We start from the raw sequence: 72089 nt of genomic DNA on the forward strand, positions 1-72089 counted from the left end.
TGCTCCAGCTTATCACTGCCCTTCTTATATTGAGGTGCTCAAAACTGGAAACAGACAGCCTCTGCTGTGAACTGACACATTGTGCCAGCACTCTCCTGTATTTCCTAGCTGAAACTTCATACTTTTGTCTCAAGTGCAAAGCATTATGCAGAGGAATATTTGTAACTTACTTGTAATTTGTAAACTTAGTAGTTTGAGGATTAAACTCTTCAGTTCCCACACTGCTTTTATGGAAGGACAGCATCCATCTCACAAGAAACAATGTACAAAGTTCATCTCAACTTGGCAAGTCTGACCTGAGACAAACATTATTCTTTCTTCAATAACATGACAAAAGAAGACATCTTTTATTGCCTTGGGATCAGTTGCAGAAGCAGGTGTGATCTATCCAACACTTTCATCTCAAGCTGTATTTTTCCTGGAAAAAAAAGGCAGGATGACACTACACCCTCTCAGCAGAAACCCAAGCAGTGCTTTCTGGCAACGAACAAAGGTGGGCACATAGACAAAGAAATCTGGAGTAGCATTGATGCAGTACAGAAATGAAAGTGGGGGCACTGCACTGGCTTTACTCAGATGTAAATGGCTTTATCCCACACACAGTAACAAAGAACGGGACCTGTGACTGCTGCCCTTCTCCTCAAGCAAAACAAAACAGTGCCTGTGCAAGACCAACCACTATCTAGACCAAGACCAAGATCAAGACAGTTCTTCAATGAACAATAACCCATATATGGACTCAAGCTACCTACAAATGATGCATCTCATACAAAGTAGCAGCTGCAACTAGTCAAGATACCAGGGGTTGAGAAGCATTACCATTGTTTAAAGTGATATCATAAAAGCCAGTCCAGGCAAAGTCTCTTAAGACTCTACTTTGGACTCATAGAAAGCAGGCATTAGGTATTGCAGTGCCAGGTAAATAGGAGGTAATGCCTCCTATCGTGCATGTCGTATGTTGCATCAGGTAACACTCACATTACCCTGTTACATACATATGCATCCATTTTCTCAGAACCTATATGCACATTCATTAATTCCTCAGAATTCATTTACTTAGGTGCATCCTCTTTGGGCATGCACCCTTAATCATGAAGAAAGTCCTTGAAGGTCTTCAAGGACCCTCTGGTGGTCATTGTCTTGATACTCCTTCAGTTCTGAGTCTGCACATTATCAGTTTATTTATATAACTAATTTCTTCTTTCCACAGCTAGCAGTTCTTGATCACAAAGTTCTGATATTTCAGTTTATGCTTTAGTCTGCATCTACCTCCTGAATGTCTCAAGATAGTTGACATCTGTATCTCCAGTGTTTTAGGGCAGCTGAAGCTGAAGCAAGCACAAGATAAAGTTATAAAGTTATGGTAAGAATGAAACATTCCATTTTAAGACCATATGCATCAAATGCAGAAAAGTTCAGGGATTAGCCTGGCCAAAACTTGAAGGCAGCAAATGGGGAAAATAAGGAAATTATGGTGGCATTGCTTGTTAATAATGACTATTAATGGCTCTGAGGAATTAATAATATCTCAGAGTATTATGTTTGTCTACTGTCTTACTTCAAGAGAAAATGTAGGTCTGCTTTTATTTTAAATTTACTTCCAGGTCTGAATGAGAGACTGTTGTCTTCTGATGCCCCTTAACAATCTTCCAGGGAGACTGTGCTACAGTGGTTTTACCAGGCAGCATCAAGTGAGGGTGAGAAGTGAAAAGTAAGAAGGGAAGCACTGCATGAAGGCTCTTCTGTCACCACAGGTGCTGGAAATACTTAGCATGGGCATGCTAATTAGGTATTGCAGTAACACTTTCAAGTCCAGGATCTGATGGTGTTAAATGCACAGAGAAAAAAAAAATCAGACATTGTATGTGAAAGTATTGCTTTGACTCTTTACATATGCCTGTTTATAATGAAACAATCAAGTCACACGTGGAATGCCAGAACCTGTGGTGACATAATTCTACAACTTTTTAATCTGCCTTTGCAGTTTTTTCACAGCCAGGTACTTCACAAAGACACTTATGGTAAGATAGGGTGTTGTGTTAGAAACGTATGCCAGTTTTTATGACAAGGTTCCTCGTCATCTGATCCATTAATTATCAACAGCACTATTGTTCCCAACTTTAGCATTATCCGAAAGCCACTTTCTTATAGTAGATGGTAGGGAAACAGGTTCTGGAGCATTAACGGGATTGTCTCACAGCACTTTCCAGCTAAACGTAGTGATCAGGTAGCTTTTTAAGGTGCGAGTTTTTCAATTACTTGATGCTCATGCATTGTAGGGGCAAGGCAATACATTTCCTTACATAAATATCATCTTCCCAAAGTACAGAGGTAGTTCCACAGCCTGTGAATCAGCAACAGATTTTACTAAGCCTGTCTTTTTACATAGTAAAGTAGCTAACTGAGTTCTTCTTCAAAGCTTTTAGCATCTTGTCTACCGAAGAACCACCCAGCCCTGAGACTCCAGATGGACAAATACTACCAAGGGAAAGAACCAGGCTTCATATCTCAAACAATGAGCCTGCCAGAGGCTCTTAAGTCAGAGAGTCAGCAAGAGGGGGACAGGACCACTGGTAAAGTAAAAATCTGTACCTGTGGAGACAAAGGGATGAGGAGTTGTCTACCAAACAGAGCACTTAGACACACAGATATCAGCGTGTAGTGGCTTTAACTCATTTTAGGGAGATATCCTAGAGACTGAATCGTTTCCTATTGGCAAACAAGGGGCTGGCAGCCCCTTTTTCTTTCAGAGAATTAGTTCAAGGGAAGAAAGAATAAAGGGTGAGTTTATATTTAGTAGTTTTCTTCCTTCTACTAGAATCACTGGGAATGCTGACAGGAAATTCAGAAAAACATACTTTTTTCCTGAAATTGTACCAGAAATTAACTTTTATGTGTTTCTCTGGCCACCTAGTGTACGTTGTAGGCATCTTCTAAGACGATCTGTGTGAGATCTACACATAGCAGAAATGGTGTAGGCTACTGAGAAGAAAGAACTTTATATAAAATGATTTATGAGCCAGCAGATAGATCTGAATGCACAGGTGGCAAGTGAGAAATGAACAAGCAGAAGGCCTGGGAACAGTGCCTAGTGAATTTTGGGAAAGCACTCTGAAGCACATCTGAGTTTTTGCTTGCATCTTCCATGCAAAGTAGAGCACGAGCCTAGAGCCTGCTCTTACATGGAATCCAGTAACTCAATGCCAGCCTTGCATACATGCCCAGACATAATCTTTTTGTGGATGTGTGTGTGAGGACGGTCAAAACCAGGGACAGGAGTGTGGAGTAAACCTGCAGTGCTGCAGACTCATTCTCATGCTCTTTGCAGGAAGGCAACCAGTTTCATTAACTGCATCTTCAGCGAGACTGTGAGGACACCAAATTTCAGAGCTGGAGAATTAGCACTGCAGTCTGAGTGACCTTAGCCATATGGAGGAATGTGACAACAAAAACCTCTTGAAGTTCAGGAAGGACAAATGTTAAGTCCTGCATCTTGGATGGAGCAACATCATGCAACAAGACACAGTGTGAGTCAACAGACAGCAGCTCTACAGAAAGGACCTGGGTGTCCCAGGGGAGCTACAGGGACAAGTACCCAGAGAAACTCTGAAATCTCTCTCCTTGGAGGTTTTCAAAACGCAATTGGACAAGGCCCTCAGCAACCTGATGGAGCTTGGATGTTTGCCCTGCAGGGACTGCACCAAAGATGACCAGGAATCCTTTTCAAAGCATGTTTTTGTTACAACCTATCCCCATATTTCCAATATTGCTTCACATCATCAAAGCTACCTAGTGTTAACTGCTGGTTCCAATTAAATTTCCAGAAAATGAGGGAAGATGTGTCTTATTTTATTTCAGCCTACCATATAGTCTAAGTTACAGCAAACTACATTCTGTCTTTCCATGGCTACATATTGAGAATGTAGTAGAGCCATGAAAAGGTGAGGCCATCGAATCCTTCATCAAGATGTTAACTAGCTGTTGATTTAAATTGTGGGGGTTTTTTTAAGAAAGAAAACATCTTCTAGTCATCCTTTTGGACAGAATTGCTCTGTCTTCCTTATTACTTTGTAATTTCATAATTTCTCTACTCTCCAGTGAAAAGGCCTGGCTAAAGAGGTCTTAATTTCTAATGCAGGAAAAGTAGTAGATTCCAGAAGGTGGGAAAGGTAAAAAAAGACCCACAATTTTCACTCTATATCCTCAGAAAGAGATGTCTATCACTCTCTTTCTTTTCCTGCCAAGCCAATTCCAAAGGCTACCTGGCTTCACCAAAACCATCCTTGAGGTCTGCAGAGTTTATTCTGTTGCCCTGCTGGCAGAGCTTAGGGGTCAAAGAGGGAGCCATATTGCACTGCGGCCAGATCTGGTGTGATGCACCACAGCTTATGGCCATTGTCCTGTTTGAGTCTCAAGATCTGTTGCTCCTATGATGGAACTCAGTTCTTCCACAGCCTAAGGAAACAGCTGCAAAAGAAGGGGACTGAGCTAAAGAAAAGAACATTGTGCTGTAACACCAGCTTCACTGGAGACTGAACTTAAGCTGACTTAACAAGCCAGGTTTTGACCTGCTGCACAGGAGCAAATCAGCAGTGTTCACAATTCTGTCCTGCTGGTATCCAGAGGTGAGAGGAACTTTTCAGTTACAGAATTCACTAGTTCCTTAAATACACACACAAAAAGTTTTCCAAGGTTTCTTTAGGAGGTTTTCTTTTTATCTCTCATTGCTTACGCAATTATTTTGATATAAGACTAAATCACAGAATCACAGAATGATAGAGGCTTGAAGGGAATTCTAAAGATCATCTAGTCCAACTCCAATGCTAAAGGAAGATCACCTAGATCAGGTCACACATGAACTTCCAGTGAAGGAGACTCCACATCCTCCCCGGGCAGCCTGTGCCAGGGCTCCATCACCCTCACAGGAAAGTTTTTCCTTAAGTTTAAATGGAACTTTTTGTGTTCCAGTTTCATCCCATTACCCCTTTTCTTGTTGCTGAACACTACAGAAAAAGTGTTGCCCAATCACCTTGACATGTATATTTTAAATACTCCTAAGTATTAATGAGGTCCCCTCTCAGTCCCCTCCAAGCTGAGCAGCCCCAGTTCCCACAGCCTTTCCTCAAAAGGAAGATGCTCCAGTACCCTGATCATCTTGGTGGCCCTGCGCTGGGCTCTCTCCAGTAGTTCTCTGTCTCTCTTGAGCTGGGGAGCCCAGAACTGGACACAGCACTCCAGATGACACCTCACCAGGTCAGAGTAGAGGGGGAGCAGAACCTGCCTTGACCTGCTGGCCACACTCTTCTTGATGCATCCCAGGATGCCATTGGCCTTCTTGGCCATGAGGACACATTGCTGGCTCATGGTTACTTTATTATCAACCAGCACTCCCAGGTCTCTCTCTGCAGAGCTGCTCTCCAGCAGGTCAATTCCCAGCCTGTACTGGTGCATGGGGTTGTTCCTCCTGAGCTGCAGGACTCTGCACTAAAATGGACAGCAGCAATGGGACTAAACTAGTCAAAATGTACAGTGTTTTCTTCCCAGTGCATAGGGGTGACTCAGTTGCCATGCGCAGCACAAAACACTGCCAAAGGATGGAAAAGCACTAACAGATACTCTAATCCTGAGTTGGCACAATGAACGTGAAGCAAATTTAATGTTTCACCGAAATTCATGTGGAAGAACATACTCGAGCAGCATTTACTGACTTATCATCTTTTTTAAGTGCTATCCTGAATTGACAATTTTTTTTTTTCTTCAAGGATCATGGTGCTGCTCAAATTTTTGCTCTCTGGAAAGTCTGTGTTGATGACTGTGACCTGCCAAGTACGATTTTATGAGGGTTTTGTGTTTCATCACCACTGTACACTCTCAGATTATTTCATCACCAAAACAAAGTTAGAGATCAGGTGCTCTGTCAGCAGCAGCTGGGATGCAGGGTTGGGTTTCATCTCAAACAATCTGGCACCTACAATGTTGACAAATGCTCCAACTACTCTTGAGTTGCTGTTCACAGTTCTTCAGCTTCCTGGAGCAACAGGTACCTACCACAGCACTTTTCCACCTGACACTAAAACGGGTTAGCAGAACTAAACCCTAGAAATGAAATTTTGCCACCAGCAACTACAAAAGGTGCACAACTATTAGCAGCTACATTATGGAAATTTAAAGCTAGCTAATTTAAAATTAAATCTCACCATCAAGAGGCAAGATCTGTGTCGTTCACTCAGAGAAAAAGAGTTCATCAAGTTACCCATTCTCAAGAAATGCCAGGGAAAAGTGGGGACAAAAGGACTATCACTGGATGAAGTAGTGGCATTCCTACCCTGTTCCTATCAGGAACAAACTGCTGCATGTGAATGACCTTGCTTGGACAACAGGACAAAAAAACACCTCTGTGCTTTCTGCAAAACATAGATACTTTTTCAGAGAAGCTACGCTGCCGCAGCCACAAAAACAAGGGGATTGGACTAATGATCTTTAGAGGTTCCTTCCAACCCCTACCATTCTGTAATCTAAACAACTGAGACAGAAGGTCTGCCCCAAGAAGGCATTTCACTGAACATTTTTCCCCACAGAGTGGACAATCTTCATGCAGTGGTGCAAGACAAGAGGCCCTATCTGATGGTCTTATGTTCCGGAGTTTGTTTCTAAGGCAGAAAGTGGTTAGAAATAATTTCAGCTTGAAAGTGGAAAACATTCTTGGAAGCAGAACTAGCAAAACCATTCTTCTTCCCACAGGTGTTACAATGTTCTTTATCTGTTCAGAAACAGGGAAATATTCTTACTCCACAAACTCCTTAATTCAGTGAAGGCAATTCTATCATCAGGTCATTTTGCATGCAGACAGCAGAGAGATTACTATTATTTAAATGCCACCTGGAACAGAGGAGAAAAGAGCTCTAATTCTGCTATCCACCACCATGAGTTCCTCCATGCATGAGTTTTCAACCTTCTGTAAAGCTTCTGTTTGTTTTCATGTTTTTTAAATCATGCCCAAAAGCCACAAAAGGCAAATAAAAAAAGCTCTTCAGCAAGGGGCATGGCAGCAATGCAATAAAATTGAAAAGCTAGGCCTACCAAGCCTCACAACTGCATCAGGTTCCGGTTTACACTCAATTACAGTAGTCCCATCTTTTGCAAACTTCTCAGCAGTTTGTATCATGCTGTTATGTTTTTCTCTCACAGATATCTTCCTGAAATGAGGAACATATATGCTCTTCTCCTCCGATCACAACACATAGATAAAAGTACCAAGCAGTATGGTAAGAAGGGGGTAAGATTACTTACCAGCCAATCTTGGGAATGTAAGGCAATGCTGCTTTAGGTTCTTTACATATTACCTTACCAGAAAATCAAGTGGAACAGTAACTAATAACCTTGGAATAAGGTCTCACAAAATGATGCTTGGTAATTAACAAGTGTTGAGGATGTCCTGTCTAAAACAGGTGCATACTGACTGTAAATTTAGTTCTGATTTTATTTTGGAAGTGTTTGGAAGTATATTGGGCATCCCTTTGTAGTATCAGAGAAGGAAAACAGGTCAGTATATTTACTCAGTAAGAAATGTTTGAACAGAAAAAAAAAAATCAAACCAACACATTCTTTGTTAATGTTAAGACAAACAGCTCATTGGAGGAGGCAATGCATGTAAAGTTTTGCTTAGTTCTGTTTTATGAAATGATGGTGTAGCTGCAAAGAATTGCTCCACTTTTGATTGGCCAAAAATGAAAAAAAAAAAAAAATCCAGAGACTATTCTAGAAGGCTCAAAAATCCTTAATAAAAAGAAACAAGGATAATTATTTGCAGCCTGCAGCCAAATGTGAGATAAAGGTGTCTAATCGGTGGTGATTCACATCTGAATGTGGATTTGGTCAGAAGTAAAATGGGTCTGTTATGCCCACTATCATTGCTACCTGTCAGGTCTCAGCATCAGAGAACTATCTTACTCATGGCAAAATTCAAAATAATTGGCAGCCTCCAGAAAAAGAGAGATATCTAGAATATAGAAGGAAGAACAGAAAGTTACAATATGTGTCAGAGTTGAGGTACACTCAGTCACTTCACACTTGCCTTTGCTTTGCCTGTCTTTCTTTTCACCAGCTTCTGACACCAAAGCAGAAATCACAAATGCCATACAACTTTCCACTCAATTAAAAAAAGCAAGCCAAGAGCCAAAAGGCAGAAAGTCCCTTCTTAAAGCTCACATTCCAAGTTAAGAACCGTTAATACCCTTAATGTATTACTAACAATGCCAAGTCTAAAGAACATAGCCTTCTATGAAACACATTATATAAAACAGCTAATATGAGAATGTCAATACAGCCTTATTATCAAAGCTGAAGTACATGACAAGTTAGCCTTGGAAGAAAACAAGAGGCAGCTCTTTTCCAGACCAAAAAAAAAGAGAAATAATTTATACCAAGCCCCTCACAGAATCCATGAATATATTTATAAAATAACTTAGCCCTCACCACATGATCTCAGTATAACATCCACTCATCTCTAGCTAACGCAGCTGAGGAAGGGAACACAAGCTGTTCTGTTTGCTTCTTTGCACTGCTGTCACAATGCAGTCTAATACGGGCATACCATCTTACATTTTCAGGGACACATCCTTTTGCCTTTCTCAACTAATGTGCACACATGTGCATCCATGTATCCTTGCCTGTAGTAAAGGCAGTCTAATTTACTGTGAGCAGTACTGAAGAGAGCTTACACTAGTTTGTTATGTCTGATAGGCTCAGAGAGCTTAAGAAACAGCTGGAGATGAGACATTAGAAAGAGCTCATAGTTTCTTCTTGGGTAATAAACTCAGAGTCTGATGTGATAAAAGAGAAAAAAAACAAACTCTTCTGCTGCAAAAGAGCTGTGTGTGTATGGGACAGTCATCAATTATGTTCTAAACAACTGCCCTTCCCATTAGTCCCTTAGAGAAGGAGCATTGTGAGTGATTATCAAGAGGCATGGTATTTACGGTGACAGGATGGCAAAAGATGGGAGGAGTTCACATATTATATGTGTACTACAAGGAAGGTTGGCCTGGATGTAACCAACTGGACAGCAGTAAACAGTGAAGCCTAGAGAGGGGGGAAAGAAATTATTGACTTTGTGTAGCAGAGCTGGCTTGTAAACAGACAGCAAGAGGTAGTTCAGAAACATCAAATCTTATGAAGCCCACAGATCTATCATAAAGGCATTAAATAAGTCTAGCTCTTGCCCTATTCTACTCAAGTAACAAGTTAAAAGTGAGAGTCTTTTACCCTGAGGGAACTTCTAGTGTCTCCCTAATCTACCACCTACCTATTCCATCCAGCCCTCAAGAACAGTGTCTTTCAATTGCTACTCCTCTGTTAAACTGGACTGAAGGTTACTCACATACTCCGATCTATTGCTGAGGGAGAGAGGGAAAGCTTAAGACATACTCACACACAACCGGACTATTTCCTCACGAAACCCTGTCTTCACTTGAATAATGGAATTTGAGGTTGGAAATGTGAGGTTTTTGAAAGTCAAGAATAAAAGATGCTAGCACTTTATCATATCTTCTATGGAAACAGAAATCCTTCCAGTTTTCCTGAATTCTCATCACAAAGGAGACAAGTAAAGATCTTTGAGGACCTCAAGTCTTCTGTAGCATTTAAGAAAACTATCAAGATATATTTCTAACAGTCAGCTTGGCCGAGCTCCTATTTCAATCACATACAAGTGGGCATAAAAATCCAAAGTCTTACTAATTCCTACTGTCTAATATGAAGCTCACCTATTACTGAAAGACTTGTTATCTTTATCGCACAGTAGCTACTGTTAATCAGCATGGTCAAAATTCAGTTACCCAGGCTGAAGATAATACTGCATTCATTATTAGCCAAACTTCTGGTAAGTCTTTGCAACCTGCATTTCTTCATCGGTACTTCTGTGGAGCTGAAGTTTTGATAAACACTGATGGCAAGAATGCACTATAGCTCATGTACCCAAAATGCTAATAATATGAACATGGATATCTAACATTTTCCTGCTAACCACTAAAATGCTCACAAATTGAAAACATACTTTTTATCACGTACAAGGAACATCAAACAAAGCTATGGACATTTCATCTAACTGCATCCAACTAAAGCATCACTTTTTTCATGAATTAAAACAGCAAGTTGTTAAGGGGTTTTTTTTAAACCATAAGAGAGCTCACCCTTCCAAAACAAAAAGCCAAGAAAAGGTGGGAAGTAATCTGAGCTAATCTAGAGACATTGATAGTGAATCCAAGAATCTGATATAGGCCATTCTACAAAAATTACATCAAGTCAAAGTAGTCAACTATTTTATACTCAATTGAACCGAATGTAAGCTGTACAGCAGTAAGCCCTCTCCCCACACCTTTTCTTTTTCTGCATTTGTACCCGATTTTAGTCTTTAGAAGCAGCAAAAATATACAAGGCTTTAAATTTAATTACTTGATATTGCAAAACAGCTTTTAGGTCTGGAAGTGTTTCGAAGACAATTGTTTCCTGCTGTGACAGAAAACTGTATCATTAAGAGTAAAGAGGTTACTTACTTAGATATTACCATCATCCATTATTTCTTTCTGTAGCACCATTTTAGAGCACATCATTCCTTTCCATTCAAGTACTACAAATTAAGCCAGCAGGACAGTCGGTCCACATAGTCAGCAAAACAACTTACTTGAATTTGGTCTTTTCTTAGCATTTTCTTCTTGCATTGAAATTAAATCACTGACTGCACAGATTTCATTTTCTTTCTGAGCAAAGCATTTAAATAAGAGATCCTTACCTCCACCTTTTGAAGCAGTGAGCTAATCTCCCTACTTGTTTTATTTTCCCTTGTGTATTCACTTCACTTATGCATGCATAGTGGTGATTTGTGGATCCTTTTCCCTTTGATACATGATTTATTGGACTGAGTTTCCAACCACTTCAGTGTATTCCGCTACCCCACTGCCTTTGAGTTATCAGCATTCTGTTCCTCAACTTTCAATCCTCCAAAAACATAACCTTCCTACCATTACATTTTGTAAGACAATTTTCAGTTTCTGCTCCAAGTCTGCTATCTTTCCCTCTACATTTACAGTACAGAATAAGCACAGCTGAAAGCAATTATCCTTATAGCCCTGAAACCACGTTCCCTTTTTTTCTCTCAACAGTTTCTTCTTTTCAGACGTAATGTTACTTCAAGAATTGCATTAAAGGAAGGTGGTGCATAACAGAGGCTGCTGCTACTACATCATGTCAGCAGTCAACACTTGTATCAAGGCTACATAACCAAGAATATTGGTTTCACATTACATGCTGATATTCAAACAGCAGTCACAATATTAACAACAGGCTAAAATAATTCTATCCAACTGTATGGAAAGGCCTAATTTGATTATATGAATCTCAAGCCCACATCAGCAGGGAGAAATGACTGAAATGCTAATGCACCAACACATACATACCTTAAAAAAGAGAATGAAGAGCTGTCTGACTGTTTGAAAAGAAAATAAAGAACACTACTCAGATCAAAACTGGAGTGGTTATCTAAGAGTCACTTAGCTGTGTCGCAGCCTGTTTGCATGCCCTGTTATTTAAAATGTAGCCATTGTTTTTTCAGTCCTCCCATTCCATTTTCCTCTTTAAGTATGCCTGAAAGAGTCTCGATCTGCAGAAGACACAAGTCTTTTGACAGCCATTCAGTTATTCTTTTAAGAATCAATGAGGTATCTGTTCACATAGTTCCTCAAGTGCAGTCTGAAAAACTGCAATGCTTGGACTCAATCTTAAAGTTCTTTTTCAAACTAAGCAAAAATATTCTGTGAAACGTGCAGACTTACACAAATGTTATGTATATGCACTGAGTAAAGTTTAACTTGCATTTAGGAAAGAAATGAAATAAAACCAGCTATTTTTCTGGAGTTAACAGAAGAACACGACCAGCTCAGCTACTATAGTTCTGTTTAATTCAACAAACATTCTACCTTCTCACTTCTGTGCACCTGATTTTGTCTCTCCCATTCACAACAAAATATATTCTGGCCTAAAATTACATGGCAATGTACAGTATGGAAGAATCTGGGTTGAACTGTCAAATGGCATTTATTCAGAAATATGGTTATATATGAAAATCACAAATAAAATGTTTTAGTTGTGGTACATTGGAATAGGAGGAAAAAATACAGTTAAGACTCTTTCTATTTCAATACACAACTTTTATTGCAATACCTGTATTCTAATTGTAGATACAAATATAAAATGACCCATGACAGACTTTAAAGCTGTCCAAATAGCAAACTGAGAAATTAATTCAGTATTACAGCCAAACTTGACAGGACTTCAACAGGTGATAAGAAGCTTCCCCAGTCTCTCTCCAAGAACAACCAGGATTCACCATATTTTTGGTCCAAGTTGTACGCTTTAAGTTGGCAGCTGAGTCTATGAACGAGTGTATTTACCCCAGATGTGCAGCATAAACACAGAAGCAATAAAAAGAAGACTCATGACCAAAACTGGAACAGGTCCACTAAAAATAAAGAAAAAAAAAACATATTAACATTAAAAAAAAAGCTTCTTTGTCCAAAGGCCAGTCATTATCAACCAAGTGAACTCATCAGTTCATAAACAAGTGTATGAGAAAACTCTTATTCCACTCCCACAGAAATACCTTAAAGTACACAGAAGTGAAAGTCACCTATCAAACACTGCTGCCACCACTGTGTTTTTAAATATGTTACAAAACTATAAAGCACAATAGAACAACAAAAAGTCTCAGTTATTTAAAAAGTAGTTAATGATGCATTATCATTAATCGTTGTGAAAACAATCTATGGAGAATTATCGTCTGTATTTACTTCTTAGATAGCCAAGAGATGAAGTCAGATACGAAACCCAACAGAGTCCTCTAGCGGCTAGTCAGAATTTGGCATAAAATCCGCATTCTCTGCCTTTTCAGAGGTTTGATTTTAATGTGAAGACAAAGGCAGCAGTGGGTGAGAGACACGCACTTCTGTTTGCTCAGAAAAGATACACAGTATGTCACAGTTAACTCTATCATTAAATCATTACCTAAAACATACACATTAACAAAATTTCTTAACTTTTTTCCTTCCCACTTTTCTGCTTAGTTTAGAAATTCTACAGTGATGTTTTGAAAAGCCAGTTTAATCTTAGGGTGCATGTTGAGAAACCAAATCAGCTCTTTCACGCTTATCTGAGATATGACAATTACGTGCATTCTTACATATTTACACACACTCAACAGTGCTTCATACAATCTCACTTCTGATTTCCAAGCTGCTGTCAGGGGAAACACAGTGAATTCCGTTATCTAGTCTGGATTAGCCACCAGGTTACTGTTTATAAGTAAATGGTAAATGTTACTTGAATGCGAAGTAACAAAGAAACTGAAAATGGAGTGAAAGAATTTACTAACATTTTTCTATGAGATCATGGTCCCTGTACTTCAAATGTCCATCACTGTCATCTTACACTAAGTTGTAAAATCTCAATTATTATCTATCATACTTGGACTTACTTACATGGAGAACCCTGAACACAGACATGAAGCGTTTAGCAAATAAACCAATGACAATACCTGCAAAAAAGTCTACACACACTGTGACTACACAAGCCACCCCTATCAAGGGGGATACTTTCCACTAAGCAATAGAATGTGCTCCTGTGGTTTATACACATTTAAAGTCTACATCCTACATGATACAAATCACAATGATACCTGGTACACAAAGCCCTTACACTGCAGCTGAATTACTATTTAATTAATTTGAGCCCTTAGTAGTAGTAATATGTAAGCTGCTCTTAACTACTACCCAGAACAGAGCACGAGAGAAATAAACAGAAGATACTGATTATTTGGTTGTTTTTTAAACATACAATAACATTGATTATTCTGACAGAATAATCAGCTTTCCCATACTGACAGGTGCATTTCATTTCCTCCAGTTCCAAAGATAACCTGCTGAAATCCTACAGTTCTCCTTCCTACACCTGAACCTTCTCAGCCCATCACACAGTTTAAATAAGAACACCGAGGTACCTCTGAAGAGTTGGCACTGTGCATTCTGAGAAATGTCTTTCATAAGGCTACATATTGCCACACAAGTCCAATTTCATTCTCTATCATGGCTCCACACGAAACACCATCCACAGCTCTTTTAGCAAGAAAGCTCAAGACAAGGTATATGAACCACCGATACTGAGTGCCACAGAAAGAGCAACAAGTTTGGGATTAGTCGTGTTTTCAAAGCATGCGATGCTCAACAGGAGTTTCAAAGAAAAATGCCACATCTCACTCTCAAGCAGACCCAACACAGTTCCCTTTTACTATTATTGCTTTTAAAGATGTATGTATTTTGTATCATCCTGAACTACACATAAACATACTTTCCCCAAGACAAATCAAACTTGCTTAGTCAACATATTTATTACTTCTGATATTGACTACAGACACTAAATACCTGAAGCACCAGGGGTATTAATTACGTACAATAGAAAATACAAAACTCTTGATCTTAGCTAGCATGAAATAACCCATTCTTAGGTGGTTTTATGTATTTGTTCATAGTAATTTTAAGAGCTCATATTTTATAAAACACGCGGAAACACAAAAAAATCCCACCATGAGGCTGAGCTTCCAGATTGCTTTATGCAACAACGATCACAACCACTTTGGCTGAAGCACTTAATTGAGGCAACCATTTTCATTTTTAAGCCTACTGAATAGGACAGAGATCATTGGTTGCCACTGAAAAATGCATGGAAAGCTTCAAGAAAGAAAGCTGCTCCCAAGTTATGGTTCAGAAAAAGTTACATTTAGTGTGGATGTGTAAAATCAACTTACTTTTACAGATTTGATTCCTCCATTAAAAGCCTGATCATACCTATTGTAACTTGCAACAAAAACTCACCACCAGTGTTTCAAAATCTTCAAACTGGAAAACACTGTGTTGCAACACAAATAGAATGGAAAAAAAAAAAAAATCTATCTACTGATCCGCTTGTATTGAACATTAAAAAAAAATGAGTAGCCACTCAACATCAAAAGTGAAACCAAAGGATTCACAAGGAAACTCATTGAAATTCATTTTTTTAATTAACCTTTAGTGGACCAAACAAGAGAGACAACAGTGGTCTTGCCTATCTGCACAGGCTTGCTTTAGAATACTATTGCTGCTCATTGCCTTTTTCTTTTCTTTGCAATGTCTCCTCTATTGATTCAGAATGGACAAAGCAAGATCTGCAGTAGCAAAACACCACTGCTTTAATGGTTTGCTGTATAGCTTTTGTTTTTCAAAGTGTCAAGCACATATGAAAATATGTAAGGTAACTTCAGAGGAAGGATTACACATAGAGCAATTACCACCAGCCCTTCCCCAAACGTTCTGTTCATGCAGGCAGCAGCAGCCTGCATGGCTGCAAAATAAAATGGGCTCCAAAATAAAATACTAATGGATTCTAGAAAAAAAAGCAGCAACAGAGACATCCCTGAGTGTTTTGAGTCTCTTTGCTTGTAAGAACAAGATGCTATAAAGTATAACTCCACAGAAAGCACAAACTCCCACTCAGGGTATGACTTAGCAAACATTCATCTGCTGAAACACACCTTTCATCTTTGTTACCCAAGTATGTGGCTGCAAAGCTTGTTCGAGTAACTGGTCTGAATGACTCAGACGGGACAAAAAGTGAAAAAAGTTCTCTTCACAGTTTAAAGGACACTGCCACCAGATACTTGACCATAATCTTGACATATTCACCTTGTAAAAGAGATATACAAGGCATCAAGGTATCAGAACGCTATTCACTTTGCAGGCTTAGTTAGAATATTTTACCTTAAATCTTTTTAATAAAAACACCTGAGATTGTGCAAGCACTGATACAGCAGCTACATTATATTGGGGGAGACTACAATATATCTATTAATAAAGAAAAAAAATAATTAAAGAGAACAGAAACATGCACACAGATGCCTGAAGTCACTGTGACAAATAATCTTTCCCAACTTCAGACAGATTGCTTGTAGTCTTCAAAGACCACTTAAGGTAAGCCTAGGAAGTCTACGCAATTACAAAATATAATCTGTACCTGCCTTTTTTAAGGCACTACAACTTTAAAAACTATGCAGGTTTACAGATTATATATTTTGTCCTCAATCTATCCAAGTAGCCATCATTTCAACATGTTTTCCCATGCAGACCAGATCATTGATGTCTCAATGCAAAGACTGAAAGATTATGTGAGCAGGTGAAAACATCTAGCCCTCAGGTCTGTCACCACCCATATACCCAACTTACACTTTGAGCCCTGGAGAGTCTTCCGTGTAGAATCGCCACATCCCACCAGTACCTGTGGAAGTAGCACGGCCTGCACTTCTTGTTCCACAGCTGGCATTCTTCCTTTAGGGGACAACAGAATGAAACAAAGACCAAATTATGTCATCAGTCTGCCAGCTTCTGGAACTAAGCACCCTGAGCGATTCTGCACATGCAAGACACTTGGCTCAGCCTGTACTGCCAGGCAAGCAGAGTGCATCAGCCTGAGAGGAAGCACGATCACTCTCTACAACTATCTGAAAGGAGGTTGTAGCAAGGTGGAGTGTTGGTCTCTTCTCCCCAGTAATGAATGATAAGACACAGGAAAATGGTCTCAAGTTGCACCAGGGAAGGTTTAGATTAGAGACTTGGAAGAACTTTTTCCCTCAAAGGGTTGTTAAGATGGGCTTAATGAATGGGATTCCCAGAGAGGTGGTAGAGTCAGTATCCCTGGAGATATTTAAAAGATTCATAAATGAGGTGCTGAGGAACATGCTTTAGCAGGGAGCTTGGCATTGTGAGGTTAGTGATTGGACTCGATCTTATAGGTTTTTTTCCAACCAAAACGACTATATGATTCTATGCCGCCAGGCAAACGGAGAGCATCGGCCCATGTCGCCAGGCAAGCAGCAGGTACGATGGCCGGCAAAGCATTGCCTTGGGCTGCAGCCTGGCGCACGGAGGGCCGACGGGTACAGGGCACGGGAGCCCTGTCCACAAACTCCCCGGAAGCGCACAGCTACCCGCCCACTGGGACCATCCCTGTGCCCCACTCTGGGCTGCCCGGCCACCAAGCGCAAAGGACGGCAACGACCAGGGCTGTCCCTGCTACCGAGCCGCGGAGGCCGCCTACCTCTGCCGGACGGTGGAGCCCGCCGCGCGGGGGGCCACGGCCTTGCTGGGGGAACGGCCGGAGGAGCCAACGCTGGTCGCGCTGGGGTTGGGCCCGGGCTGTGGAGATAAAGAGGAGAGAAGCGAGAGGGGGTGAGAAGCGGCGGACGCAGCCAGGTGGGAGGCAGCCCCTCAGCCGCCCCCGGCCGCGGGCAGAGCCTCACCATGGCGACAGGGGCGCTGGCTCGGGCGGGCGGCGCAACACAACACGACACGACACAGCCCGGTCTCGCCGACGCTCCTCAGACGGCGGCTCCGGCCACGTCCCTGCCCGCAGCAGGCCCCGCCTCCGCGCCGCGCCTCGCGGGGACCCGCGGCTGCCCGCGATCGTGCCTGAGCACCACCGGCTCCCTTTTGCCTCCCGCCTTCGCTCTGCAGCCGCTGTCCGAGGGACCCGACTCCGCGGAACGCCTCCTTCGCGCCCGCTCCCTCACTGGCGGCCGGGCGAGCAGGAAACGGCGCGGACAGCGTGCCGGGCAGCGCCGGGGCCGCCCGGCGGGCGGGGCGGTAGGCGAGGCCCGGGGGGAAGGCTGACGTGTCCGCGTCCCGCGGTGGCCTCGGCGCCGCGCATGCCCGCTGCCGGCCGGTGCGTGCCAGGCGGGCGGGCCGGTGCTGCCCCCTCAGAAGTCATGGCGGCCCCGGCGGAGGAGGAGGCGGCGGCGAGCGGGGAGGGCCCGTCCGTTCTGTTCCTGCACCCGGACCTGGGCCTGGGCGGCGCGGAGCGGCTGGTGGTGGACGCGGCGCTAGCGCTGCAGGCGCGGGGCTGCCGCGTGCAGATCTGGACGGCGCACTACGACGCCGCGCGCTGCTTCGCGGAGACGCGCGGGCTGGCGGTGCGGCGCGCGGGCGGGTGGCTGCCGCGCAGCCTGTGGGGCCGCGGGCACGCGCTGTGCGCCGCCCTGCGCATGGCCTTCGTGGCGCTCTACGTCCTGCTCCTCAGCGGCCAGCGCGCCGACGTCTTCGTCTGCGACCAGGTGCCCCCGGGGCGCGGGGAGGACGGGTGCTGGCGGGCCCCGGGGCGGCGGGAGGGAGGCGAGGCTGCTGCCACCTAGGCGCCTCACGTGGGTGTCCCGCGGCGGTGCGGCCTTAGCGTGAGGAGGAAGGCCCAGGGCTGAAGGGGGACGTGGCGGCCTCACGGGCCGGGGTGACAGCGGAAGTCGGGAGCTGCATGGAGAGGACCAGGGCGAAGGAGCGCGAATTGATGCACCTGTGGATACGAGAGAGAGAGAGAAAGAAAAAGCTTACAAAGGGCCGGCTCTCAGGGCATGGCTTTGAAATGTACCAGTAGAAGTTAAGAGGGACCTGGGGGTGCTGATTGGCAGCAGAATGACCATGAGCCAGCAATGTGCCCTCATGGCCAAGAAGGCCAATGGCATCCTGGATTGTATTAGGAGGGCTGTGGGCAGTAGGTTGAGAGACGTTCTCTACCCCCTCTACTCTGCCCTTGTGAGACCACATCGGGAGCAGTGTCCAGTTCTGGGCCCCTCAGTTCAGGAAGGACAGGGAGCTGCTAGAGAGAGAGTTCAGCATGGGGCCACAAAGATGATTAGGGAATAGAGCATTTTCCTTATGATGAAAGGCTGAGGGGACTGGGGCTCTTTAACTTGGAGAAAAGGAGACTGAGGGGTGATCTCATTAACGTTTACAAATATGTAGAGGGTGGGTGTCAGGAGGATGGAGCCAGGCTGTTCTCAGTGATGTCCAATGATAAGACAAGGGGCAATGGGTATAAGCTGGAATGTAAGAGGTTCCAAAGAAATGCAAGGAAGAATTTCTTCACTGAGAATGACGGAGCAGTGAAACAGGCTGCCTGGATGGGTTGTTGAGTCTCCTTCTCTGGGGATATTCAAAACCCACCTGGACGAGTTCCTGTGTGACCTATTCTAGGTGGTCCTGCTCTGGCAGTGGGGCTGGCCTGGATGATCTTTTGAGGCCTCTTACAACTCTTAAGATTCTATGACCAGCAGGTCAAGGGAGGTTCTCCTCCCCTTCTGCTCTGCCCTGGTAGGGCCACATTGGAGTATTACATCCAGTTCTAGGCTCTCCAACTCAAAAGAGACAGGGAACTTCTGGAGAGAGTCCAGCGCAGGGCCACCAAGATGATCAGAGGACTGGAACAACTTTCTTATGCAGGATCTGGGGCTGTTTAGCCTGGAGAAGAAACAACTAAAACAGGACCTTATCAATGCTTATAAATACTCAAAAGCTGGGGGTCAAGAGGATGAGTTGGGTCTTTTTCCTGTAGTGCCCAATGACAGGACAAGCAGTCATGGGCACAAGTGGGAACACAAAGAGTTCCATTTAAACATAAGGAAAATCTTATTTTCTGTGAGGGTGAAGGAGCCCTGGCACAGGCTGACCAGGGAAGGTGTGGAATCTCATTCTCTGGAGATTTTCAAAACCCACCTGGACATGTTCCTCTGTAACCTGAACTAGGTGGACCTGCTTTAGCAGGGAGGGTGGACTCGATGATCTCTAGAGGTCCCTACCAGCCGCTACCATTCTGTGACTCTGATTCTGTCCCCGTCAGTGACACTAACACAAGTAACAAAAACCTCTCCTTCTGTCTCTCCTGGGTGCCCTAGGTGTCTGCTTGCATTCCTGTGCTTAGACTGGCAAGAACTCGTAAGAAGATTTTGTTTTACTGTCACTTTCCGGACCAGCTTCTGACCAAGAGAGAATCACTGCTAAAGCGCATCTATAGGTTACCACTCGACTGGCTGGAAGAGTACACGACTGGCATGGCAGACTGCATTGTTGTGAACAGCAGGTTCACCGCCGGTGTGTTCAAGGACACGTTTAAGTCCTTAACTCAAATAAACCCAGACGTCCTCTACCCATCACTGAACGTCAGTAGCTTTGAAGCAGTAGTTCCCGCGGACATAGATGACCTGATACCACAAAAGAAAAAGTTCATGTTTCTTTCCATTAATAGGTATGAGAGAAAAAAGAATCTAGCATTGGCTCTCAAAGCTTTGCATGACCTTCGAGGAAGACTCGATTCTCATGAGTGGAATGAAGTTCACCTGGTTATGGCAGGTGGTTATGATAAACGAGTTCTGGAAAACGTGGAGCACTATGAAGAGCTGAGGAGGCTTGCAGCCAAGCTTGGCATTAACGACCATGTCACTTTTCTGAGGTCATTCTCAGATGAACAGAAAATCTCTCTTTTTAGTAACTCTGTGTGTGTGCTTTATACACCTAGCAATGAACATTTTGGCATTGTTCCTCTGGAGGCCATGTATATGAGATGTCCAGTTATAGCAGTTAATTCAGGTGGTCCTTTAGAATCAATCTTGCACAATGTTACAGGATTTTTGTGCGATCCCCTGCCAACACAATTTTCTGAGGCCATGGAAAAAATTGTGAGAGATCCTCTCTTGAAAGACACAATGGGAGCAGCTGGGAGAGTCAGAGTTATGGAAAAATTTTCCTCAGAAGCATTCACAGAACAGCTGTACCAATACATATGCAGATTAATGCAATAAAATCATGTTTCCATATTATGTTTTATAGCTTTGTATCTCTCGTTTGTATAGGGGACCAGTATTCATTGTGACTATGATGAAGAACACAGGACATCAGAATTTCCTTGTTGTGCTTCTTGTGCTGCCTTATGTTGCTTGATAAAAAGAACAAGATGTGTCCCACTCTGTCCTTAGAAGGTTGACATTTTCATGTGGCAGGCAGGTCTGCAGTTGTGGTTCTTTCATGTACTGTGCCTTGGAAAAATGCATAGTTCAATGGCAGTAACTTAACTGGGAAATCATTGCACATTTCACTTTAATACTGTAGGCTACGGCCAATTGAGTTTACTGAGTGTGACTGTGTACAGGTAGGTGCAGCTTTGTGTATTTAAGATGTTCATCATTAGTTCTTAAGTTAAAAGAGCTGTCTTAGCTAAAGTCCAGAGAGAATTACACAGTCCAACCAACTGCAGGGTTAGAAAGGCCAGCACTGTTAGGGGTAAGAGTGGTATGATTTTAAAATCACTGACCGTTTTACTCCTTTAATTGTATCATGTAGTTTACACTGAGTGTCATAAACAAGTGTACAGGTGTGTGAACAGGAGGAGGCTGAGACTGGAGTAAAGCCGAGGACATCGGACTACTTCAAGCGAAAATATTAGTGCTGAAATTCTGTCTGTCCAGCTACCTGCATATATCTTAAGGATGGAATTTTGCTTTTGAGAATCTGCCTTGTAGAGACTTGATTAAATGAGATCCTCTTTATTTAACGTCTGATTCTAAGTGACTATACCCTTTCTAAACGGTGCTAACCTGGAGCAGGCAATGAGGACATTTTGTTTTGCCTGTTTTACTGGTTGGGATATAATTTTTCTGAATAGCTTTCACGGGAAGCTGTGGTCAGCATGTAGAGGCGTGGCACAGTGCTTTGGGCTGCTTCAAGATCTCTTGCTCCCCGTCTTGAGCAACCTGAGCTAGTGAAAGATGTCACTGCCCATGGCAGGAGGTTTGGACTAGGTTAAATCTTCAAAAATCCTTTCCAACCCAAACCATTCTATAGTTCTGTAGTCTTCCAGAACCATCAGTAGGGACTGGGCAATGACATCAGGATTCATTAGTTAGACATGATGAATCTTTACAGTCTGTCCAGAGGCTGTATGTCCCAACGGATATTAATTGTCAGTCATAATCTCTCAGGTCTGAGGGCAATCTGAGTGGACTGTGACCATGTGGAAGACAATTTCTCTGTGCTCCAAAACATGATGGCTTATTGAAATGGAGCAGTTTGGAGAGGGAACACAACTGTGTGATGGCCAGGGCTGTCTTGCTAGAGCTCCATCAGGAGCAGTTGGCCGCTAGCTACATAATGCAGTTTATGGAGTTGACTTGGGAAACTAGGTGTGCAGAGCAAGGACTTAAGGTCCTTAGGACTCTCTGTGGCCTTCAAGATGGCAAGGACTAGCTTGCCCCAGAGCCTGGAGCAGCCTGGTAGGCTGGCCTGTCACTGGGGAAGCACCTGGCTCTATCAGCAAGGGCATATGCAGACTACTGGAGGAGCTCCACTGTATTTTGCTTCATCCCCAGAGGAGGAGCCTATGGACATAGGAGCCATTTATCTCACTCCTCATCCCAAGAATGAGAACACAGATGGAGAAAAGAGGATTGCTTCACAGGGGTAGAAATGGCCCAGAGGCAGCAACTTCTACAATGAAATACCAGCTGAGACCTGGACAGGACTGAAGCAGGCTATGGTAAATGCCTGTTTCAGTTCTTCAGAAGCTATGTGTGCTTCTTAGCCCCATAGAAAGTGAGGCCCCTTCCAAGTAGGTACTGTTGTAGGGACTGTGATGCTGGAAAACCCTGCTATGAATCATCAAAATAAGCTGGCAAATTCTAAGAAACTGACTCCCTGCACACTAGAAGGGAATGAGCAGAAAACTTTTCTGATGCAGATACAGACACTATGTGGACCTTGAGATACCATTTGCTCACTTATGCTCCAACCACCTTCCATTGTTTTGTAAATGATGTGCTGCACAGGCTACTTGATAGCTACATAGTGGTAATCTTGGCATCCTCATGTTCTCTGGTGCTCAAGAGGCACACAGACTATGCTGGAGAAGTCCTGAGTCATTTGCAGCAGTGGTGACTCTATGTCCAGCCCCAGAGATTTGCTCTTTTCAACAGCACAGGGTGGAGTTACTGGGGTACCTGGTGGACCCCAACTACTGGCATGTGAATCCCAGGTAGGTTGAAGCCACCTTGAGCTGACAGGCTTCTGTGAAGGACCAGAACCCCTCATACTTCTTTTTGACAAAAAATATGGAGCGCTGGAAGTGGAGGCAGAAGAGCAGATCAGCTCACATACCAGATTGTCCTTGTGATGCTCCTTGAGGGCTGCTGACTTGAAGCATAACAAAGCCTAGATGCTCTCAACAGCCACCAAAAAAGTTAGTGGGCAGGGGTCATCACTCTGCGTGCAGAGGAGGTTAGAGAGGTCTACAGATCTGCATCTGCATACTGAACACAACTCCTTACAGGGTTTGAGGTAGAAACAGAAACTGCAGGGTGGCCAAGGGGTCAAGTCTTATGACACATCAGCTGTGGGGGCAAGCCCTGATTGAGTCTGAGTGCCAGGATCAGAGCCTGAGAAGGCCTGAGCTAACTGCCAGGGAACAGCAAGAGCAAGACTCTTCCACAAAACAAGTCAGGAGCCAAGGATGGCCAGAATGAAGGCTGGGCAATGATCTCAGTGAGAAGGTACAATCTCACAGCTCTTGAACTGGGCAAGGAGAGAAGGAGTGGTGTCAATAGAAGGTCCTATCAACAGTCCAGTGATTGTCAGTCAGAAACAAAGTAACACATCAGGTCCAGGTTCAAACCAGGGAAGCCAAACAGTCCAAGGACAGGACTAGAAAGCGGTACACCTACAACACAGCTCACACAGAGACTGAAGGCCCTGGCCTTAGCCTAAATGAAGCCCCATGTGCAGTGGGTGTGGGTGGAGGCCCAAGGTGGGCTGGTCGGGCACATTAAGGCCTCTTAATGATTGCTGAACTACTGAGACACCGTCACTGGCACCAAGCTGCTTCGGTACAGTGGAGTTGTGCCCTGGATGGTCAAGTTACTGCCCCGTATGCTGGGATAACCCTCAGCTGATGTGTGCCCTTGGAGAGCACCTTCACTCTTGGGGCTCCTTTGTGGTTTCTTTGGGTTGTTCAAATGTATTTCTTCTCCCTCACTTTTTTTTCCCCTTTGAAATGTGTGGAAAAGTTTATGCTCGTAATACCCAACTACAAGGACTTCTTCAGTTTAACTCCCCTTTGCATGAAGACCACCTTTTCCAGAATATCTTGGATCTACCTCCTGCTTGCTTATTTTAAGCCTCTTAATTTTTCCCATAGTGAAAAACTAAACTCTATCCATCTTCTCCACATGCAGTATAGTTGCAAAGGACTCCCTTTTTGCCATCTCACTTTCTCCTGCTGGAGAGACTATGCTGCCTCCTCCAGAGACCTTCTTGGCAGGAGGTAAGGCAGGAGATAGACAGACAATGTTATTTTCTTCTCGTGTAATCTGCCGTAGATTACCTCTTGGCAGGGAAGACACAAATCAACTCCTCTTTTGGCTCTTCGTGGTATAGGCTCTGTAATCCTCAGTAGTCCTGAGTGGACTGTAGCTTGAAGAACCACATTACATCTGTATAAATTGCCTCAGGATTGTTTGCTGTGTCCAGTATTTTTCTGTCTTAAACTGTTGAATCCTACTGCTGTGTGTGAGAAAAGCTAACACTACTCTAACACTACGTAGTGTGTTAGAGATGTAACCTTTGAGATTAAAACTCTGGTTGCCCTGAAATGTTTTCACATTATGCAGTGATTTGTACTGATATATTCTCTCGAGCAGCTCTTCATCTAGTGTCATCCTGTCCTTTCACTAACCGCTGTTTGGAAGACCCACACAGGAAAATGAAGTTTTAGGTTTACAGGAGAAAGAAACTTTTTGTTTCAGAATTGCAAGTGCTCAGTCAGCTCCTTATTTTATGCCACTGTGGCTTTGCCTCCTCTCTACTTCATCTCCTCTTTGGAAATCCAACAAGTGATAACTTTATAAAAAGGCAGCTTTTTAAAGCAGTAATTATTGATACCCAATTTAGAAATCCATAGTCTTTGTGTTTGTATCTTTCTTTAAGATTATAAGATTTATTTAAGAGAGTTTTATTTAAATCAAATTACAAATGCCTTGTGCAGTCTGCTGTCAGAAGAAATACTAAGTATTGGACTAGTACAATTAAATAAATTAGCATTAGCCTTCAGGAAAAGGAAGGTTTTAAATTCAGATCCTACCGGTGTGTTGTGAAGGATGATGCAACAAGAAGAAAATGGTTGCAAGGAGAAATCCATGTCCTATCCTCTCCTTGTGTTGTTTGCATATCCTTCTACCTTCAGTACAACACAAATACATAAAAATCAGACAAATAATGAAGTTGTTTAAAGCATAGCTGTAAAAAAAAGAAAAGGGGGGCAAACTGCATACAGGGATACTAGGTGTGCACAAAGGAAGGCAAGGAGAGAGGTGATTTTAGGCTTTAGACTTCCATCATTTACCCATACTGTGGGCTTAAAAGTGGAAACCCCGAGTTTCCCTTCTGCAATTTACCTTTGATACCCATAGTAACTAAACCACAAACAAATCATTTAATACACACAAGTTTTATACACTTTTTCAGATTATAAAAAAAAAACCCAGCAATTTCAGGACTAACCCAGCCTGTTAATGCTGCTTTTCTTTTTCCCCTCCCTGTCCCCTTCATTACTATTTTTTACAATTTTACACAATATAAAAAATTTATAGATTTTAACATTTACAGGGAGTCTATAAAAACCTCATGCTACATTATCATATTGCTAAACTTTACTCTTTTTTTATTATGGCTTTATTATTCTCTCTCCTGGGTGAAATGGCTGATCTTTTATTTTGAATTGTAATTTATTGTACAGTTAATATCACTGGGGTATTTTTAATGAAACAATAACTGTAGAATACTGAAAAAATATAGTATTATGAAAGGAGTATGTTCGATAGCATGAATGTTAACACAAATAGCAGAGAAGGAAATAGACATTTTAATTATAGTTACCTTTATCTGCTTTTATGTTAAAAGCAGAATGTATGATCCAGAATAAATAAATCAGAGGTTAGTCTATTGATTTATGGATGTGCAGCTCTTCAATGCTGGTTATTTTATGCCCAAGATTAACTGAGTTGATTCCAGATTTTTGTGCTATTAGTCATATGGGAAGACCAACAAGTTTGACCTCATGAACTCTGAGAAAAATCTGTTAACTGTCTTTATGACTCCAGTTCCTGTGCACTGAAAGGGAAGAAAAATATCATGATTCAGAAAATGAAAACAGAAATCATTTGGAGTTGTTTTACATGGAGAAAGGGAACACGAGTTGCTAAGTTGTAAAACCTTTATGTAAGATAATAAGTCACTGGGAAATTAGCCTACACTAACAAACTACCTACATGACAACTACAGGCACATACCGTATTTTAATGTAATGAACTTTCCCCCTCACAATTATACACAGAACTCTTGCACTGTATAGGAAGATTTGTAAAAGACAAAAATTTGAGAAGCTCTCTTCAGTTACTTCCAAGCAAAAGTGAAAAACCGAAACCCATATAATTCTTGGTTGTATCTCTAAGTATTTACAAGTGTATAAAACAAATCACAGGAGCATCACATCTTGTCTGATTCACTCTAATCTGACCTTTATCCTGGCCTAGGGTTAGCTCTGTAAACAAATCTACATCTGAACAAGGTTCTATGTGTAGTAACACACAAACCTTGTAATGATTGATTGCAGATCTTAACCATCACTTCCTCTAGGAACACAGAACAGAGGACAGAGAACTATGGAAACATAAAACTGAGTAGGAATGCATCTATCATTGATGTCCCTGTTCTAGCACCTGGCACAGGAGACAGACTATTTACTTCCTTTACCCCTCTAAGAAAACCATGTCTTAACAAAGTGAAGCCCAAAAGACTAACATTGGAAAGGACTGCTCAGGGGGATGGCTGGTGATTGGAGCCCAGCAAGGCATTTGACCCTCTACCAAGGTGAGAGAGGTCTAAGCAGGGCTCCTACAGGAGCACTTGCTGATGTTCTAGTGGGAACTCATCAGTGGTCAGTGAGAATCATGCCATCTTTGGTGCTGACATAAGAAACAGCACTCAAGCCAGGAATAAATCCAGGACCACTTCAATCCCCAGCTATCTCAGTTTCCCTCCAGTCAATATTTTCTCTTACCTCGCACCACCTGTCTGGAGCCAGGCAGGATAGAGTTAGACTGCCAGGGAACAGCAAAGGGCATTTGATCACTAAGAGACAGGGAGCCAGGAGCAGTGTGTAATAATGAGGTGAGTATTGCACAATATTCAGGCAAGGTGAGCATGGAGATAGCAGGATGCGTGAATTACTGAGCATAGCTGTTGCACAGCTGTGAACTTAACCTCAACAGAAAGGAAACCAGAAGGCAGCTTTTGCTCAAGGCAAATGGCTGTATTGGCTGGGTGAATGAATGAGCTCTGTAGCTCTTGGCCTCTGAGTTAATGAGTGCACAGCTCACCCCAATATAGAGGAAGAACTCTGAAGAAAGCTGCGGGCTCGAGTAGCTTTCAACTCACATATTCCTTCCCAGGAGCACGACTCTCCACCCTGGTGCCTAGTAAGATGACAAGAAGCAAAGGGCATATATCAAATCAAGGAATATATAAGGGAACATTTCTAGTCCCTGTGAGAATAGACAAGCCATGAAACTGGCTGCCCAGGCAGGTAGCACCGCCTCCATCTTTGGAGGTTTTTATGACCTGACTCAATAGTCTTAAGCAGCCTGGTCTGATCTCATAGCTGACCTGGCTTGAACAAGAGGTCCAACTCTGGCCACAGAGGATGAGTGCAGTACCTCAGAAGTCACTCTTGAGTCCAAGAGTATTCAACATTGTGAAAAATCTGGGTGATGATATTGAAAGCACCACCATGAAGCTTGCATGTGACACCAGGCTGGGAGGAGAGATATATACCAGAAAGTAGAGCCATCACACACAGAAGTCTAGGCAGTCTGGAAGACTGAGCCAACGAGAACTGAAGATAGCAAAGATGAGTGTAAAGCCCCATACTTGGAACAGAATAATCCCAAGCAGTGGTGCAGGCTGGGATCCGACTGGCTTGGGAGGAGCTGTCTGGTGAATGAAAAAAAAATCCCATAGCTATTAAGCAGTCAGTTAATTCTGTGTATCTATAAGGTTTTTTTCTGACACTGTGAGAAGTCCCAGGAGTCTGAATTTGTCATATGAAAGTGATGCTAACAGGGCCGTTTGTTCCTGTTTGAAGGATGGAAACCAAATGTGAGGAAAGCCTCTGGAGGGACCCACTGGATGTCACTGTATGAATGGAAATCATTTGCTGCTGTTTCTCAGGTTTCAATCTGTTCCCAAATATTGTTGATGCCTTTGCTGCCTTCTCCTCTGCGTGATGACAATGGTTTAACATTAGCACTTGACTGCAGGTTCTACAGGCTTGTGGCAGGGTGAAAACAAAACCATAAAATCTTTTTCCACACAGCACAGTTACATTGTGGGAACTCTTCTCCTTAGTGCTAAAATAACACTAAAGCCAAAAATAGATGCCAAATGGTTTAGACAAATAGATTGATGTAAAAAGTGATGGTGCAAATAAATATACTTATTGCTTAGAAATCACCGTTAATAACTGGTGGTTAGAAGCTGGAAGCTATATTAGATAACACACAAATAATTCAGGCACTGCTGGAAACAGAATATAAATCCAATCTGGTCTTGGATTCAGACCTTAAGCAGAACGTCTCTATCTCTGAGTATCCAAAACCATGGAAAAATGGATCAAGGTGGCACCCAAAGAGCACATACAGTGCTTAAAGGACAAAGGACATAAAATAGGCAACTCTCTTCCTGAAACTGTGCCCGTCCCAGGAAAAAAAGTCTATGCATCATCCTAAACAGCAATACACCAAGAGAATTCTCCTGAGAGAGGTGTTTAATTTGTCCATTGCAAGTGTCTGCTTAAAAATACTTAAAGGAAAGGATGCTTTGTCATCTGCTCCAGCAAGATCTAATTTTCTGCCTAGCGGTATTGTTCTGACACTTCAGCATGAATTCAGGGCAAGAAATTGTCATTTTTAAATTAAGCTACCAATCTGTGATTTACTGCAAATAGAGTAACACTGCAAAACATTGTCTATGAATTTTTGGTCACTAAAGCTATACAAAGTTGATGATGGGTCATAAGGTCCCCAGCTTGTGTTCCTGCTGTATTTCATAAATAATCTGGGATCCTCAAGTCTCAAAATACTTTGTATTCATACCAACCCCCTGTGGAGATCTGACCTTTTAGGTGAGAAAGGCCCAGCCCAGGCTGTTCCCCATAGTGATATAAATGCACCCATAATTTTACCTTCTGCTTACACATTCTTAAAGAGAAGGCCGTTCCTAGGACTTGGGGCTATTGGGTTATTAGTGAAACTACATTTCTAGAAGCTGAGGCAGATATTAAATAGAATTAATTTTAAAATGTTCTCCGAGTAAGGACACTTGCCATTAGTCTAGCATGGTAGTCTAACCCTGCAACTCCAACCAATTTCTGTATTTGACAAGGGCAAAAGATTTTGATTACACACACGTTTAACTAAAATTAGGCAAAACAAACTCCTTCTGATGCAGGTGAACAGATCCTCTAAAATACAATTTGAAAAAGTGTCAACTGTGGTCATCTCAAAACAAAGCAGCCCAACAAGAATTGTAGAGGCAGACTTAAAGAAAAAATTAATAGGTGTCAGTCCAGAAGAACTAAAGAATGTGATTTGATTTGATAGGAATGGTTAAGCATTAACACTCCTTCCTTTCTTTAAAATGCAAAGAAGCAGGTACCTACCTTTGTAGAAGATTCCTTGACTTTTATTTGTTTCCAAGCATTAATATTGTCCCCAAAAGTAACTCAGAGCAAAATTCTGTAGTGGAGCAAAGGAGACTGTTTTGGATTCTCCAGATTTCACAATTACCAAGAAAAAGTTCATCATTCTGCCAATCCTTATAAAAGGTGAAGAGAAAGTGAATCCTGAGAGCACTGTAAACAGGAGAGCAGAAAGATTCATTTTGAAGAAGCGGATCCACTGAGCACAAAGCAAAAGTATTAAAATAAACAGCTAATAAAAAGGATTAGAAAGATATGCAAAGGCCCGAAATAAAACTCTCTGTGACAGGATCTTCTTCAAACTGAGACTTGCAGACTTTCACAAGCAATCACAACAAAGGCAGGATTTTCTCTAAAGTGCCTTCCTCTTTCAACCAGTCTCCTAAAAGGCATTTTTCTCAATCTGACATAAAATAGGCCCTAACCACATTTATTTCTTAGAGAACTAACTTGGACTGGCAGCAGTGAGTATAGATGCATATGAAATTACACATAATTTTCTTCACAGTAATAGGAATCAGAATTTATATACATGTGCACGTATATTTGATTTACTTTAATGAACCAGAGGAAGGCACAACCTGTTCACCTAAATTCCAAGCAGATAAATATATTGTGATTTAAGAAATTATATAATAGAAAAATCTTCTTATGAACTCAGCTGGATACAGTAATATCTTCCACATTTTCATCTTGAACCTAATATAGCATCACCTCAGGTTGCCAACCATAAAAATAATTTTTCTGTGCATTGCAGGTGCTTTGTGCTTGCTGAAGAATGGTTCAGAAGAGAGGAAGAAACACACCAAACCCAAACTGTGTCCTGCTGCAAGCAGCCACACCTCAAGTCTAGAGTCCCACTGCGATAAGCAGTGATTATATTGACGCTGATACACTTACTGTTCGCTTTTATCAGGTTTTGTTTCCTCCGTCTCTTTAGCTCTTTATCATTATGATACAGGAGGAACCTTCTTATTATAAAATACTCAGGAAGCTGTTCTTCTCATCTGTTTCATCCTAAAAGGGCCTACATGGCCACCACATGCAACAAAAAGAAGAGCAGAAGTTGCTGCCTGTTGTGATGAATGTTTCATGTAATTGCGTGTGACACTGAGATGCCATTCTCTTTTGAGCATGTGAAAACCATACAGGAGAGGGAAAGAAAGCTTAAATGTACAACACATAGGGATCTGGGAGACTTCTTCCAATGGCCATGGTGTGAATGTGAAAAAAAAAAAAAAAAGATCCCTGGTGCTCAGGCAACAGTACACAGTCACTGCAGTATTGCAGCTGCTTGGACAGAAACTCCTCTGGATAATAAGCAGATGATAAACAGGCAGGGAGATCAACTCCTTTCACAACTTAATTAAAATCTCCTCTCTCTTGCCTGCAGGATTCGTCTATTTTTCACCCTCCTTCTTTAAAACCCTTTTATATCAGATTCTCTCACCCAGGCAAAGAGCAAGGTCATTTACAATGGCAATAGAAAGTTGATTAGAACAAATAACAAAGGCTGTAGTTTCAGTGAGTTAGAAAAAGTTTAAGAGTATTAAACAAACAAAACTCAGGCAGGATCTGAGTCTGATAGACTCCCACAGTGGGTTTCAAGACAAGCGTTTCCTTTTCGTGAGACTTCACATATTTACTGCACCATAATGACCCTAGACTCAAAGTTCACTCTACAACGGCGTTGTTCAGAATTAAAGCAAAAAAAGCCAAGCAATTGGTTCCCAAGGTGTTTTTGAAATGGCAGGCTATGCCACACTCACTCCAGACTTTTACAAGCTGGTCAAAGTAACTAAGTTCGAATTTGAAACTCTCACCTCGCCAGCATATTCAAGTTGCCCACTAAACTGTGCTTGGTGCTGGTCTTGGTGGATGAAAAGGACAAAAAGGGAGGATGAATAGGACAAAACCAGTGTTTTCCCTTTGTAATGTTTTTTGCATTCACCCAGTAACAGACTCCCTTTGCTAATTACCAAGAATATTCCAACCTCTACAGAGGGAAAGAGCAGGAGAAATGGATGGAGGTGGGCCTAGAGCCAGACTGTTATCCATAGACTTTCAGATGACATCTCATTTAAGCTGATGAAACTCACTTTCACATGAGTTGTGACATAACCGTGGCAGGAACTGACAAGTGTCAAAATCTTGCTGAACAAATAAAATTTCAAGTCCTATCCTCTGTACCACAGAAGAGCCAGCAAATATTACACATTTATTCTGCTTTTTCCTATGGCACCAACTCCTCTCAGCAGCTTCACTGACACTCTGTAAGCATGTCCAATTCATGCTTTCACTTAGAATAGCTGCTGATATTTAAGCTAAACTTTTCATGGCTTTCCCATCAGTATACCTTTGTAAATATCACTCTGCTGTGAGGAGTACAGAGTTACTGGATGCACTGGCATCAGGATTGGGGTTTCTGTGCAGATCATTAAGCCCAAAAAGCAACATCTTATGTTGATGAGGAGACCAAGGAATTATTTTCTTCACAGGCCAGAACGTCTGTCAATTCACTTTTCCAGTGTCTTAATGGAACAGACCAACAAGCATGGGTCTGGGCACAATGGACAGATACAGATGAGAAACAGATGCATTTAGGTAGATTATGCTGTCCAGGTGCAAACAGGAGGAAATTTCCAGTGGTTTCTTCCCCCCTGCAGTCATGTAATAAGCATACAGGGTGATATTGTATCTTCTTGCAACTAATCAGGTCCTACAGCCTATCTTTTCCAGAATAGTATCTACTCGATGCTGCTGCATAGAGACAAACCACATCACAGGATGTCTTCCTCACAGCCACTCTCTGTACCTGTGACTGTGGTCATGGATAATGCCTCCTGACAGCTCTCATTCACCCTCACTCTGACCAGAGGGAGTAGGAGAGACAGATTCAGAAAGTAGAACCACCATGACGTGGAGGGACTGCACTTACCATTTTCTGGAAGTAACAAAGTTTACATGAGTGTCCACAGCATGCTTTTTCCTCTGTCCATGTCCTGCTCCTGCTGTGAAGGTGAAAGCTGCCTCTTGCTCAGTCACCCTTTCCTAAATCAGGCACAGACTCCCTCAGGACACGCTCCAGCGTGGATGATCAGACTTACCAAAGAGCAGAGTGCCTCAGGACAATAGAATGAGATGGGATGAGCCTGTCCTTTTGCTCTGTCAGGGCAGGCTCAGGAGACTTGCATAAATGGCAAGATGGACAGAAAGTTCAGGAACTCTTTTACTAAATAATCTCTCTTTGCTTTGGCATGGATTTCCCCCTGGAGCTCTCGTACTTGCTTCCTTCTAGATGTATGATCCCTTGGGATTGTACATATGGGTGAGCCATACTTACAGCAGCCTCTGCTGCTATTTCCAGGCTTGGGAGTGGGAAGGAAAACCCACACTCACCATGGTAGAATAACGTGCTCTTCCTCATCTGTACTAAACCATCTGCTGAACAGAGTTCACTGCTGGTCTCAAAATTCACACACCCCTTTTGAGTAGATGCTAATGCATCTCAGGTTTCCCCTCAAAGTAGGCTATAAACTAAGGTCGAGGGGCCATTAGTACTCAGTACACAGCAAAAATAAGATGATTGTCTCCTTCTGTTTCCATTGTCTGTGCTACACTCCTTTTTCCTGGTAATTCCTTCTCACCTCTCAGATACTTGATAGAGCAAGCACTCCCCTGAGTCGTCAAGCCAAGGTCCACAGTGCAGAAAGATGTGCAATATGCAATGAGCACGGACAGTACAGAGGAAGCCTCCCTGGCAAGGAAGGGCCCTGCAACATACAACACATATCTTCCTGAGGGGAAAAATTTGCTGTAGGATTGATGAAGTGTTCTACAGAACAGGCCTGACTGAGAAAAAAAAATATCCAGCCTATGACTGCCTCATGCATGTTTGGGGACCTTTGGAGAGGAGGAGAAATGGTAGAAGCAAGAGGGAATATCATAAGGCTGAAGTAATTGCATTATGAATCAATAACATATGATGGCAAAGGAGGGAAAGCAACTGAGACACCTGATAAAGGAATCCACAGCTTTATAAACCCCAGATTAACACTTTTCCACATACTGATGTCATCTGCATATATGCAGCACCCTGAAAAACGATAGTCATGTTATCTTCATGTCTGATGAGTTTTCTCAGGGCTTTGCAGAAACTACAGAGAACACGACAGATTGCGTATGTAAAGATATGGTAGGGCTTGTTAGCATTTACCCTGTCCTCAAAGTCACTAAGCTGGAGGTAAGTCTTAGTTTCTGCTAGGCAGAGATCCCTGAACATCCTCTGACTGTGACTACACCATCCCAGGGGGTCAGGCAGCCTCAGTGCCATGGTGCCCAATGGTAGTCAAATATTGAAAGTGTCTGTGTCCCCTGAGGGACAGAATAGCAGTTAGTTCCTGCAGGAAGACGTAGTGAGCACCATGCATACATGAGACATCACTGTCTCTAAGTCATCTCATATCCCCCTCTGCCTGCTTATGCCTTGCTGGATGATGGATTAGCATCCCTTCCTACTAGACGTCCTGCAAGGACTGCATACATCTGCAGAGCTTGCTATCACTACCAGAGCTTGCATATGATGCAGGCAAGTCAGGAAGGCATGTACACAAGACAAGTCAGCAATGCATAAGAAGAAGAGATGAAAGTGGATTGCTCTTGAAGCTTTGGTATGTTCCCAGCTACTTTACAATACAGATAGTGCCTAGGACCATAAAGACTCTGAAATTGGGCAGCACAGGCTCACACTAGTCTGCTCACTCATCCAAGTAACAAAACACAGAGATGATCCATCTAAGACAGAACGATTCATCTAGGACTGTTTAACCAACCTGCAGTAAATTGTTTATCCAGTGGCTTGTCTGCAGACACCAAAGGCAACAGAAATTTCTCCATTATTTATTGTTAGTACCTCATGATTTGACATTTAATTTAAGTCTTCCACTGTGTCTTGCCCATCAGCTTTAGCATTATAAATAGGGAAGCACTTTCTTTCCCAGTTAAGAACTAGCCACAAGGATTCAGATCTGCTTGATGAACCTTTTTTATAAGGCTTGTATTATGTTGCCATAAATGGATGAGTTTCAGAAGATTTCAGGCACCTTTATTGTGAAGAAAGTTACCTAATTGCTGAGAGCACTATTGCTTCAAGGCATCTGTCCATGTCCAGCCTTCACGGGCAGACATGTTTCCCTAAATACTGTAGAGATGAGGCAGTTGTTTCCTTTGTTTACTGTTGCAAACCTCTTTACTAAGAGCTACTTTTGATTATTTTTTTTTCTTTCTGTTATCAAAGCTTCTACAACACTTGGGATGCCAGTCATTTTGACACAGAGGGCAGTCAGGTTGGCCACAATATACCCTTGGCAAATCCCTGTTGGCTACTACTGATTGGTTTCTCACCTTTCATGTGCTTGGATATCGATGCCAAGAGGGTATGCTCCATGATCTTTCCAGGGAAGGCTTTCACTATGTGCTTTTCTCACTGTACTTCATCCTTACTTATGCTGCTATAACTTTATATGCTTTACGATGTCTCAGATGCTGTATTACCTTTATTTGTAACAGTGACAGTAAGCAGACTCACTAGCTTCAGTCAGATGGCCCTCAGCCTCCAGCCTTAACAGTGTAAAGTAACGTAAGCATGTAGCCTGCAGTCTTGAAACAGAAAAGACTAATGCTAAATCCAAACATCCTTCAGATTAAAAACTTACCAAGAAACATAAAAGAAGAGGTTTCTCCTCACTGAAACAGATGGTTAGGGCCTAGAAGAGCCTAAAGAATGAGCTACACTTACTGCTCTTCCAATGAAACCTTTGTCAGCATGGCCTGAAATGTACTCACACATCTTGTGGATGGAGTTGAGAAGTAAATCAGACTGTATGGTCTTCAGAATCCTTGCCCACGTAACAAATTTGTTATTAATTGCTTTTCAAAAGTCTCATAAAAGCACTTCCAGCACTCAATGACTACCATTTTTCAGGGTGTTGCAATTCCATACATACTCACTTGTATTAGCATTTGAAGCCTCTTTATCTACATTAAATGTTTATACTATGCTTATTACCATAATGCCTAAGTAGCAGAATATACGTGGCCTCAGAAATCTCCTGGGAATAGGAAAATAATATTATCTTCAATTTACAGGCAAGGAGAGGTCCATGTGTTTTAAGCTCTCTGTGCTCAGCCTTCATTTTCTGACAAGACTTGTCCTTTCATTTGTGAAAAAAAGACTTCATTTCAATCCCTTGGACCCTGCAACGCTGATCACAGACAGACATGATTAGAGTGCACTCCTTGGATGCAGAAGCTGCAGCATGGGAGATGAGGAAGAGAGATGACAACCCACATATCAGAGATTGCCTCTGAATTTGTGTCCTCTGTCTCAGACTGGAGATGGTAGGCATCACAGCCTCCTTTTCTGCCAGCTGCTTCTGTGTGAAAATGGACCCACCAAGCCTGCCCTAGGAACATCTGCTGGATTAAGTTCAGAGCAACTGCCCCGAGGGACTTGAGCCATTCTGAATTGCTGAACACTTACCCTGGAGCATATACTGTGCCCTGGGCTTATCCACGTGGCAACAATGAGCTAGAAAAAAGTTCTTATGCTTGTATGTGTTTACTTAATGTTTGTAGAGGGTGTATTTTGAAATGGCTATATTAAGCCAGCAATTGTAATTACATTTGAACAGTAGTGGGAGCTCAATATTGTCAAAAATACTACTTTGACTATTAATTCCAGTTCTTCATATTTTATTTGTGTTTTCTCCATATCTCTTCCAGTAAAAAAAGCATCAAATATTCTCTTAAAATAGAGATACGACTAATTAGCAGCATATATACTTGGTCTATTGCCGTCATGAATCTGCTTCCTACACTCCAGAAAGACTTATATTTTTCCCTCACATCTATACATATAGAAGACTGCATGAACTGATTAATACTCTTTTCCTCCCTACAGTCTAGAAGAGTCTGTATTCCTCTCTTCTGAGGTTTTGTTAATATAACCACATATGGGAAGACTGCAACCTCAAGATCAAACGGAACTGTTGCTCAGCAGATAATATAGTTTTACCACTCCTCTATGTGTTTTTTTAACAGAATAATATATAAGGGAACAATTTGTCTTTACCTCCATTTTCAGATTTAAAAAAATAAAAAGCCACACTTCTGACATTTATTTTTCAACAAAAGTAACTTTCCATGCTTTGAAATGTAAGGCTTTTAGCCCCAAGGAAATGATCCTTTACCACAGCAATAATGACTCTTGTAGAATGTCTTCAAGATAAAAAATGACTTCACTAAGAACATTAAGCACTGGCTATTCTATGACAACTTTCCAGCACCACTCTCTTGCAGCAGAAAATAACAGCTTTGAGAGTGATGTTCAGGCATCCCTTTTAGTGTCTTAAAAGCATGTGATAGGTCAGGATGGGAAATGAAAGGATCATCAGGACAACTAATCAAATAAAGAAGACTTCCTTGGACACAAGTAACAAATAGTAACATGAATCCATGGCTGAGTGATGCTTCTACTTCCAGTTCTTATGGTGCCACTCTTAAAGAGCTGAGTCCTGATCTGCATGAATCCTCTGAGCTTAAACATTCAAGGCAGGACTGCTCCCGCTTTTGAGAGCTGGTTTTGAAGAGGGCCTCATCTGTTTGGATATGTTTGGATTATGGAGCAAAGTCCTGGCATAAACTACAATGTCAAGACTAACTATGCTCACCAACATAATATTGAGGTCAAAAGCAGAGGCTCCAGCGTCGGCTGGAATCCAGACCAGGGAGCTCTGAGGAGCACAGGCAGAATTCAGATGTGTGAATTGACCATCTGGTAAGATATTGCCATCTAATTCCTTCCAAGGTCTAAACTTAGTCTTCTCATAGCACTTATTCAAAGGCTTTGTTTCTGGACTTCTAGCTGGAAAGTCCATGGAGTTCCATCTGATATTATAAGTATTCAGTGTGTACAGATGTTACACGTGTCTAAAGATCTCTTATTAATAGCATGCAAAATTAAAGCATCTGAAACAGGAATTTTCTTCTCTCAAAAAGCCTCCAGTGCAGCTCTGTGGTTTGTTTCATCTATGATGCAGGGATAATCTTGCTTTTGACAGGTGAGAATAATAAAAATCAAAATGATACTCAGCCTAACCCTAAACAACACTGACATGGAAAAAATAAGACTTACCTGTAAAGTCCGTTCTGACTTTGGTTGTAGAACTTATGGCTCAATCACTTCCTACTCTTTTCCTTACTATGGTAAATTGCACTAGCAGGAAGACGGGCAAGTTAAAGGAAGTGATTCTTCCCTCTACCACACACTCATGAGTACTCATCTTAGAAAGACAAATAGAAAGACATGTCGACATGTAGAAAGACAGATAACAAACCTGCACTAGTGAATGTATATTCTAAAAAGAGCTCTAGAAGTTCTTGAGAAGAATTATTTATTTCTGAGGGAAAGTGTTTCACTGAATGGCTAGAGATAAACTATGCACACCTGATTTCAGGTATCAGAAGTGTCCCCATGAGCCCTTGGTTTTCTAAGCTATCAAAAGCTTTTTAGCTACTCGTGTCCTAAAGGCAGCATTTTAACTGTGCTTTTTAGATCTGAAAAAATGAGGGATATAAAGAAGACGGGGAATCTCCTCAGAGATGCACAGAGAAAGGACATTAGACCACAAATAAAAACTGCAGAATTATGATCAGATATACATGTTGGGAGGGGGGGGAAATCATCATAATGATGTAGTGACTGTAATTAAATAGTGGAGCAAGTTGCCCAGAAAAGATATGGAATCTCCATCCTTGGAGATGCTTAGAACTCAACCAAATGTGTCTCTGAGCAAGTAACAAGGTAAGTCCCTGAATGGACCAGGTGGTCTCCAGAGCTTCCTTCCAACTTAATTTTTTGTATGATTCTATGATTATGGCTACATAAAGACCTCTTTCACATTCACATGAATTACATGACGTCACTGTGTAAGCTCGTATCAGTCCCTTGATGTTGTTAACTTCTATTCCTGTATTTTACTATGTCAATCTTGACAGAGATTGACATTTTTAAAATCAGAACATTGTGTCTGCTGACCTACTCTAAGCATGACCATGGTCATATCTTAAATACTTAGTACATTAATTGGGGATTTTTTTTTAGAGAGCTTACCCTACACAGCTTGATAACGACAGTCCTATCTTTTCACAGCAAATGTAGCTTTACAACTAATAAAAAACTAATACCACCTGTATCACGGAGAGTTTCAACGTTTTTGACTTATCTAGATGGCCTCTCATTCATGTGGAGTTACTTTGGAAGTGTCTTGGAACATGTATATCAGTTCTATGTAACTTCCATGTATTTCTTCTTGGATGAAATGAAAAATGTAATTATATGAAAAAAATGCAAATTGCTGCCAACTGTGTTAACTGTGAGAGAGTTGCATTATCTTCTAACATAAATTGTCAGTGAATTGAAGAAAAGACGTTTTGGAAGCTGATCTGATTACTGTCAGGGAAAGTGCTCAAACTCAATTGTTGGCAAATGTCCAGTACCCATCACTGAACGATCATCACCTCATCATTCAGCCTTCTCAACTGACATGCAAAACAACATCCAAATATTCATTGCACATCTGTGCCGGACAGATTATGCATTAGCAATTCAAATCAGTTCAATGTACAGGCAGCTTCTGTAAAGGCGTCTGTTTGGGTGAGATGCCTTGTTGTCTGGGATGGATAATAAGGCAACTCTGTCTAATCTTGGAGAACAATCAACCCATCTTGAGGAGGTGACTGACTACGTATGCTCTTGCCCTGACAGCACTAGAACAATGGCCCCATAATGCACTTGACTCAGCTGGTAATAAAATCTACTTTTGATTAGCAGCCATGGCTTGTGTCAATCACTGCATGATGTACCATTGTCCTCTGGTCCTGAACACAGTTTATTTACAGGGAAACAAAAGCTTTTTGGGTATGGCTGCTGCCCAGAGATTGCAAAATAGATTGAGCTGTCAGCCTCACACACTAGATGAAGATTAATGAGTTGTGCAGACAATAAATATGAAGCAATGACCATAAATATGCTAATAGGTATTATCCATATTATAGTGTATATAATTGCTACAAAAATTAAAAAGTAGTGTGAAGGAAATAGGTCACAGGGTGACAGATAGATAATCCTGGATGCTGAAGATCTTTGGTTCAGTCAGATTCTCTACAGGTTTATTTTCTTCAATTAGACCCTTCAAAAGAGTAATTGTTTAAAAGCTGTTTGAATAATCTCTTTTGAAACAGAGGTTTATGGGAAAACATTTATGAAAAAGTGACCTCAATGAACACGTTACTGGAATAAAAAAAGGTGACTACCAAAAGCAGACTATGCAGAGATTAATGTCTGTGATCAGCTGCCCAGACTGACTATGAGGAAAATATCTCTCAGTGGCACACTAGTGAGGACTTCAGGGAAAACACACCAAAGAGGCACACCAGTCTGTATCCACAGATGGACACAAGTGAACAAGGTCATTCCCAAGCAAACTACAGAAGAGCTGCATGCACATCTGGTCATGTTGGTTTAGTTGGTATTTTCAGCTTAACATGTTCCTTTTGGTTTGGTTTTGGGGTTGTTTTTTTTCTATTTAAGCTGAAGAAGGGAAGAGTGCCCATGGCTCAAATTTCCAATCAAGCCTCTTGTTTCCCAGTGCCTCTCAAAAACCATATAGTCCAAACAGAAAGTGCATGCTTTCTGACACTGAAGGATTTCATTTGAACCTGAAACTCAAGAGAGTTAAACGTCAAGCTATGTTAGCTACATGTACAAAATCCTCAGCACCTAAGGCTACTGAAATTGTAGTGACACTGAAAATAAAGGCAGTTGTACTCTCGGTATTCATGGCTTTGACTCTCTGTTCTCTGAGGCTTAAAAGTGCCACTGGATGCTTTTCAGGTCAGTTCACACCACCCATCTCTTCTCCTCAGGTTTTTAGATTCTAGACTAGGGAAATTACTAAGATACTCTCCTAGATCTAGTTTACTGTACTGATGTCAGGCGCAGTGATACAAAGGAGCTATTTTCTCTTTCCTTCCATACTTTGACTAGAAGTTGCATCCATTTGGCTCTTAAAATGTCATTACTTGGATTTTTGGCAAACAGTCCGCAAAAACTTAAACTGTGCCAAGCTCCCTGCAAATTCAGCTGGATGTTGGCTACACTTGCTTAATATCTTGGAAGTTACACTTTCTAACCAGAAATACCAGTAAAACAGAGCAAAAAAGTGTTAGAGGACCATCTAGGAAAATGTTTCACACAAAGCTGGCAGGTGAGAGGAGAAGCACATCTTTCTGGATCAATGGGTGGAGGGAATGGACCTCTGGAAGCTGTAGGCTCAGCGGCTGAGTTATTGTTCCCAGTCCCACTTCAACTGCGGCACTGGATCTTTGTAAACTGAAGGCTGTGATGTTAGTCACGTCACATGTTGCCAGGGCACAGTAAGGCCCTGTCCCACCATCCTAAGCAAGTTGAGCACAGTAGATCCAGAGAAGCTAGGAAGGTTGAACCAAGAGCCCAAATCATCAGGCAAGTGATAATGCAAGCTCAAGCTCAAGCCAGAAACATGCATCAACAAATCAGGTTCAGATGTGGTGATGGTAGCCAAGGTTAGTCACAGTCCTGTGACTGTTGAGTAAGTCTAACCTTGCTAACCAGGCAGGTCCAAGGTCAATTCATGAAGACAGGCTGCAGTCAATGTGATATGGCTGTGATGGAGCTGCAGACCTGTGCACCTACAGCATCACTCAGGTCGGGACTGAAGGCCCAGGGGAGGCTGGCTAGGGCTGTTGAGACCCAACAGCAGACTCAGACTTGACACAGGTACAAGAGTCATGCCTTGGCTTCATTCATTTTCATACAAGAGATTATGCCAAGTTTTCCTAATACACTGAAAACAAGTAAAGGAAAACCCCTTCCAGGTCAGAACCTCTCCATAACTTACATTTGCCATGCCACTACAGTAACAAGACCATGAAGGTAGGCAGAGCTCAGCTGTTATTAGCACCATGACTTCTGCACCTATTCACATGCTCGTCATCCAGCTCACTGCAACCATACAGCAGATTTTAGAGCCACCTCCTTTCTGACTAGGTCCATGGCACACTTCTGAACTTTCCTTGAATGCCTTTGGTGGCCTCCCTCTCCTTATTACATTCAGTTTCTTTGAGTTGTTTCTGTGAGAATACTATTAATTTCTCCGTTCCTTGCTTATTCACTGATGTGTCTGTCAATCACAAATTGCCTTGAGGCACTTTGCTTGCAATAAAACCTTTATTTCATGTATTTTTAACTCTCTTTAGTTAAACAACTTTCTGCATATCCATTATGAATTGTGTTTTAGGACAGAGTAAAAAGTCATCACATAGAGAGTCCTGCAACTTTGTGAAGCCTTCATTCCCTGTGGCTTTGCCAGACTTCATCATCATTTCCCGATGGGCTGCTTAGAATATTAAATAAATTATACTAACAAAGCACCAAAAGATTTTAGCAGTTTTGAAGGAATGATCTGTAGAAATACATACAAAGAAAGTGACATTTTTGGTTTTATTGTCACTTTGAAGAACATAGCATTAATTGTCCCGTTCTTACATGGAATTTTACTTGCATTTAAGCTGCAACTTTAAATATTTTATAACATTACATAATTCAAAATGATAAATGAGAGACCTGAAAAATTATGGGGATAAGGATGCATCATAATTACAGAAGCCCTAATGCAAGCAGAGTAGAAAATAAACATAACAAACATTAGAGTGAAACTAACAGATATGAATTAAAGAGAAATTGAATGCAAGAAAAGAGTTAAAAGAACAGTGCTGCTCCAGGGTACTTGGGCCAGATATGCCACTGCTGTAATAAACAGAACATGTAAGAAGAGAGGAACAGACACACTTTGTGTTGTCTGTTCTATAGCTCACCATGTGTAAGACACAGATGTTATATAACCGTTAAAATGTTACATTTTTGTTCTGTGTATTTTCACTTTGAAAGTCACCTCTGTGGTACTGTGGCCTAATCAGACATTCATCTTTACATAAGGGAAGTGGCCCATGGATTTTTAAACAGCCTTGTTCAAGCTACAGTTTAAGAAAAACTGCAATAAAGGAGTATATGTCATTTGCAGAGACCTGATTATTAAAGAGGTTCTGCTTTAGCAGGATTTATGTGAGGAAGAACAAAACATCTCTGTCAATCTGCTTGTCTGATGCAAGGCCCCTTAACAGTTCCTTCCATAAAGAAATTAATTTCATCCATCCGTTGTTAATTGAGTTCTGATTTCCAGCTCTCTGCAAGCCATATTTTTGGGGGGTAGCTGCACTGCAGCTGAACTCTGGGTGCTATAGCCAGCTTGAGTCGCAGTTTCTGCATGACCACCACTTTGCTGACTTTTCATCTATTGTCTTTTATTCAGAGCTGTATCAATTCTTAAAACAAAGTGCTGTCTTCTACAGGTGCGATTCAGTACAATGGAGTGCAATGCAAAAAAAATGAAGAAGCAAAGTTCTCAGGCAGATCAGTTGCCAATCAAAGATTCATAGGTTACAAATTTGTGTTAGTATCACACAAGGAAATTAATCAGTTTGCCTAAACTTCATCCTGACAACAGCAATAAAAAGCATATCCAGAAAGCTCAGTTTCATTTCCTGAATGAGGATGAGTTTTGGTTTTGTTTCTTTGTGATCCTGGTAGCAGTTTCATTTCTCCACTGTTAGTCAAGCAGTGTATAAAAAGACCAGCTGAACCCTGCAGTGCATAGTTGGATTCCACATTGTCAGAAGCAGAAATGTCTGACCAAAACGTCCGCAATGCTGGTTTCACTTCCTCCGGGATCAAGGAAGGATCACTCGCTTCCTCAGTGATGTCCCGAGAAGCAAGAGAGTTTGGGGGAGGTGTGCGTTCCGGAGGCCCCACTTCTACTCTCCAGGAAATGGGTATGATCTATAGTGTGTGTGGTTTTGCAGTTCGGTGCATAAGGTCAAGCACTTTTTTTTTATCCTTAAAATTTGCTTGCTAAGTAATCTTTTCTCACTGAAGACAAGAGATTCCTGTATTTAACTGCATGTTATGAGTGGGATGCTATTAAGGGTTTTTTCTATGTATGTACATATGCATGAATAGCCACATACATATATGGTATTCATGAGATTCAGGACAGTGTTTATTTGAAGTTTGTTTCCATCAATAACATGGAAAGTCATGGTAGCACTAAGCAATGATATGCTTATGCAAGAACATGATCTGTGTACCTACATTCCATATAAATTATCACACTTCCCTCACTCTTTACACATACACATCCATACAGGGAGAACCCATAAAATCTTAGGCAAATGCCATAGCAGAGGGAAATTAGCTGCAGTCCAAGAACTGAATTCACAGAGGGAATATATATACATCCTTGACAGTACATATCTAAGCACTAAAATTAGGCATATCTGGCTTTCACCTGAGCTGACCCTGCAGGTTCTTGCTTTTCTGCTGCATGCACGGAACAATCCCTGACCTGATGACTCTAAGCATCTTGACATTTGTTTAAGTCCAGGTCCCATGGGATTCATGCACAAGGTATTCTCCCAGCTAGCTCTGCCCATGGGACCTGATTCAGCAGGCATCCTCTAAGCAGGCATAACTCCTGAGAAGAGAGTGCCCCACGTAATCCTGCTTTAGCCAGCAGCATAGTAGTTAACTCGCTGACTTTGGATAAGGGCTTCAAAACCCTTTCAGCTGTAGAGGTCTTTGATCCCCATCTCGCATGTGTCAGGAGCATGCTAACTAGTAGGCTGGTTATAGCTGGCGATCTCTGCCACATTGGTCAACTGCTGGTCTACTCACTTTGAAAAACAGCTAGAAGTCTACTGAAGGATGGAGTTGAACCTAACTCTTCCTGTCACAAACTGGGAGGTTGGCCAGGTGAGCTGGCCAGGGTCCAGATTTAGGGCATCTTTTCATAGTAAAGAAATGCAGTAAACTGGATTGAGAGGAAGTAAGTTTGGGATGTTTTTTACAATATGATTTACATTGCTGCCAATAATATTCATAGCATAAGGCTCTCTAGAATAAGAATAAGTCACATAAGGGTTGTTTAGAGAGATAGTGCATGTGACTCCTGTGGGGCATCCTTTAATTTTTACTCTATATAATCTGATCAGTGAGCATAGGTTACTGAATACAGTGTTTATTGAATATTCAACAGCAGAGAGCTTACGGGATGGTAGCAGCAGAGAGACAGGATATGAGAAAGAGTAAGGAGAAAACAAGGACCAAGGGAGAGAAGAGCGGGCAGAGCTGCTCTCAGGCACCACACCAGTAGAAATCCTGGTACACAGGAGACTCCAGTTACTTAACCTAATCATACACTGGAGCGGAATCAGCTGCCCAATGTTGCCTTCTGTTATAGGTAGAGGTGGTACATGAGTGCCCAGCATACTCATAACCAGTGGCAAAGTCTTCAGTGGTGATACCCTACAGACAGCATGAAGTTGCAGTTTCTAAAACGAAAGACTGAAAGACTGCATCCCTCCATGCACTGAGAATCTTTAGAAGAGGGAGAAGCAAAGTAAACATTTAACAATGGCTAATTTTAGTCTTGCAATATCTGTATCAACTATGGACTATATGAAAACTGCTGTTTTGGTGAATAGAAATCTGCATGTCTCAAGGAAGCCTTAGCCATTACTACAGGAGAGACTCCAAAAGAGTTTTTATCCACGTGAAAAATACTAGCTCTGTAACATTGCCAAGACAGGTGTGAGCTTTGGCTCCCTGCAGTAGGAGAGCTTGCCATACGTTCTTTGCCTGATTGAGAACTAAAAGGGACTGATTTCATTTCCGCAGGTGCTCACTGAAATCTCTCACTCTTCAAACACATCTTCTTAACCTTTTCATTCAGACTGTAACCCTTCCTCCTCCCAGAGCAAACACGCTCCAAGGAGAGGCTGATTCTGCAGCAGGGCATGAGTATTGTTCAATATCACTTTACAGAAGATGTTATAACAAGCTCATCACCAAAATATTTGAGCATCCTCCAGGAGTGCTTTAAGCATTATCACTAACATTTGTCATCACTAATGCTTTACCCCTCTCTCAGGAGAAGAGCCTGAAATAGAATATTTTGCCTGAGGCTTATTTATACTGAGATGGAGAGGTAGATGTAAATTGGCCATTGACTGGCATGGCTTGCTGTGTTTAAATTTTACAGGTATCTGTTAGGTATAGGTTTATGCTATGGAAAGTGACACAAAAGGAATGTATCCATCACCTGGAACAGTAAGTGGTGTGGTCTGCAACAGTCCTTAATTGCTGTACGAGTTTTCACCACAGTCACAAAATCACAGGACCATAGAATGGTAGGGGTTAGAAGGGACCTTTAGAGATGATCAAGTCCAAAAACCCTGCTAAAGCAGGTTCACCTAGATCAGGTTGCATAGGAACGTGTCCAGGCAGGTCTTGAAAACCTCTGGAGGAGGAGACTCCACACCCTCCCTGGCCAGCCTGTGCCAGGGCTCCCTCATAGGAAAGAAATTTTTCCTTAAGTTTAAATGGAACTTTTTGTGTTCCAGCTTTTGTCCATTACCCCTAGCCCTATCAGTAGACACTACAGAAAATAGTACTGCCCCATCCTCTTGGCATCCACCTTTTAAATTCTTATAAGTATTAATGAGGTCCACTCTCAGTCTCCTCTTCTCCAGGCTGAACAGCCCCAGATCCTGCAGCCTTTACTCATAAGGAAGATGTTCCAATCCCCTGATCATCTTGGTGGCCCAGCACTGGACTCTTTCCAGAAGTTCTCTGTCCCTCTTGAGCTGGGGAGCCCAGAACTGGACACAGGACTCCAGATGAGGCCTCACCAAGGGCAGAGTAGAGGGGAGAAGAACCTGTCTTGACCTGCTGGCCACACTCTTCTGATGCACCCCTGGATGCCATTGGCCTTCTTGGCCACAAGGGCACATTGCTGACACATGCTCAGTTTATTATCAATCAGGACTCCCAATCAGTTCTCTCTCGTCAGAGCTGCTCTTCAGCAGTTCAATCCTCAGACTGTACTGGTGCATAGAATTGTTCCTTCCCACATGACTCTGCACTTGTCCTTGTTGAAGCTCATGAAGTCGGTCTCTGCCCAACTCTCAAGCTGATTGAGATCCCACTGAATGGCAGCACAGCCTTCTGGGGAATCAGCCAGTCCTCTCAGTTTGGTGTCATCAGCCAACTTGCTGAGGGTACACTCTGTCCCCTCATCCAGGTCGTTGATGAAGATGTTGAACAAGACTTGCCTCAGAATAACTCCTGTGGAACTCCTCTGGCCACAGGCCTCCAACTTGACTCGGCTCCATTGAACCCCACCCTCTGGGCTCTGTCATTCAGCAGTTCTTGATCTGCCTCACTGTCCACTCATCCAAGCCACACTGACTGAGCTTTCTGATGAGGATGTTATGGGATGTGAAAAGCCTTGCTGAAGTCAAGGCAGATGACATCTGTTGCTCTCCCCTCATCTAGCCAGCCGGTTATGCTCTCATAGAAGGATATCAGGTTGGTCAAACAGGATTTCCCCTTGGTGAAGCCATGTTGACTCCCCCTGATAACCATCTTTTCTTTCATGTGTTTTGAGATGGCATCCAGGATGAGTTGTTTCTCAGAGGTGAGGCTGACTGGCCTGTAGTTTCCTGGGTCATTCTTCTTGCCCTTTTTGAAGACTGGAGTGACATTGGCTTTTCTCCAGTCCTCAGGCACCTCACCTGTCCTCCATGATTGTTCAAAAATGATGGAGAGAGGCTTAGCAATCACACCAGCCAGCTCTCTCAGCACTCATGGATGCATTCCATCAGGTCCCATAGATTTATGGATGTTAAGCTTGCCCAACAGGTCCTCTGAAAACTGTGATTTCAGCAGAGACAAACTGTGCTGAAACCATTTTGGAGATCCACATTTATGAAAAGCAATCTGCAAAAGAGTTGTAGATTTTTTTGTTCTGGGAGCATCCACAAAATATTACAAATGTCCTTTCCCCAAGGTGGCAGCCACAAAGCCACACAATGATGGAATAAGTCAAGTAATCAGTAATCTCCTTGTCTTTTGGTACATTTGCTAGCTTTGAATTATTTTAAACCACAATTATTTGTAACTAACCCTCAAGGTTCCTCTCAGTCAGTAATATCTCCTTTGTAATTGTTTCAGGTGCCAAGGGCTCAACCCATTCCTCAGGTTTTACCAGCAGTGGGATTACCAGTGGATCCCGGGCCTCCCAGATGATGTCTGAGGAGGCCAGATCTCATGGAGGTGGAATTCCCAGAGGTGGTACGACTTCCACTGTCCTATCCATCTGTAAGTCAGAGTCCATCTGATGAAGATGAATTAATAGATGGCTTCTGAGGAGTCAGTAATATCTCAAATCAAGAGTACATTTACTAGATCAAAGGAGGTAAATAAAGGAAGTGATTGCATTCTTCTTGAAGCAACACTTTTCCTGTTTGTGGCCATATACTTGATAGGAAACTGGAACTAAGAAATTGGTGGAAACTATGCCATAAAGTTGCAAAGACATGGGTGGTTAGCCGATACAGAAATTCAAAACACATAGTGACAGGAAAAAAAAAGTCCAATGGAAGTTCAGGTTTATGCTTTAATCAGCACCTCAGTGGAAGTTAAGGACAAAACCAATAGCTTCTCATTTGGACATATAAAACAGATGATGTAGGAGGAAACAGTGAAACATGAGAAATTGAGTTATCAGATTGACAGGCAGGAATCCTTGGTCCACTTTTTGTGGCCTCTTAGAACAAGTTAGCTTTCTTTCCTTTAAAGGCAATTAACTGAGTCAAAAGCAGAGGGATCTACCTGCACTTACCAGGTCAAAGCAAAGAACACCACTAGTTTTCCTAATCACCCTGCCAAGCTAAAGCAACCCACACCTAGATAAATCAAACTGAGGTCTGAGGAAGCCTGGTCTGTACCTGAACGCACCAATAAGGATGCTAATTATGGTAGTGCGATCCTATGGGATTTGGAAAAGAAGGAGAGACAGGATTCAAGTTCTCAATTTTATAAAGTGTCTTTAAAAGCATAACACAGACCTTTGGTCTCTGACCTGGGAAGAGTTGTAAGCAATGCTCAGATGTTCTGTATGTTTACCTATACTGCAGCTTTGTTTTAAGTTGTTCTCATACATTTCTTTGTATTTGTCTTTAGCAATGGGTGGCAAAGGAGGAAAACGCTGAACAGAAGAAAAGCATCGGTCCATCAGTAAGCTCTGGACTTAGATCATCCTTTACCAACAGAGTAATTTGACAGCTTCTACTCTTTGCTCTCTCTCTCTCACTAACATAAAAAGCAAAGCCTTTCTCACATGCACAAATAAAGTTTCTGTTAAAATCATGGATTCTTGCACTACATTACTGGGGACAGGGAGGAGGGGCAGGTTCTTCCTTGGTTAACATTCTCTGAAGCACAGATACAGACAGACACAAGCCCATAAATGGAAGCTAAGACACTTTGGACTGCACAGGTGTCTTACAAAAATCCTGGGTTTAGTACTCTCCAATTACAGATACATTGCTTTTGTTATTTTACAAGACCATGGTTACAGTGCAAGTCACCCTGATGTGAAAAAGAAGCATAGAAACACTTGATAAGGGGCATCCAGCAGTTCCCTCTGGATGTAATCCTAAGGGGCTATCAAATTAAATTCTACTTAATTAAAAAATACACATAAGCAAATGAGAACAGGTCCCAAGAAATTTCACATCTCAGAGATGCAATTGCTATTTGTACCCCTCTACTATTTCCAAGGTCCCTTTCATATTATTTTCATTTCAAATCTGTTTATCGACAGGTGTTAGCTTTGTCACAATTGGACCAAAACTACTTCTGTAAACCTGTAAAGTCCTCATCCACCCTTCCCTATCACCTCCCTCACTCTGTATTTCTAAAAAATCCACAGGATGCAGTTTCTTCTTCCCTTTCCCCACCCCAAGATGGAGGGACAGAATCTCATACCTTCAAGAGGTTTGTGGTGACACAGTCAGTGACTTTTCTCCAACAGATTCTGTCACCCAGTTTGAGCATTCCCATCTCAGCTGTATCTCTTCATGGCTGGGAGACATGTTTGTACCTGTTCACCTCACACTTTTAGATATGGACTTCTCTGTTCTACCTAGGCACCTTCCTGAATGGACATAGGAAAACAGTGTTTGCTTTCAGTTGAACCAAAGTTAGATAGAATTTATTTTTTTTTTATGAGAGGAGGAGTGCTGGCATGGGGTAGAGGCTGATGAAGAGGGGAAGAAAGGTATTTTCACTTCCCCTAAGTCTCTGTTTTATGGGATCAAGCTGCTCTCCTAGCAAGGTTATCTCTTTGGCAAATGCCTAAATGCAACCAGGAGTTGAAGTCATAAAATCATAGAACAATTTCATTTCAAAGAGACCTTGGTGAGACGTGAATGGGAGCAGTTCTCTAGTCCAGCTTTCTTCTCAAAACAGGATTAATCTTAATGTTAGATTTGTTTGCTTAAGGCTTGGTTCAGTCAGGTTTTGAAAATCTTCAAGGAGGCAGAAGTCACAGCTTTTCTAGGTGACCTGTTCAAAAGTTCCACCACTCTCACAACTGAAGTTTCTTTCCTATGTTGAAATTGAATTTTGTTTGTTGCAGTCCCACTTATTCCAATAGATCATTAACTACATACTTATTAACAATGTATTTTTGAGTTTTCCATTTCAGAGATTCATCAACAAATATGCTTTCCCAAACTAGTTCCTAGGCCTAAAAAAATGGTGAACATAGGACTAGAAAAACCCTTTGCAGAGCTCAGTGCCTCCCGGTGCCATTGCTGAGGATAGGCTATTTGCAGATCTCCCTCTGTCCTATTAACAGGAATGGATGTTTTCTCTCCCCTCATACCTTCTTCACAATCACAGATTTGGAGATCTCTTTGCACAACAGCAGTTGGTTATATTTACATATTAGCTTTCATAGTTAAGGATCTTGAAATGTTTTATTCACTGAAAAGAAAATGCAGCAACAGAATCACACATGTGCTTGTCTTTATGGTCAGTAGTAGTTTACATGCTTACAAGCATATGAAAACTTCCCTGCTCATTGTCTGCATCCTGGTTATCTCCTGCTCAATTGTTGCCACTCCCATAAATCTCTAATTGTAATATTGCTATTGTATTCTGTAACCAATAAAGACAAGTAGTAAAATATTTAAGTGTTCAAGATTCACAGACAACAATCAGAACCAAGGACACAAACATTAGGATCTGGAAACTGGTGTCACCAGTCCATGAAGAGGGAAGGAAGAAGCTGCTGTTTTCACTTTGATGTTGTTTCTGTCCGACTCTTCCCTTGTGATTGTCACAGCTGATAACAGGCCTGCCTTCCCTTGTAGCCTCCAAGTAAGCAATCTCCTTTCTCACTTTCAAATTCATTCCATAGTCATCCTTGATTGCTTTCATGGCAGCAGCTTCACAACTTTTGCAGGACATCAGCAAGCTGCTGTTACTTTCCCACTTTGTCTCACTCTCTGCAAGAGCTATGCTGGAGCACTTTGCTGGTTTGGGCTCTCCACATGACCTCATTTCACCTCTAAAAAAGGACTGCAGCAGATTTGTCAAACAACTATTGGGATATAGGTAGAGAAAGCTGGTCATGTGCCCTGACATTCCTTGTTTGTGGCAGCTCCACTGCAGTTCTGCCATCTCTCCCCATGGGAGGGAGAGAGCATAGTATAAGGCAATGCGATTTTGAATGAACAACATTTTATGTCTACTTGTTATAGATTAAAAGATGTGGGCAAGCAAAAGGCCACGGAGAAGCTGCATCCTATCTGTATTGAATTTTGCAGGTCACCAGTGATTCTGCTTTTGCAGCTTTGTCAACCCAGCACAGTAAAAACAAAAGGTTTGAAACTGGATATTTGGCAGAGTGTCAGTGCGTATGTGCAAAGATGAACTCCACAGTGCGCTCATCTTTAAGTCTGGGCTAGTCCATGTCTCTAATTAAGCCATCCTACACTTTCCTCCCAAGGGTTAATGCAGAAGCCTGTGACTACTGAAATATAGCTGTGATCCACCGTGAGATTTTTATTCCCTTCTATGCCCTTAGCACTGGCATAAGGCAGAGCAAGAAGGTCTATCCTGGCTTTTTCCCATTCAGAGATAATCCTCACATGCAAATGCCAAGGTAAATTCTCAGAATGGCAGGGACTGGAATTCCCTCAAGCAGACATTCAAACATCTACTTTAGCACTGATGATGCTGAAGTGAGTCATAACAATGAAACTAATTACAAGAAACAATAGAAAAACTCAAGCACATCCATAACTCCTCAGACAAACAGTTTTGTAACTGAAGCTGGTTTATCCAAGAAATAATGTGTGACTTTGTTTCTTATCTACCTGCAGAGGAGGAAGGTTTAAAACTGGGTTTCAACTTTAGTGTTGGCATTTCTTGACCTCAAGTAGTTTTGTCTTGTTAAAAAATTACTATCATTAGCAAGAACTGACAGAAAGTGTTTATGTCTAAAAAAAGGAAAATCAACCCAAACCAAAGCAAGGATAGTTACTTATGTAGTTAGTTACTTACTTAGTTAGATAGTTACTTACAGATGATAGTTACTTATCATTTCATTTTTTCAGTGCTTATATGTTACCAGTCTGGATTATTTTTCCCATCTTTAGATCTTTTTGTGCTGGCAGCTAGCCTAGATAGCGTTACTGTGAATGCACTTAATTGAGGCAGTTCTAATAGTTCTACAAGTGAACAAAGGTAAATGCTTCCTCCTGAAAGCCTTACTCACAAGCCACTTAAGCAAATTCTTATGTACATTGCTACAAATGAAATATTTACATTTTTAACAGAATATAATTGAAAAGGTCAAATAACAACAAATATGGCGATCTAAATTCCTCCTGACTCTCAATCAATCTTTCCACAACAAATAGGCAGAGAGAGAGAAAGAGTGAAGGGAAAAGAGGCAGCAATGTGTGATTATCAGAGCAATAGCACCGAAGCAATACAGTGCAGGGAGCACATAGCGCTCTGCACGGAAATCAATTTCTCCCATGGGATGGGGTCGATAGTTGTCTGACAGGACACTGTACAGGCAACTTAATAGCATTTTATCTAAATGAATCTATTCCTCTCCCCTGCCAGCCTCACAGTTCATAACAAGGCTCTCTTAGTAAAATGGATTTATTTCTTTTTTATCATACAACAGGAAAATATTTATCATTCTGAAGACACTACTATTGTCTATTAAAAATCATTTATTCTTGTTAGTTGCTCATTACCCACAACTCTTTCCCAACATTGTCATTCTAATTAGTTAATTCATGCACGCAGCCCATAAAAATTACTTTCGGTTACTCCGGAAACCTTTTTCTTACTCCAGAACGTTTTAAACTATAGATCACCCTCCCAAGAAAAATAAGACCACAAAGCAGGCAAACTCAGTTGACTTGAAGGAGTATTGCTATCTCAAATGACATTTTGCTGCAAGAAAAAGATTATTATTTGAGGAATGCATTATTAAACAAAGATTGGTGGTCCAGTGTATCTATTTTAGTAGTATTTAATAAATAATAAAGCCTAGCCGATCTTATTAGTGGATATATGTGAAGCAAATGGTAATGAATGAGGACTCCTAATAAGCATAATTCCAAAGATGGATCTTTGGCGCTCTGGGAGTTTGGTATTGTGCCCCAAAGGCTCTTGTAAATCCAGCTGCAGTTCTTGCTCATCATTTAGAAGATTAGGGGCTGATAAGCGACAGTCAAGCCTTATTAGAACAGGCTAAGGCAACAGGAAACATTAATTGGGTAATTTAATGCACAAGAAGACAATAAATGCCTGCATTGTGGTTCCGATGCTGTTTCCTCTATTGATCTACTCATGTCTTCTTTTGTGAAATTCTCAGTGGAGAGGCTGTAAAAGCCTAAGTTTAAAAATACCAGAATACTCTTGTTATTTCCTATGGCTTCCCTTTACCTCTTGTGTTAATAAGGGACTCATCATTAGCCCTGCCCTTGAAAACCAAAGAATGAACACGACTCCCTTGCCTAAGGACTCCTCCAACAAAGGAGGGGAGAGATCCAAGGTATAGCAGCTACCTGCAGTGAAATGCTGTCTCACTATATTACTTGTGTTACGATTTTGTCGCAGCATGTGCATGCAGCAGGAAGAAATGGAGCCTCTGCATTCCTCTAGAAAGCTGGGAGCACTTAACAAAGCCCTCTTCTCCTTCACCATTATGGAAGAGACGTAGAAATAGTTGCTGGACTGCACTTCCTCCAGAAGCAAGGAAGAAGAGAGGAAGCTCCTGACATGGGTGTTTCTTCGCACTCATTTGGGTGGATTCACTCAGTCCCCTCAAGGGTGGATACTGGTATCTGGAACACCAAAATCTCTCAGTTATATTCAGCTCCTCATTCAAATCTAAGACTTCCTTCCCTGAGGTATCTTTTCCACAGATGAACAGGCAGGAAAGGAAGTTTTCTTACAGGGGAAGAAATTTACCATGAGAAGGATAATCTTTCCTTTGCTTAGCTGACCTAGGAACTCTTTCTCTGTCATTTTCTAGCACTGTAACTTGGAAGATTGGGAATGATAATTCATGGGCACTTTATTTTAATAATTTACAATTGAAGCAATTGAAATATTAAAACACAGTTTGAAGGCATGTGAGCGTCATTAGTTTCAAATTAACATCATACATTATGCTCTGTTTAACAGATTCAACCTCACTTTTTTAAAGCTTTATTCCACTTTCATGCATGGCTTTTGAATCATTCCTTTCCAAGATGCCCAGACACATCCTTTCCCTTCCACCCAGCAGCCTAGCACCATTTCTGTTGCGAGCAAGGTTCCTTGTGCCTGCAAGGCCACTCCTTATTGCCTGCTGCAGCAAAAAACACCATGTGCAGAGCAGCCCTCCACTTCAAGGGCTGATGTATTTGAAGCTCTTAGAATCATAGAATAGTTTTGGTTGGAAAAGTCCCTTAAGATCATCAAGTCCAACCACCAAACCAACACTGCTAAGCTTGTCACTAAACCATGCCACTCTGATACCCTCTTCACACCTCTCTATGTTTAGGAAGGAGGTAGCTTCTCTGATTCTATTTGTCACATGATGTGGTGCTGCAGAGTGCCTATTAATAGATCCCTAAAGTCATGGAAGCCTTGGAAGAAGGCGTAAAGTCCAACACATCCCCTTCACCACTACATTAACCAGCACTCTAGCTGTGCTCCTTGCACCTCCTCAAAGACTGGCCCAAACACAACAAATCCAAGACTGATGACCAGAGCAAAAATAGGAAATGTGCACATCTTCTTGCTGATACAGTGCTTATTTGTACTGGCACTGAATGCTATGCAGGACAGCCAGTGCCAGACCTATTCTGCTGGACACAGTGCAAGCAACCTGGAACAACCAACATGTTCCTTTCGAATAGGCAACTAGGTACTCAGTAGCTGGGTTAAGCAGGTTTGCCCTTTTCCTTTTGTGGAGAGGAAGACACACAAATCCTCTTTCTTGTAGCTTTCATTCTGCTTCTGAAGATCTGAGTGTTGCAACCATACTGAAAACCAATAAAATTATGCAGGCTGAGGATCCATTTTCTTAAGGCCTCTCACATGACAGACTCACAACTAATGATTCCTTTTAAATGCATAGTAATACAAAAGATTGCAAGTACATTCCCTTATAAAAATATTCACCACTAACGATTACAGTGATTAACTTAAAATTGTTCCCTATCCTTCTCTATCACTTGGGTGAGAAAGTGAGCGTTGGAATATAGTCTGGTTTAGTACTCATCTAGTACAAGCAATAATTTATCTAAACTATGCTAGTTTTATTCATTGTCTGGTGTTCTGAAGGTTTCTTTGGGTTTTTTGGTTTTTTTTGAGAGTGCCTGAATGTGAAAATAAATGAACAAATAAATAAATAAATAAATTTCCCTTAACATACTCAAATTTCATAGAAAATATTGTCCCTAAGGAAAAAAAACGTCTGCTACAAAACCAGTTCTTAAAATTCAGATGTTGCTTATTGCAGTCATTTGCAACTGGAACTTCCACCCAGCCAAGACTTTTACTAGCCAGTGTGAAGCTACCTCTGCAATTTATGTTTATACATAAACAGCTCTGATTTTAATTGCCATCAACTTCTTATACTTGATAGATGGTCTTAAACATTTTTTGCCTCCAGAGACTATTTACTTTGCCGAGTATTGACACACTTTCAAGATTTATACTTCTCTAAGGAACAAAGTTTACAATAAAATAGAATGTATTCCGTGGCTGTGAATGGTAATGCTACTAAACAACTCAAAGATATTTCACAACTGATAGTTATTTCCCTCTCACACCCATCACTGCACTGTTTTAATCCCGCTATAGACTTAAGGTTTTAAAGAAAAGTAAAATGCCTGATTTGCCTGTGTTTCAGAGATTCAGTATTACTTCATTTAGGTTTCTGTTCATTATTGGACTAATGATTATAATTCCATCTTTCCCAATAATTACTTTAAGAGAGTAACTCCTGTGGAAGAGATTCATTCCCCTATGGGATTTTGTTGGGAGCAATCGTGTCACATTTCTTAGAGAAATCCCAGAGAACAAGGAAGGCTTCTTAGAAAAAATACCTCCATTTGTACCATCTCCCTGCAAGTGCTCTTGCATTACTGCAGAAGTAGCACCATCAAGCTCTATCAGTAGCTCTTTTAAAATCACCTGAAAAGATCTCCAGCATTGAAACAATTTGTAGATGTTATGTTAGTGACAAAGGGCAATTCTCAGCCTTCTAAGAACACGCTTCTAAGGGAGACGATTTCATTTTCTTCTTTTATTTTTTCCAGCCACGGCACCTCTTTAATACAACTTTATGCATTATTCCATTTTGTACATAGGTAATTTAGTGTCACATAGGTCCTTTGCAGAGGAAGAGGAAAGATGGCTCTGGGTTGCTCTCTTTATACCTTAGTACTACCACTTCCCCAAGATGAGCAGGCACCCCAGCAATGAAAGGAAACATGCTCCATGAGTTGCACCGCCCATCCCCCTCACTATTTGGGCAACGGAGAGGATGCGACCCAAGAGAGTCTGTAATTTACCTGAGGCTGGACATGACACAGCCAATCTGATGGTACAGGTAATTTGTTGGGAAGTTTCAAATTTAAACACCCCAGCTCCTGATGAGACTAAAAGTTCAGATTACTAAGCTTTTGCCCATGAGATGGAGGAGACATTCCCAGCAATTTCTATAAGGGATGCTAAAAATTCTAGGAATAACTGATTTTGTCACAGTAATAATTTCTATAGTTACTCTCTGGGAGTTTGTGGTCTGGCCATCCTCCCTCTCCCACTCATTTTGTAAGTATTTTTCTAGAGCAAATAACAGTTTAAACTGAAGACAAGAAAAGAAATGAAGAAAGCAGAAGCACAGAAGTATGAAGAGGTAAATGAGCAGTTGCCTAAATCTGTTAAAACATGGATGTAGAACAACCAATGAGAATGATCAGAAAATTTAAGAAATTAAAAATGAAAATATTCCTCCAGATTTAATCCCTGAAGGAGAAAGCAGTAGAAATGGAGACCTTATTTGGACTGCAATTCAAAAGGCATGTAAATCCTTACTTTAGCCCTTATAGACTTTAAGCATTTACACACAAATGCTTAAGAAGTTGTTCATGTACTGTCAGGGTGAAGTCAGTTTTTAGCCGTCATCATTTGCTTGGGTTGCAAAGATTATTTTGCAATTGCACTAGTGAGTTTCCAACAATACTTTTATTAGGATGTAAATTAAGTCTAGAAATCTATTTCAAGACAAAAAACCCCACAAATTCTTCTCTAGTGCATTTTACTTATTCCTTTTGATGCAAGGATGTAAATCTGACAGTCATTTTGTACTAGTCTGTTAGAAGACTTCTAAAAGACAGTGGATGAGATAATTAATTTCTGATTATTCATGTTTATTTAAACTTTAGCAGAAATAGATTATGAAAATAATCTGTTTCTTGCCTGGTGCTTTCCTGATGAATTTTAAATTACACGTAGAATACTCCTAAGAAGAGAGATACTGAAAATATAAAGTTACTATTATTTTTGCTCCTGTGGGCTCCTGTGCTTAAAAATGGTGTACACCCGAAGAAGTTAATGCCATTATGATTTTCAGATAACCTGTTTTTAAACTGCTGACCTTTAAACTGTGAGATTAATAGAACTGAGCACATATCTAAAGGTAATAGGATTACAATCTGATATGAACTGAGTGTTTATTGGGGGTTTGCTGTAGCAGTGCCTCATACGCTAGAGCAATTAGTCTGTAGTGGCATATAGTGGTGATGCATGATAACTGCAGCTTTTTCCTGCTGCAGTTAGGGTTTTCCATTCACTGGTAACTAGCTTTTATTTGTAATACCTGTCATAAGCAGCACTGAGCAATGCTTTTGCCCCAAACTGATGCTGATCAGGGAGAGATCAGTTCTCAGAGGGCCCTATGCTGATCCAGATGCACAAGGACAGACTTTCTTTCTTTTCTACCATATAGCAGAGTTGCAAAAATTATCTGCTCTCATTTCTACTACACTCTTTAGGAGCATCTCTTGCAACTCGTGATAGCAGGAGATGATGAGTCTTATGCTGGCTGCAGGACAGAAGGACAACTGTAGTGGCAGCTCCTACCCTACTGTCATCTAAATCTCTTTTTTTTTTGCCCATAATTAAAAGTAACCATGTGAAAGGAGCTGGCGTCCTCCATCCCATATTGCCATTCTATCTGGGATGACAGGGTAATTTACTTCTGCTGTCATATATGATTGTTTGACCAAGCCACATCTGAAACTCCAGTCACAGCTAATCAGGGTACTGAAATGAGGGCTGTGGAAACTTTCCTCCTGCTGCAGGAGTTTCTAACAGAAGTAGTAAGACAGTATGACTGAACTGCAAGTGGAAAAGGACCCAAGAGCACAGTAGAGCAGGACTAGCTTTTATTTGTAACCGAGCACACAGTCAACAGCAGGCCAGCTCATAAACATCAAAGAAGATGTTGTTCACATCAAGATAAAATGGCTCCGGTGGCATAGGGGACAATCAAAAACAAGGTAAAATTCGTGGGCTGAGATAAAATAAGTTTAATAGGACAGAAAAGGAAGGGAAAATAGTAACAATGACAAAAAGAATATACAAAACAAGTGATGCACAATGGAGTTGCTCACCACCTGCTGACTGATGGATGCTCAGCCAGTCCCAGAGCAGTAGGCCACCATCCACTCGCCAAATCCCCACAGTTTTATTGTTCAGCATGTCATTCTACAGTATGGAATAGCCCTTTGACTAGTCTGAGTCAGCTGTCTTGGCCATGCTCTCCTGTAGTTTTTTGTGCCCTTCAACTCCTGCCCTGGTCAGGCAGAGTGAGGAGCTGAAAAGTCCTTTACTTAGTGTAAGCATCGCTCAGCAACAACTAAAACGTCAAGATGTTATCATCATTATTCTCATCCTAAATCCAAAACACAGCCCTGTACCAGTTACTACAAATTAACTCTGTCCCAGATGAAACCAGGACATTCAATAAGGCCAAAGTGCATCTAGGTCAGCAGAGGAGAACCACAAAAAGGCACTTTTTACCTGTCACTGCTCCTCCTGCTCTCCCAGCAGGATGATACGATGAAGGATGATGAAACTGGGAAATGGAAGCAATGCATAGTAAACTATGCTTGATATCTACAGAGCCAGGGGGTTAAATAAGAAATAGTCAGAAGGAAAAGGTTATCTCATACTAAACATTAGTCCTTAGAAGCTCATACAGACCCTGCCAGCCCCAGGACTGCAGTGAGGACTCTACAGACAGAGCCCTTCATCTTCTGTGTCATACAGAGGGATTTCTACCTGGACCTTCTGGACACAGGCATCTTGCTGTTTGTATGCAGGCTTGAGTGAGTGAAGTCTAAGAGGGATTTGGATATTCAGTAGCAAAATGAAAGCTTTTAAGTTAGAAAAGTAGGCAAGCAAAAAAAAAGACTCTATACATCATCATGATCATTAGAGGGGTGATATTTTAATAATCTCAGTTTCCAGGATTTTCTCACAAAACATAAAGCTTGAGAATTCTATGTACTTCAAGGACTGGGTGTGTTCCTATGTGACTTGATCCAGGTGGACATGCTTTAGCAAGGCGGTCGGAGTAAATGATCTCTAAAGGTCCCTTCCAACCCCTACCATTCTGTGATTCTGTGTGATTCTGCGACTGCCTGCCACAGAATGTTAGTAGGATTTAAATGCCATTACTTGTGCATTTAAAAGTCAACGTTTCAGGTAATGCACATCTGAATTTCGATTACAAGATTCCGTTCATCTAGCAAATTCAGATCCTCAGAGTATCTCATGTGGTGTCTCTGCTTAGAAGTAGTGTTATGCTCAGGATTGATCCCTTACATACTTTCATTCAGTTCGACTGTTCAGATTTACAGCTCTTTATACCAGTAATTTTTAATCCTGTGCTTGCTAGGGAATGTCTTTATAATGGCAGGAAAGTGGTTAATGATGAAAGAAAAGATAATGACTCAAAGAGTGAAAACCAATAAGAAACCCATCAGCGTAATACATAGAAGCTAGAAAAAAAAAGGACTGGGCTCTGGTCACAATTTCTCTTGATTTCAAGAGCTCTGTAGTTTGATGAACCCCATTAGGTTAGCAGATATGAGCCTGCTTCACACGCACAGTACTCCTGTGAGGCAGAGCATTTTATCTCAGAGCAACTGAGTGCGTGAGGAAGCCAAAGAAGCTGTCCATGGCTACACAGCAAGAGGGGGAACCTGGGGTTTCTCAGATGGCACTAATACAGACCCTTTCTTTTCCCTCCTAGTGAGTCACAGACTAAAAATGCAAATTTTAAGTCACTCACATGCCAAGAGCCACTGCCTGTCCTTACTTTTTGACCTTCTGCTCCCCCACTGGTGCATTCCAGGGTCCCCTGCTAAAATCAGCCCTAGCTGCATTGCCCTCAGACATGGGCTTCCCTTATTTGGGGGCCTCTGTTGCAAACTTGGTCCCACAGTGTCAGAGGCACTCAGAGGAAATGTAAAACAAATTGCCCCACATCAGTGAAACACACAGTAAAAATATGCCACCACTTTCAAAGAAATACCAGCAGAATAAAGAGGAGTGGAGATGAAAGGGAAGGTAAGATACATATTTAAGAGGGAAAAAGCAACGGCAGTGAACCTCTGGATGGAAGGGAAAAAAAACGCCTAAGCAAGGATTAGCCATAAGCATCTTGAGCTGAGATGGTAAGAACAGCACCGGAACACATAATTTTCCTAGTAACCACTTCTTAACAACACTGGGTGACAGAAATGCTGGCCAAGAAGGGAGCTCTGGAGGTTATCTCCCACTCAAAGTGAGACTACTGCCCACACCAGATCACATCAGTTTTGCCCAGTCAAAAACTTGGAAAGCTTCAAAGGATGGAGTTGTCTCAAAATGTTTTCATGCATGTCTTTGCTATTGATTTCAATCCAATTTGGAAATTTAAAACACACAGAGAAATTCGTGTTGAAAACTGTAAGGCCAAACAGTTATTCTTCCACTACTGGTAAAAAAAGTCACTGTTTACTGTACCCATGAGAATGAAATCTATGTAACCTATATTATAGGGTTATCAGTGTATCTTGCACAGGCTGGCTTGCTCTGTGCGAGTCAAAGAAGCCTCTGCAGGTGCAAGTCTTGTCCCTTGTGAGCAGTAGAAGAACAGTGACAGGACAGCATCCATGGCAGGACTATAACAGTGTATCTGCAGTGCACAAAGAAGCGTTTGTTTAAATGGACCCCTTCTCCCGATAGCTGCAAAAGCAGGCAACAGTCATTCACTTCACATGGAGACCAGCTTAGCCCACCCAGCAGCCGGTTTTTGAGCATTGCTACCGATCGTTACCTTGCAATGAGGTAGCTAGCAAAATTATTAAACGTTAACATATTTCAGTTGTGCCTATTGACTCTGCATTTAAAATAGACCCTGCTGTCCTGTCCCAGTGGAAAGATTTATTTTACTTTAAGAATATACAGGGCTATGCTTTCAGTACTTTTTCTTTGTTTAACGAGCAGTGCTCTTACTGAAAACCCAGTAGACTGCAAAACCAGTCAGGGGCTTTTATCCAGGATGTCTGACCCATCGCCTGACAATAATTAGTTCAGGTTAATTACAGCAAATCTGTAGATTTGCAGCCTGAAATCATCTCATCCCCTAAGCTGAACCCTCCAGAGGTTTCTTTTATGAGCTCTGCATCCTAAGGGTGGACTTAAAGTAATGAATTTGTCTCTAATAAGATTCATAGGTTTGTTCCCTAAGCAATGGTGTCAATTATAGAATCTAACACTGATGGCTTATTTTGCTGAAAATAGAGAAATTGAGAGTTTTTAATGAAGCATGTGGGATTTTTAACATTTTTGCTTAACTCTTTGCATTGTCAAGAAGTATAAAGAAATGTGAGACATCATGCCACTCTCTATGTGTCTCTGTGTGTGCCAACAGCTAATTTCCTTCTGCTCTATAATGGAAAAGGTTAATGTAATGACTTTGAGATTTCATTTGGAAATGTTCCAGAAGAGTGTCTGAGTATTTGCTGCACTTAATGGCAGGAAGTAATAAGTGAGGTTATGTATTGGCGAAAAATATTTCATGTACTGAGAAGATTAATACTGGAGAGAGGCACAGGGGACACAAGCCTGAGGCTTCCTCCTCAATTCTGACACAATATAATACGTCCATACTTGATATGTGCCCTTCTGTAGTTAGTTCTTAACCATTAACAAAGCAGACAGGAGGTCTCTGGGGCATGGGCCTTCAGGAGAAGGGAAGGAACCAGGCGTAGGATTCTCCTTTCTCCTAAAAATGAGTGGCAGGCACCTCCAACTGGGAACACTGGACCAGATGATACTGGTACCAGCAAGGTATCCACGTAGCAAGATGCTGCTGTAACACCCTTCAAGAGTTTGACTCTGTACTGAGCATTTCGATCCCTATACTAATTTTTGTGTATAGTTATTGTACTTAGGGCTTCTGGAAGACGAACCACCATGTCACAGCTTTACTTCAGCCTTTTATTTCACATTAAATGTATTCCTTATAAAAAATGAACATTATTGCACGTGAAAGGCTTAGCCTTTTCCTTTATTTCAAACTTTCAACATTTACCTTTAATTCAGATCCCATTTCTGTTGGCTGAGACAGTCTGAGTCACAAAACTAAGATTTCAAGCTCGAGAGAAGTAGCTCCAGTAATTTATTTTACTCATTTTATTAATGAAATTGTGATTTTTCTTTGAACAGTGTTGAAAGAAGATACAAAAGCCCAGGACTTATACACAGGGAATTTCCAGTGGAAATGACTGGAAAGACATTGTTAAGGTTGGAGCTGGAAGAGGGTCAAGGTGGCGGTAGCCATCGCTGGAAGGGTGGATGCCAAGAGGCACAGTACCTATACACTTGCAACAGCTCCTAACATTTAATTTGAGCAATTTACTTGAGCAAAGTATATTCTAAAAAATTTGAACCAACCTTCCACTGCTGGTAGACTATCACAAGAGCTTGTGCTGCTCCATGCACAGAGGTCACACAGGCAGGTTAATGCAAGCCACCCTTTCAGAAACACTTTTAGCTCAGCCGTGGTCTCTATGCACCTTGGGCTGAGGGCAGTGCTGGCTGCTTCTTTGCTTCTTGAGTGCTCAGCTGAACACACAAACAACGGTCCCAAAAAGGGAGTTTGAATCATGGGTATGGGTTGTTGGGTTAATTTGGGTACATGGGATAGACAACAGACAGGACAAGCTGTTGTCTTCACTGGTGATCTAGCTCACCCTAGGATAGTGTATTGAGGGCTGTCTATCTTCTCATCTACCCCAAGTCAATCAGGTGGCTGAATTCTCACATTTTATTGACTCTCATGCATAATCTTCCACTGATCTCCACTCTGAAGGCTGCTTATCTAATGAAGTCTATATCAATGTATGTTTGAAGCAATAAAGGCCTACATTAGGAAGAATAATATTTAGAAAAAGAAAAAAAATACACTGGAGATGGAAGATTGAAAAGAAAACTCCCTTTTCTAGGTTAAGCACTGATCAGATGCTTGAAGTGACACACTTTTTTTTTTAGCTAGAAAACACTGCAGTAGTGTATTGGAGTTATGTGGCAAGGGTCTGGTAGCTGCGGTGCTCCAGGGTGGCTTCTGTGAGAAGACACCAGGAGCTGCTTACTCCCATGTTGGACAGAGGCAGTTCCAGCTGACTCCAAGACAGAACTGATGTTGGGCAAAGCTGAGCCCATCAGCAATGCAGGTTGTGATGATGTATTTAAGAAAAGGTAAAAAGAAATACTGGAGAGCAGCTGTAAGAGGAGAGTGAGAATATAGCCCTGTGAGAGTGAGAATACAGCAGAAGGAGGGAGGAGTTGCTTCACACCTGGAGCAGAGATTCCCCGGCAGCCCATGGTGCAGCCAGTGGTGAGGCCCTGACCCTGCAGCCATGGAGGCCATGGGACAGCAGAGACTCACCTGCAGCCTGGGGAGGGACCCCACACTGGAGCAGGTGGATATCCCTTCAAGAAGGCTGCATCCTGTGGAAAGCCCACACTGGAGCAGGCTCCTGGCAGGACCTGTAAACCCATGGAGAGGAGCACACACAGAAGCCATGCAGGTTTATTGTCAGAACTCATGATCCCGAGGAGGACCCACGCTTGAGTAGTCTGGGCCTGCAGGACTGTGACCCACGTTGGATCAGGGAACAGCATGAGGGGCAAGGAGTGGCAGAGATGAAATGTTATGGACTGGCTGTACCCCCATTCCCCATCCTCCTGCACTGCTGGGGAAGGAGAAAGTAGAGGAGTTGGGAGTAAAGCTGAGCCTGGGAAGAAGGGTTTGGGTGGGGAGAAGGTGTTTTGTTTTTACTTCTCACCATCCTATTATTAATTGTCAAGAATTGTCAGCCTATCTGTTAGTTGAGCTGCTCTCTTACTCATTCATGCAAACAAAAACTGTTTCAAGACAAACGACTGAAGACTGTATCTACAGCCCAGCAGTTGGAGCACTTGCTTTAAACACAACTTGGACCTGAGACTTCTATCACTGGGGTTAGGTGAGTGTAGGAGAATCATATTAGAAAAGGCTCAATTTTGTTCTGATGTTGAATCAAATAAAAGTTCTACAATCTCTCACACCTCTCATAAAACTCAAAAATTGTTTTTCAGGTGGCCCTAGGGACTGACAAGCAGTGTTAATTACTCAGAAAACTATTTTGGCCACCTCGCTGAAACCATTTCCAGCAAAACGTTATCAGGCAGGTTTTCCGTTAAGGGAGGCACATATTGCACTCTGTTCTGTTAACCCTATTAATTCAGAGTTGCAACATATTTTGCAACATAACAACCTCTCCCTGTAGGAACACCACAGAAAAGCTCAAGTGCACAGAATATCCATCTTTTAATCCTGTATTGCAGTCAGAACTCTCCTCACTTGGAACCTGTAACCTGTTAATTGCCTTACCCTCATTTATATGATAAGTGGTTCATTTCCTTTATTGTGATTGAATCCCCTCCCTACATTACAAGAAAACTGGAGCTGCAGAGAGTGCTTGATTGGATTTCATTGCTGTAGGCCATTTCTTAAACAGGTTACAGGTTGACAAACATAGAAGGGGGATCAATATCCATCCTTTGCCTCATTGACAAGCTAATCTTTTCAGTAAACATTTCATCAGTACCTGCCATTTGTATACATACCTGCCTCATGAGGATGGGGAAAGCTCTGCTTTATAAGGTTTAGGTAACTAATAAATGAAAAGACAAGAATATAAATGGGGCAAATCATCGAGACAGCATTTTTAGGAAAACAGCCTTTCATTGCCTGCAGAATTTAACCAAGTGCGTTTCCAACCATGCTTAATTTTAATTAGGTTGCATTACCCTCAGACCTGGTGTCAGCTTTTGTTTCTGTAACTCAGCTTGTGCCACTCTCTTGGAAAGGTCTGCCCCTCAGCCCGAAATCTCCAACCAGGTTACAAATGCTTTTGAAGATCACCCTCACTAGAATTGGGGACATTAAATGGGCTCAGTAAATGCAGCGTGGGGAATTAAACTGCTCCTTTTCAATGCACGGGGCCTGCCTGCTTTTTGCCTGCTTGTTCACTTCACTGTAGATGAGAAGGGCCACTCTGCTCAATAAAGTGATATCCTCCTTTCTTATCAGAGGTAACAGGACAATTTTGGGTGGGAGTTTAATGAAGTCAAGGCTTGACTAATCACTTAAAATTCATGAGTCATACTCCAAAAGAAAGTGAGAGAGTTATGTTAAGTGTGTTTGGAGACATCTGTTTTTCATTTGCTTTTGTGTCACATGTTGAAGTCTTCTTCCCCCACAATGATATGGGCTAGAAACTGGCATTGTCTCTGACATAAATGAGGGCCAAGATGTTCACTATATTTAGGTTTCTCTCACAGTTCTGCCAATTAGAACTGCAGGGCTGAACGACAATTGCTTGTGAAAATGGGCAATGCCAAATTCCAGTCTAACCTCAGACAGAGCATGAAGACATTCCCTGCAGGGCTTGGGGTTAAGGAAAACAGACAGCAAACATGAAACTTTGGTTTGACAAGAAAAAGAACTAATTCTGTATTTGATACCTTAGTAATAAATTTATTACTATCTTCCCATCTTCAATGTCAAAAATGATGTTAGCTGTCTGTAAAGCATGGCAAATAATCCCTTTTACAAGCCCTTCCTCTGCGTCTGGGATCCAAAGCTACTGCTGGCCGTATGAGAGGACTGCACTGTTTTTTCTCTTGCAGTCCTGAAACACATCCAGCAGAAGGATACACACGTGTCCACATAGACAAGCTTCCCTGTTGCTCCAGCCTCAGCCTTTCCACTAAGGCTAACAGCAGTGGGGGTGGTGGTGCAAACTGGCTGTTGGTGCATGTGCAACCTAAGCTGTTCTGATCACAGTTAGAGGACCCGGCATTCCTCTAACTTTAGACAACATTAAGGCTTCTAAACCATCTCCAGATAGAGCTGCCAGTGGATGCTAGGATGGGACATACTGGTCCTACATGGCCACATCAACACAGCCAGGATACTGCACCAACTCTGCTTATGCTGTGCTTTCACTCCTTTTGATGTTTTTTAATGTGTCATCTTGCTGAGCCCTATGAACCAGAAAAGTCCCCTGCAATACTTTTGGAGGTGAACTGTTTCACCAGTTTTTCACTAGCTTTCCTGTTTCCTTTCTTCTGTGACATAGCAAAACTCTATTAAATCACACAGTGACATCCACTCGTCAAATAAATTTTGTAGACAGCAGAAAATATTAGAGGTGAAGATTATTCCAGATGCAACTTTACTGACACTACTGGAGCAACATTGGAAATACTCTGGTCCTGCATTTTCTAGTGGAAATTGAGGTGTACAACTATTCACTGCTTGAGGAATGAGAAAAGAGGAAAAAGTGGGGTGGTGTAAAGGTCAGAAGAACACACTCACACTACCTTTTCTTCCCAGAGCAGTCTTTCAATAAGTCTTTAAAAATACATATTAAGTAACCACAACACACAGATGTCTCTTCTATCCTCTATATAACATTAGTGTTGTGGTTTAGGCCCATCAGGGAACAAAAAACCACGCTTAGCCTCAAGTACCGAAGACCTGAGGATTGCCAAAGGGCAGGGATTGCTTAATTGCTGCTTAAGGTCCAGGACAAAACAGACCAGGCTACTCAGCTTGGGGAAGGAAGTAGAAAATAATTTAATGCAATGCCAACTAAAGCATAGCCATAGAACCCCAAAACAGAACAAACATAAAACAACACAGAGTTGTGCAACAATGCAGAGTCTGACCAGCCCTTTAACAACACCTTCTCACCTACTCCTTCCCTCCCCTTCCCCCCCCCACCCCCGCACCCGTCCTCCCTGCAAGTCCGTGGGGTCCCTCACACACCCGGCAGCCCTGCACGGGCTGCTCCAACGTGCATTTATCCCAAAGGCTGCAGCTCCTCTCTGCCTCTCGTGTGGGGCTGCTCTGTGGCCCGCAGGCTCTCCAACACGGCCTGTGCCATGGCCGCCTCCTCACACAGTCCCTCGCCCGTCCGGGCTCACTCACACAGCTGCTGGTGGCTCTCAGTCCTGCCATGGCCCTGCATGGGTTGCAGGGGCACAGCTGCATTCTCACCACGGCTTGCAGAGGGGTCTCTGGTCTGCTGCTCCTCCTTCCTTCCTCCCTCCTTCTCTGACTGTGGGGTCCACGTGGTCGCCTCCATCTTGTATCACTCTTATACCTCCCACCAGCATTTCAAATTCCCATCCCCTAAATAGTGATGGCAGAGGCACCAGATTGGCCCAGCCAGGCCGGAGGTGGGTCTGAACTCAGGAGCCGGGGGAGAGTCCAAAAACTCTTTACTGGGTCTTCACTGCAACCTGCTCCCCCTGTTACCAAGCAAAAGCTGCTCCTTGCTAAACCATGACAATTAGGAAGAGCAAGTGTAAAGGGAAAATCTCAGCTAATGTTTAGCAGTCTGGAAAAGGATTCAAAGTAATGTTATTTCCAGCATATTGGATGCCTTCTTTTCTCAAATCAACTGGTCTCAAAACACAGGTCTGAGAACTTTTGTTTCCCAGTCTTTTCAATTAGCAAGAGCAGTGTTAGGAAACATCTTTTATTTGCTGTGCAGACTAGAATAGAAACGTAATAGGGAAAAAATATTCCCATAACCATAGGTTAATTGCTAGTAAACGTTGCTTAAGCAGTCTTGGGTATGTTGATTAATGGCCTCAGTGAGCAGCTGAAAAATAGCTGGGTTGCTGGAAAGATCATTAGCAGTTTTAACTCTTCAGCTATTGTGATGGGCGCAGAGAAACAATTACTAACATTTATAATACATTTTGCTGAGTACAGTGGCACACTGAAATGCAAGTTACAGCGAGGTGGAAACAATCACTGAGTTTTTCTTCCATTCAATCTTATACACGTTTACAAGATGGAGAGAGTCAAGAAATTTTAATATTCTTTTCTTCTTTTTATAAAGCTTTTGGACACTTTCTTGATAAACGGATGGAGATTTGTCAAGATGTATGGATGAACACAAATACTCAGTTTTGCTCATTAATCCTATTATTTGAAAGAGGAGAGGGACAGAGCTGCTGCATGAAATGGGGGATGCCAACAGAAGACCCTGTTTTAGCTCGTAGAGGCACAGCAATATTAAGTCGTGCCTTGTGACATCACAGAGCTTGCAGTCCAGGGTCTGAAGAATGATGGGCTTTCAAGCTGACTCTGATCTTTCAAAGCTCTGGATATCATAGCCTCTCCCAGAGCACCCAGGAGACCATGACGCTTGTGGGAATTCATGACAATACTTCTTCTTACCCAAAGTGACTGTAGACCCTGGTGGTGCTACAAACCCTATTGCAGTTTGAGAGAGGGGATCTCTCAGCAGTCAAAAGAGAGGGTTTCCAAGCTCTTGCAGACTGCTCCAGGACATTTACACCACATAAAACCAGGGCAAGGATCTCATTATCAGTCTTGGTATAGCCACCCAGCTCCACAAACATGTTCATAAACTGCCTTTTTCTAACCCAGTCTTCAGAAAAGAGGGAAAGTATCACTTTCAGCCTGACTTTACCTAGTGAGGCTTCTTACAGGCTAGAGCATCACCATAAACACCTGAAGCATCATACCCAGAAGGATGGGAGAATAAGCAGCTGAGCTAAGAAAAAAGCTCATAGAAACACACCTGCATACACAGGCAGCAGTGAATATTGCTTCACTCAAGTGTAAAGCAGCCTCCAGGAATGACGATCACGTTCCTTGAAATGATATACCTTTCAGCTGCTTATTCAGTAGGCAGGGTGTACTGGTACACAGGCCTTCCAAAATCAACTCTGTGTTGCTGAATGCTCTTTCTGGCCTCTCATTAGAGTTCTCAACTCTGTTCAGGGGCATCTGCTTAGTCTGCACCACTGTATGAAACAGATGTGAACAGAACAATCCCTCACAGTCTTGCTGATGGTTTTTTTCCATCTTCCCATATTCTTTGGGACGCCTGTCACCTTCAACCTTGGGAATCTCTGAATGACCTCAGTTCACCAGATAACTTCTTTACTGAAGAACTCTATAAGGGTAATATACACTCATGAACAGTCACCGCTGCTGCCTAGACCATTTCTGGTCTAGGAAATAAGCACATATAAAGCCTTTATGAAGCATTCATAGTGCTCAGAGTCCTTCCTTCCTGTCCTCTTTCTGTGCTAGCCCAGATGAACTTGTACCACCTGCCTTCAGAGACTCCATGACCCATATTAGCATTCAAATCCCAGAAGGGGAAAATAAAACAATCCTGAACTGCAAGAGAAAAAAAAAAGATGGCAAGAAGCTGAAGGCTATATCTGGCTGATAATGAGACAAGTTCAATTGTAGCAGGCTTCTGGAAAGCTCATCAAGAACAATCCCTCACATGGTTTCCGAAAATATGCAACAGGAAATTACAGCCTGAAGGCACAGTGTTCACTAGCAATTCCCAACTAAGAAAGGGAGAGAGAACACAAACCAAAATAATTGAATAAGACTCTTTGAGCTTTATATGCAAGCTCTGCACTTGCCAAGGGAAGAGGGCAAGCAGCCAAAAGGGACACAATATATCACTAATTATCAAATATATGGGAGAAATAGCCTGCTTGTTGGAGAAACAATTCATGCAAAGCTTTCTCTATATTTTCTAACACAGATGCTGTAACATTGGCAGGGTTCACTACAAGCACATTTTCCTCAATGTAACTCTGCCTGGAGTGTGGCATTTGGTAATGTACCTGTGATGGAAGGATGGGGGGAAGTCACCTCATGCTTCTTATACTGGCATAGCTTTTGTATTGCCGCTTCTAAGAGGAGACTCAGCCTGTGCACAGAGTTGACACAGAGAATGCAAGGCACTGTAAGTTGATTGTTTCATGGAAGAAACATAGGGGATAGAAAGCTGTATACAATGATTTTCCAGTCATAAGGCACATGAACCTCTTGGCAATACTCCACCAATAGCCAACTCACCATTGCAGGGGATTTATTCTCTATTTTGCAGAAAGCCTAAGTAAATGTGGGGGAATGAAGAAAGGGGGAGTCAGGAGAGGGGAAGCCATCTCACCTAGTGGGAGAGTGTGGAGTCTCCATCTCTGGAGGTTTTCAAAACCCACCAGGACGCATTCCTGTGTGACCTGATCTAGGTGGATCTGCTTTAGCAGGGGGTTTGGACTAGATGATCTCTAGAGGTCTCTTCCAACCCCCTACCATTCTGTGATTTTGTGATTCTGTGATGTACATCCCTTACTCAGTCAGGCAGGAACTCACAGACAGGAGCAAGCACTGCAGAACTAGAGTGAGCAGAGCCAAGCTGCTCTGAAGCAGCCTTCCAGGCTTGTTTCCCCCCTGGACCTGTGGCCACAGATCCTCTACTCTGTCTTCTTCCACTCCTAACACGCTCACAGGCACTGGTCCGTACCCTTACAGGTATCTAGGACCTTCAGCCCAAGGTTAGCGAGGATATTTAGTAAGTCAGTATGACACAGCAAGATGGAGAACTGTATCAGACAGGATACTAAAAAACTTTCCAGCTTTTTGCATCATAATATTCTTGCTATTGTTTTGTCTCCTGGAGTTGATGTTTAACGTGAACTTTGGATACAAGGTATGGATAGATCTGCAGCCCTGGAGTTGCAGGCTTGGAGGCAGCTATGGTTATAGATCCTGAGCTCGCCAAAAAGAAGGAAAGGACAGGATAGGATACAAAGCCGCTCACTGTTATCACCACTTCACCTCACGCTGTGCTTGTATGGGCTCAGCTAAACTCCTTCAAATTACATTTTCAGCCAAATTCATGCCGGAAAAAACACAACAAAACGGCAACAAAACCAACCCACAAACCAACTTCAGTCTGTCTTTATTCCAGGGGATGCTGTGGTTATGTTTAACCGAGCCGCGGGACTGAAAACGCAGAAGACGCCTCTCGGAGCCCAAGCCCAGGCTCCCGCGACGGCGAGGACGGGCCGGGGCCAGGGCCGGGGCCGGGGCGCCGCGTTGGGCTGGAAGCGCGGGGCGACGCTGCCACCTGCCGGCCGCGGCCTGCCGGGAAGGTGGCGAGCTCGGGCTCGGGGAGGGCCAGCCGCGCTCGGCGGTCAAACACTGAGACGGTGGGCGTTGTAAGCGGCCATCTCTTGGGAAGATGTTGGCAGGCAATCATGGAAAAAGACTAGTATAAGCCTCCGATGAAGCAGCAGTAGAGGGAAAACCCCGACACAAACCCATGACAGCAGAGCAGGG

General features: G+C 42.2%; 3 protein-coding genes across 3 annotated transcripts; 2 read left to right on the top strand and 1 right to left on the bottom strand.

The window, feature by feature from the left end:
* Positions 1-12182: 12182 nt before the first annotated feature.
* Positions 12183-17712, bottom strand: SEC61B (SEC61 translocon subunit beta). The gene is made up of 4 exons (XM_061995632.1): positions 17375-17712; positions 17173-17270; positions 16302-16403; positions 12183-12514 (listed from the first exon to the last, which is right to left on the bottom strand). Exons 1-4 carry the CDS (start codon positions 17375-17377, stop codon positions 12427-12429), a joined length of 291 nt encoding a protein of 96 aa, XP_061851616.1. The 5' UTR covers positions 17378-17712; the 3' UTR covers positions 12183-12426.
* A 40-nt stretch (positions 17713-17752) lies between these two features.
* Positions 17753-20716, top strand: ALG2 (ALG2 alpha-1,3/1,6-mannosyltransferase). Its single transcript, XM_061995631.1, has 2 exons — positions 17753-18184; positions 19796-20716. Exons 1-2 carry the CDS (start codon positions 17780-17782, stop codon positions 20696-20698), a joined length of 1308 nt encoding a protein of 435 aa, XP_061851615.1. The 5' UTR covers positions 17753-17779; the 3' UTR covers positions 20699-20716.
* Positions 20717-43527: 22811 nt separating this feature from the next.
* LOC133625387 (interferon alpha-inducible protein 27-like protein 2B) lies at positions 43528-49092 on the top strand. The gene is made up of 3 exons (XM_061995941.1): positions 43528-43686; positions 47927-48073; positions 48938-49092. Exons 1-3 carry the CDS (start codon positions 43539-43541, stop codon positions 48964-48966), a joined length of 324 nt encoding a protein of 107 aa, XP_061851925.1. The 5' UTR covers positions 43528-43538; the 3' UTR covers positions 48967-49092.
* Positions 49093-72089: the final 22997 nt, after the last annotated feature.

The sequence above is a fragment of the Colius striatus genome, chromosome 4 (assembly GCF_028858725.1).
Source record: "Colius striatus isolate bColStr4 chromosome 4, bColStr4.1.hap1, whole genome shotgun sequence".
In the NCBI taxonomy this organism is placed as follows: Eukaryota; Metazoa; Chordata; class Aves; order Coliiformes; family Coliidae; genus Colius; species Colius striatus.

Excerpts from the sequence above, each read along its gene's own strand:
- LOC133625387 (XM_061995941.1), top strand. The coding sequence starts at position 43,539 with ATGTCTGACCAAAACGTCCGCAATGCTGGTTTCACTTCCTCCGGGATC. Across the intron at positions 43,687-47,926 it reads TTCTACTCTCCAGGAAATGG|GTGCCAAGGGCTCAACCCAT; the intron begins GTATGATCTATA and ends TAATTGTTTCAG. Across the intron at positions 48,074-48,937 it reads TTCCACTGTCCTATCCATCT|CAATGGGTGGCAAAGGAGGA; the intron begins GTAAGTCAGAGT and ends ATTTGTCTTTAG.
- SEC61B (XM_061995632.1), bottom strand. Across the intron at positions 16,404-17,172 it reads GGCTCCACCGTCCGGCAGAG|GAAGAATGCCAGCTGTGGAA; the intron begins GTAGGCGGCCTC and ends TGTCCCCTAAAG. Across the intron at positions 12,515-16,301 it reads GACTCTCCAGGGCTCAAAGT|TGGACCTGTTCCAGTTTTGG; the intron begins GTAAGTTGGGTA and ends CTTTATTTTTAG.
- ALG2 (XM_061995631.1), top strand. The coding sequence starts at position 17,780 with ATGCCCGCTGCCGGCCGGTGCGTGCCAGGCGGGCGGGCCGGTGCTGCC. Across the intron at positions 18,185-19,795 it reads ACGTCTTCGTCTGCGACCAG|GTGTCTGCTTGCATTCCTGT; the intron begins GTGCCCCCGGGG and ends TGGGTGCCCTAG.